Source organism: Sciurus carolinensis, chromosome 14 (genome assembly GCF_902686445.1).
Source record: "Sciurus carolinensis chromosome 14, mSciCar1.2, whole genome shotgun sequence".
Lineage (NCBI taxonomy): Eukaryota > Metazoa > Chordata > Mammalia > Rodentia > Sciuridae > Sciurus > Sciurus carolinensis.
This window is the reverse complement of record NC_062226.1, coordinates 57,484,280-57,556,368: the sequence shown is the minus strand read 5'-3', so window position 1 is coordinate 57,556,368 and position 72,089 is coordinate 57,484,280. Positions and strand designations below refer to the sequence as shown.

General features: G+C 35.2%; 1 protein-coding gene across 1 annotated transcript; it reads left to right on the top strand.

The window, feature by feature from the left end:
* The first annotated feature begins 21,804 nt into the window (after positions 1-21,804).
* Lurap1l (leucine rich adaptor protein 1 like) lies at positions 21,805-61,555 on the top strand. Its single transcript, XM_047523675.1, has 2 exons — positions 21,805-22,840; positions 60,492-61,555. The coding sequence occupies exons 1-2, from the start codon at positions 22,535-22,537 to the stop codon at positions 60,864-60,866; spliced, it is 681 nt and encodes a 226-aa protein (XP_047379631.1). The 5' UTR covers positions 21,805-22,534; the 3' UTR covers positions 60,867-61,555.
* The last annotated feature ends 10,534 nt before the right edge of the window (positions 61,556-72,089 follow it).

The window sequence follows — 72,089 nt, the reverse complement described above, 5'->3', positions numbered from 1 at the left end:
CATGTAACAACTATTTTACATGGGCTAAAACATAATCAATGAATTCAGGGAAATCAGTGAACAGAGTAAAATAATCAACAAACCCCACAGCAGATTTTAGGAGAAGTGTAGAGGCTCCCTCCTTGTAAACACAAATAATTTTTGTAAATTTTCTGGAAACATTTTATTAAATGCATTTTATTAAAAAGTTCAATGCATCAAGTCTTCCTTTTTGGTCTAGAAGAATACTAGTGAAACGCTTTTCGACATTCAAAGATGAAATGAATACACTAGTTTCTGAGGCATTTTACCACTCCAAACTTGTTTCTGAATCTAGTTCCTTGAACAATGGCAGGGGTCACTGATAAGCTTCAAAGGTGATGAGTATTTTGATACTTTAGGCAAGATTTTGAAAAAAAAACGTATATATATACTCCCTTTAAATTTTTTTATTTATTTATTTTAATGTGTGGTCCCTAGAATCATCAATTCTGTGTCACCAAATATCCAAAGAGTATCATGAATTTCCTACCCAGAGTCAACATGAGAAGGAAGCATGAGTGGAGGCACAGGGGCCTTATGTATTTTCCGACTGCAACTCTCCAGGTGGCTTTTGAAATGTTCCTTTTCTAGGCCTTTGCTTTCTCTTCTGGAAGTTCTAAAGTCCTCTGATCCTATGGTCCTGGAATTTCAGCACTTTTCAGTGTTCTCTTGCTATGGTGGGATCCCTAACCTGGCCTTCCAAACTCACTTTTACCAATGCTGTCAACTTCCTTGCTCACTGTTTTCTTTAAACCTACCACAATAGCAAAACACCACACTAACCGTCCGTGTTCTTCATTTTGATTACAATTTTGCTCAGAGGTTCTTAGAAAACTTGCCCAAACTTTTGTTCTTATCAGGTAATATTTGCATTTTACAATTAGCTTGCCAAGACCAGTTACTTCCTTAACTTAAAGAAGGAATCCTAATTTTGAATTTTCAAGCAGGCCAACACATGAGAAGAGGGGGTTAATATGAGGCAGAGGCAGTCCTAACATAGATAATTATTTACCTCTTCTGCTAATGCGAAGGACCAAAAGTCAGAAGAATTCATTTTTCTTTGATTTTGGGTGGGGGGATTTCAGATTGAGTAAGAAAGATAATTTATAATAGCTCATTGTCCATAATAAAGTTAGCTTCAAAATGCTTGTAAAATCAAATGGAGAACTGATAGAAAATTCTTTTCTTTTTTTTCCCCTTTAATTAATTATTTACTTTTTTATTTTTTACAGACTGAATTTTGATTTATTGTACACAAATGGGGTACATCGTTTCGTTTCTATTGTTATGCACAATGTAGATTCATACCATTTGTATAATCATACATGTACATAGGGTAATGATGTCTGTCTCATTCCACGATTTTTCATACCCCCCCTCATTTCCTTCTACATAATCTAAAGTTTCTCCATTCTTATCTCACTCCCCACCCCCCAACCCCCATTATATACATCATCCACTTCTCAGGGAAAACATTCAACCTTTGGTTTTTTGGGATTGGCTTATTTTCCTTAGCATAATATTCTCCAACTCCATCCATTTACCTGCAAATGCCATAATATTATTCTTCTTTATGGCTGAATAATACTCCATTGTGTGAATATACCACAGTTTCTTTATTCATTCCTCTGTTGAGGGGCATCTAGGTTCATTATACAATCTAGCTATTGTGTATTGCACTGCTATAAACATTGATGTGGCTGCATTACTGTAGTATGCAGATTTTAAGTCCTTTGGGTATAAACCAAGGAGTGGGATAACTGGGTCAAAAAGTGGGTCCATTCCAAGTTTTCTGAAGATTCTCCACACTGCTTTCCAGAGTGGCTGCACTAATTTGCGACTCCACCAGCAATGTAAAAGTGTGCCTTTTTCCTCACATCCATGCCAACATCTATTATTGTTTGTGTTCTTGATTATAGCTATTCTAACTGGAGTAAGATGAAATCTTGGAGTTCTTTTAATTTGCGTTTATCTAATTACTAGATATGTTGAACACTTTTTCTTGTGTTTATTAATCGCCTGTGTATCTTCTTTTGTAAAGTGTCTGTCCAATTCCTTGGACCATTTATTGATTGGGTTCTTTGTATTTTTGGTATGAAGTTTTGTTAGTTCTTCATAAATTGTGGAGATAAGTGCTCTATCTGAAGTGTATGTGGGAAAGATTTTGTCCCATTCTTTAGTCCCTTTTTTCACATTCTTGATTGTATCCTTTGTTGAGAAAAAGCTTTTTAGTTGGAATCCATCCCATTTATCGAGTCTTGCTTTAATTTCTAGGACTTTGAGAGTCTTATTGAGGAAGTCTAATCCTAAGCCAACATGAAGAAGATTCAGACCTACTTTGTCTTCTATTTGGTGCAGGGTCTCTGCTCTAATTCCTAAGTCCTTGATACGTTTTCAGTTGTTTTGTGCAGGGTGATAGAGGTTTAATTTCATTTTACTGCATATGGATTTCCAGTTTTCCCCAGCACCATTTGTTGAACAGGTTATCATTTCTCCATTGTATTTTTTTGGCTCCTTTGTCTAGTATGAAGTGACTGTATTTATGTGGGTTCATCTCTGTGTCTTCTATTCTGTACCATTGGTCTACCTGTCTATTTTGGTGCCAATACCATGCCCTTTTTGTTACTATTGCTCTGTAGTATAGTTTAAGGTCTGGTATTGTGATACCTCCTGCTTCACTTTTCCTGCTCAGGATTGTTTTGGCTATTTGAGGTCTCTTATTCTTCCAAATGAAGTTCATGACTGCTTTCTCTATTTCTATGAGGAATGTCATTGGAATTATAATTGGAATTGCATTGAATCTGTATAGGAACTTTGGCAGAATGACCATTTTGACAATATTAATTCTGCCTATCCAAGAACATGGGAGATATTTCCATCTTCTAAGGTTTTCTTCAATTTCTTTCTTTAGTGTTCTGTAGTTTTCATTGTAGAGGTCTTTCACCTCTTTTGTTAGTTTGAGTCCCAAGTTTTTTTTTTTTTTTTTTTTTTAGAGTATTGTGAATGGAGTGGTGTTCCTAATTTCTCTTTCACAGGATTCATCACCTATGAATAGAAATGCATTAGATTTATGCTTATTGATTTTATATCCTGCTACTTTGCTGAATTCATTTATTTGTTCTAGAAGTTTTCTTGTGGAGTTTTTTGGATCCTCTAATATAGAATCATGTCATCGGCAAATAGTGACAGCTTGAGTTCTTCTTTTCCTATTTGTATCTCTTTAATTTCTTTGGTCCATCTACTTGCTCTGGCTAGTGTTTCAAGGACAATGTTGAATGGAAGTGGTGAAAGAGGGCATCCCTGCCTTGCCCAGTTTTTAGAGGGAATGCTTTCAGTTTTTATCCATTAAGAAGATGTTGGTGATGGGCTTAGTATAGATAGCCTTTACAATGTTGAGGTATGTTCCTACTATTCCTATTTTTTCTAGTGTTTTAAGCATGAAGGGATGCTGTATTTTATCAAATGCTTTCTCAGCATCTATTGAAATAATCATATGATTCTTAACTTTAAGTCTATTGATGTTAAGAATTACATTTATTGATTTCCAGATGTTGAACCAAACTTGCATCCCTGAAATAAACTCTACTTGATCATGGTGCACTCTTTTTAATATATTTTTGTATGCGATTGGCCAGTATTTTGTTAAAGATTTTTGCATCTATGTTCATAAGGGACATTGGTCTAAAGTTTTCTTTCCTTGATGTGTCTTTGTCTGGTTTTGGTATCAGAGTGATACTAACCTCATAGAATGAGTTTGGAAGTTTTCCCTCCTTTTCTATATCCTGGAATACTTTGAGGAGTACTGGTATTAGTTTTTCTTTAAAGGTCTTATAGAATTTGACTGAGAATCCATCTGGTCCTGGATTTTTCTTGTTTGGTAGGCTTTTGATGGCTTCTTGTATTTTGGTGCCTGAAATTGATCTGTTTAAATTGTGTACATCTGCCTGATTCAGTCTGGGAAGGTCACAAGGTTCTAAAAATTTGTCAATGTCTTTGATATTTTCCAGTTTGTTGGAATATAGATTTTCAAAGTAGCTTCTAAGTATGTTAGGTATTTCAATGGTGTCTGCTGTGATCTTTCCTTTTTCATCACGAATTCTAATAATTTGAATTTTCTCTCTCCTCTTTGTTAGTGTGGCTAAGGTTTTATCAATTTTGTGCACTTTTTCAAAGAAACAACTTTTTGTTTTGTCAATTTTTTGAATTGTTTCTCTTGTTTCAATTTCAATAATTTCAGTTCTGATTTTAATTATTTTCTGTCTTCTACTATTTTTGGTATTGAACTGTTCTTTTTCTAGGGCTTTGAGATGTAATGTTAGGCCATTTAGTTGTTGACTTTTTATTTTTTTTAACATATGAGCTCAATGCAATGAACTTTCCTCCTAGTACTGCTTTCAGGGTGTCCCAGAGATTTTGATATGTTGTGTCATTGTTCTCATTTACCTCTAAGAATTTTTTTGTTTCTTCCCTGATGTCTTCTGTTATCATTGCATCATTCAATAGCATATTATTTAGTCTCCAGGTGTATGAGTAGTTTTTGTTTGTTATTTTATCATTGATTTCTAATTGCATTCCATTATGGTCTGATAGGATACAGGTAGTATCTCTATGTTTTTGTATTTACTAATGGCTTCTTTGTGGCATAGAATATGGTCTATTTTGGAGAAGGAACCACGAGCTGCTGAGAAGAAAGTATATTCACTCAATAATGGATGAAATACTATTTAAATGCCCATTAAGTCTATATCGTTGATTGTATTATTTAGTTCAATAGTTTCTTTGATCAGTTTTTGTTTGGAGGATCTATCCATGGCGAGAGCAGTGTGTTAAAGTCCCCCACTATTATTGTGTTTTGATCTATTTGATTCTTAAAATTGAGAACAGTTTGTTTGATGTACATAGGTGCTCCATTGTTTGGGGCATAAATATTTATTATTGTTATGTCTTGCTGATTTATGCTTCTCTTAAGCAGTATGAAATGTCCTTCTTTATTCCTTCTGACTAACTTAGGTTTGAAGTCCACTTTATCTGATATGAGGAAGGAGACCCCTACTTTTTTACTAAGTTCATGTGCATGGTATGTTTTTACCCATCCTTTCACCTTTAGTCTGTGGATTTCTTTTTCTATGAGATGAGTCTCTTGCAGGCAGCATATTGTTGGGTCTTACTTTTTAATCCAATCTGCCAGTCTATGTCTTTTGATTGATGAGTTCAGGTCATTAACATTCAGAGTTATTATTGTGATATGATTTGTATTCCCAGTCATTTGACTCATTTTTGTTTTTTGACATGATTTGGTTTCTCCTTTATTTGGCTATTCCTTTAGGCTAATTCCTCCCATTGCTGATTTGCATCATTGTTTTTCATCTCTTCCTCATGGAATATTTTGCTGAGAATGTTCTGTAATGCCAGCTTTCTATTTGTAAATTCTTTTTGCTTTTGTTTATCATGGAAAGGTTTTATTTTGTCGTCAAATCTGAAGGTTAGTTTTGCTGGGTATAGGGTTCTTGGTTGGCATCCATGTTCTTTCAGGGTTTGAAAAATGTTGTTCCAGGCCCTTCTTGGTTTTAGGGTCTGGGCTCAGAAATATGCTGATATCCATATTGGTTTCCCCTTATAAGTAATCTGATGCTTTTCTCTTAGAGCCTTTAAAATTCCATCTTTATTTTGTATGTGAGGTATTGTCATTCTAATGTTTCTTGGTGTGGATCTGTTGTAATTTTGTACACCTGGTGTTCTGTAAGCCTCTTGTATTTGATTTTCCATTTCATTTTTCAGGTTTGGGAAATTTCTGATATTATTTCATTGAACAGGTTGTTCAGTCCTTTGGTTTGCATCTCTGTGCATTCCTCAATCCCAATAATTCTTAAATTTGGTCTTTTCATGATATTCTATCATTCTTTGAGGTTCCATTCATGATTTCTTAACATCTTCTCAGTTTGTTCAATTTTATTTTCAAGATTAATTATTCTGTCTTCATTGTCTGAGATTCCGTCTTCCATGAAATCTATTCTGTTGGTCATGCTTTCTATTGAGTGTTTAATTTGGCTTATTGTTTCTTTCATTTCAAGTATTTCTGTTTGGTTTTTCTTCAGAATCCCTATCTCTTTATTGAAGTGTTCCTTTGCTTCTTGCATTTGCTTTTTTAACTGTTTACTGGAGTGATCATGCATTGCTTGCATTTGTTTTCTTATCTCATCTTTTGTTTCACAGATCATTTTAATTATGCAGATTCTAAACTCTTCTTCTGTCATTTCTACTGCCATGCTCTCATGGGATTCTATCAAAATAGCATCTCGGTTTGTTAGGGACACTTTCTTACCCTGTTTTTTCATATTATTTCTGTATATTGCCCTCTAGTAGTGAAGATCTGAGGTACTAAAGTCTCCCACCTGCAGGCTTATACTCTGGAGTTTTCCAGTACCTCTCCTTTGAAGGGCAAATCAACATTAGCAGCACCCAATACAAAGAAAATGCAGGCTTGAAGCAGATAGCCCCTACAAATACTTTAACATGATTGTAATAAACAGGATGAGTTCAATTATTATTTACAGAATTTCTAGTTGTGAATGAAGAGGATGGGGAAGGGTCTAAGATGTGAGTAAATAGAGGTACCTGTCAAAGGGCCTCCTCCTGTAGGTATCTCAGGAAGGGAGCCACCCTTCCATTGATGGTGACCACGGCCTCAGAAATAATTCAAAATGCCTGCACCAGCTTCCAAAGCAGCTGGGAAGACCCAGCAAGGGTGGGCATGGTGTCCGGTGTCCATCTGCAGTGGGGGTTGGGCAGGCACAGGAGAAAATTATTTTCTGAAAATACATCTCTTATTGCTGGGTATTGCTGGGCATGGTGGCACACACCTGTAATCCCAGGGGCTCTAGAGGTTGAGGCAGGAGGATTGCAAATTTGAAGCTAGCCTCAGCAACTTGGAGAGACCCTAGGCAACTTAGCAAAACCCTATCTTAAAAAACAAAAGGGGATGGGGATGTGGCTCAGTGGTTGAACACCCCTGGGTTCAATTCCTGGTACCAAAAAAAAAAAAAAAAAATGCATCATGCATCTCTGACTATTTACTGAAATCAAGCATGTAAGACTCATCACACACTTGTGCAGTGATAATATAATGGTAATATATAATGATTCCTAAAACAGTTTCTACTCAGCAGCCACAGTAGTAGTGCAACAGGTACTGAGAAAAGATCCATTTCACCCATGAATAGCTGCTACAACCAATTACATATGAATGTAGAAAAGCATTTCACAAAGTGTTTTATGTAGAAAAATAATCTCATAAAAGTTTCTAGAAAAAAAAGAATTCCATGGCTATATAAATTTAGAAAAAGCTGTAAACTCTATCCCCTCTTGGAGACTCAAGATGACTAGATCTTATAAAAAGCTTTGAGTTACTTTACAATAAAGAATTTTAACTATTTACTTTTTTGGCAAAACTTTGTTCAAATTGACTAGACTACTGAACTCAACTTTTTACTGAATGCTTTTTTAACATTGTGGAACAGTATCCCCCATTGCATATTTTGAGAAACATTTTGGTAGATTCTTGTCTATTGGGAAGGATATATTCTGAAGCTTTTATAAATTTTCAAATTCAGGAATATCAGTGTAGCATATTTTTTTTCATCAAATATACAACTTTTGATCCTTATTGGAACAGGTCCTGAAATACGTTGCTGAATTATTTTCCCTGTTCCTTTGAGAGGTACTCGGTAGAATCATAAATCCCAACCATCTTCACTGAATTAGACACTAAATTTTTCAGTTACTCTAAACTTCTTTGATTAAGAACACCTTTATTTTGCCTGCTTTAGTTTTTTTTTTGTTTCTGTTATAAGGATTAGCAGAGGACAGCTCCTCCTTATCCCCTCTCTCTCTCTCTCTCTCTCTCTCTCTCTCTCTCTCTATCATACACACGCACTTCTCTGAGGTGAGTAAATCATGGTCTTAGCTCTGGAGATATTACATATATATAAGCAGGAGAAATATGTAAGTCAATCTATATAATCAGCCATACTCTTTAACCTATAATGACCTATCACAAATCAGGAATTTGGGAAAATCTTGGTGGCATACTTGAAATAGTTTTGGTTAAGTAGAAATGGGTGGATTCTAGGTGACCTTGGGCGCCTACTTTCTCTCCAGCATGTGTTGCCTTCATCTGCTGAATGAGATCATAATAGTTCAAAAATCTAGTAATCAAAAATCAGGAGTAATCATATGGGGAACACCTTTATGGCTAAAATGCCATTGAAATGTGTCATTAAAAATTTCATATGTGCTCACCAGTCTAGACATCAAAGTTAAAAGCATGTTTGATCTCATCAGTGAGTTCAGATTTATGTCACATTAAAGATTCTATAAACATCTATTGTGACACTCTTTTTCAGCCCTAAATAGAGAAGATGTTTTCTGACCCAAATTCTGGAAGTAAATAGAGAATAACCTCCCCATGCCAACTTTCTTCCCACAGTATAGGAGGCTTATTTAACATACTTCTATTTTTGTATATCTCCAGAAATTAACGGTCATTCCATTGAACAGGTACTTGGATGCACTGGGCATGGTGGTGTACGCCTGTAATCCCAGTGACTCACGAGGCCCAGGCAAGAGGATCTCGAATTCAAAGTCAGTCTCAGCAAAAGCAAGGTGCCTTGCTTTTGACCCTGTCTCTAAATAAAATATAAAATAGGACTGGACATGTGACTCGGTGATTGAATACCCCTGATTTCAACTTTCTAACTGTTTCTATTTAGGTCCACACTCAAGAAGTATTATTATGGTAAAGAAATGAATATTAAATGTAATTACTGTTCGTATGAAGAACTGATATCTATAGCAATGACTGAGAAGAGACAAAAAATAATGATAATACATACACACCATTTTCCTAGACACAAAAATAATGATAATATGTATACACTTATTTTGCTAGGTACAACTTAGTCTTTTCCTTTCATATCCTCTATTTGGCCTCTCAAATACTCTGTCTTTGGCCTGAAACAACATCAATGTGAATAAATCATGATAGTGGAAAACCTTCTTGTTTAATCCTTTTTTACACCTTCCCTGTCTTGTGGCAGCAAGATGGGACAGAATCTCTATGATGCAGTGTGTCCCAAATGGCAGAAATACAATACTTAATATATTGTCATCCCATCCTGTCTTACACATGCACACACACACACACACACACACACACACACACACACTCAGAAAAAGAGAGAGAGGGGAGACAAATGGAAACTCATAGCACAGGAATGGTACTTTTTGTGACTGAAATCAAACAAACATAAACAATGACTGGATTACTATGACAACAAAGTCCATGCCATGGTTTCTGGGAACCTTTGGCAGCTGTCCTTAATTTAAAGTGTTTGCTTTGCTACCTTATGTCATGTTAGCAGCACTGAGGGCCTCAAAATGTGTGCCTTGGCCACTTAAAGAAGTTCCACTCATTCTGTGTGCTCCTAAGCATTTGAAAATAAGTTCACAGCAAAGGAATAATGCTCAGGGCTGAGCCACTTCACAAACCTCACACAGAAAGATCTAAAAGGTCTTCACACTTGTGATCTGAGCTATGGAAAAGCAGAAATAATAAGTCTATGCTGGTCATCTTTTTAAAAATCAATTGCTACAGAATTTTGAATTTCATATGGGAATGGTCAAGTTGTATGTGCTATCATCTTTCCTTTCATAGAAAAAAAATTTGATATGAAAGAAACGATTACCTATCATACACAAGGTTGTTGGGAAAAATTAATTTAACCCTCCAAGCAAACTTCTGATACAGGTGTTATTATCTTTGTAGTACAGATGGTGAGAACTGAATCCAGAGATGTTAAATAACTTGCCCCAAAGTCATAGAGAGCCTAGATTAAAGCACAGGTGCTCCTAAGTCCAATTCAGTTCTTTCCATGATGATCTTCTCTATGCCCTCCCGCATTCAGGATTCAAAAATGATGTTTAGGGAACAACTGTGCCTAAGAAATATTTAATGAGGACAAACAGTACCACTTCAGTGCTATTGTCAGTAGCCTCCACCAAGTCTGTGTGAACAATATTTGAAGGTAAAGAAAAAGTCAGTGAATATTTTTAAAGGTTGATAGTTGCATTTAAAAAGCAAATACTAATCTCTCAAAGACATCTTCAAAAGATCTTAATGGAAAAGGGGAAGGTGTGAGCATTAAGATACCAGGTCACAGCAAGAAACCTTCTAAATTTACTGAAAAATCCTTGACAGATTATTTAATCTACTTATGTATGGTTTTCCCAACTGTAAAATCAATATTGTACAACGTGGGTGAGTTTTTCAAAAAAAAAAAAAATGAGTAACTGGACAGGGTTACACTTAAATTCACAATTTTATTGTTAGCAAGTTTAATGCAAATACACAATCAACTGACAGCCTGTTACTGCCAAGGTCAGTTTTAGATGCTGTAAATGATTAAAAAAACAAGCATATGACCTATAAGTCCCAATGGAGGACACTACCAGGAAGTTAGTAAGACACAATTTATAGAGATGTAAAGAAATAAAATGCACTAGAATACAATATATAATAAATTATATGAAACATCTTCTACCCACCTACTTCGTTAGCTATATTTTTCCCAATGAATAATGAAAACTGCATTTACTCCACAAAATCATCTATGGATTTTCTAGCTTACAGCTTTCTCCCTTGATCATTTTCTATCTGAGCCACATCTTTGACAATTAGCATATAGATCTTTGATTTTTTTTTAATTTTAAAAATACAGCCGACTTTCTCAACAAGATCATAAGTCTCTTCATCAAGAACCATATATTATTCCTTCTAAGATCTTCAAAGCCAGATGCTTTGTTTTGTAGAGTGGGTGTCCTACTTACATTTTACTTCAGTTATCATAGAATGATAAGTTTTAGTAAAGTATGAACTCACAGAATGGAGCAAACTCAAGAACAACACTCCTATGAGGTTGTGTGTTGCAGGTAAATTAAGTTTATTTGTGCATTCCTAAAGCGAAAGGATTGTCTTTTTTCATATTTAGTTCTTGTTGTTTGTTCTGGCATGATACCTGATACATAGCAGATATGACAATAGTAGGCAAAGGAAAAAAAGTAGAAAGAGAGGGAGAAATCACAGGAAGGAAGAATGAATCAGGGTTTTGTTTATTAATTAATTAATTTATTTATTTATTTATTGGTAGTGGAGATTCAACTTTACCACTGAGCTATGTCCCCTGTCCTTTTATTTTTCATTTTTCTTATTTTTTAAATTTTGAGACAGGGTCTCACTAAGCTGCTTAGGGCCTTGCTGAGTTGATGGGGGCTGTCCTTGAACTTCTGCTCTTTCTGTGTCAATCTTCTGAGTTGCTAGGATTACAGGTGTGCGTCACTGCACCCAGCTGAATTTGGGTTTTGAGGAATGAACTGTAACATGAGAAAAAGCAGCAATTCTAGGCCAGAGGGACATTATGAGGAAGGCAGTGTGGTTGATAATGGCAACATGTGATCGCCACACCATGTAGACCATTCTAAATGTAATGAGAAATTGATTTGATGATACCATGGGACATTACATTCATACTTTGAAAGACATACTGTGAAAGTCAGAAGGAATCTTTTAGAATTGAAGCTAGAGGCAGTGGAGCTAGCACAGATTCTGAAGACATGAAAAGTATTTTTAGGAAAACTACTTTGGAATGCATCTTGTAAGACAGATGAGAAAGGAAATTTTCAAGAAGAAAACTCAGTTAAGATCCAAATGTGATCCTGAGGTGATGAACTTAATCTACAACAGGGTCAGCAAAATAGAAATCGTTTTACCAAAAAAACAAAAAAAAATCAGCAAGATTTGTTGATTTACTGAATCCAAAGGTAAGAGAAGGAGACATAACAAATATTATTAGAACTTTAAATGGTGAGGGAGGTTGAGCTCATAAATACTGGTGCCATAAATTAAGGAAGTACAGAACATAGTTGTTTTGAGAAAAGTGACAAATTTAATTTTGGACATGATTTTGCACAGTAGTTGGTAATTCAAAGAGAGCTATACTATGAATTTTTAATAAAGGAATAGAAAGAATAAAGAGCCAGGAAACTAGGTGTAGCATTGAGAAGGAGAAAGGATGTCCCATCAGAGACAAAATCAGCAAGGCAGCCAGGTTAGTGCGAAGCACGGGGTACTTACGATGTTGAATTATTATTGTCATTAAGTCACCTAACATCTCTGGGTGTTCATGTTTCTTAACATATTAAAAAGGAACATCAATTCCTGCTATAATCACCGCATTATAAAGATAAAATAAAAAGATTATCAGAATTTTCTGTAACTGTCAAATCTTATGTAAGTTTTAAAGCAGAAATCTCATTTTCACAACATGGCTGGAGGCATAACTCAGAGTATGGGCCCTGGGTTTGATCTCTAGCACCACAAGAAACAAACAAACAAAAAAAAGATAGTAAAACTGTGGAGAGCACAGAACCTGTTTCCTAGGATTTGTTTTTCTGTCAACCAAAAGCCTTTGTCCTACTGAGTGTAAAAGAAGACTAAGGCATTCCCTTCCCATCTCACAAATTTGTTTTAGAGTTCAGCAAACATGTGAACACAGACCTTCAGCAGGTAGAAGGCACAAGAAGTAGTGATGGGTGACAACGATCTGTAGCACTCTGAGTTATGGTAGATCCACAGAGAGCTGGAACCAGGTAGAAGGAAGGAACTGGATCCTTGCAGCTGTTTATTAAGTAAGGAAAGAAAGTATTAAATAATGATAAAGTACATGAACTCTGGATTCAGGCAGAGGGGTGTTCATCTTTGCTGAAGTTAGCTAAGCCAAACTTGTAACATGAGCACAATAAGAGGACCTACCTTCTATGGTTGTTGTGAAGATATGATGAGATACAGAGTAAGTAATAAATATCAGCTAACATTTTTAAAAGAAAGCAATGTTAAATCTACTTTAATCAATATGAAGACACCACTCACTTATGATTGAAGTTATTATATATAAGAAAAAGTCAAAAATAGCCATAACCAAAGAGAACAGGGGAAGGATTCTTAGCACTAATACTTACAACTTGAAATTTTCATATATTATTTCTTTATCCTCAGAACAGGAGCAGAATAAAATAAAATACAATTGTGAATGAAACTGGAAACAATTTTTAATGGAAAACTCATTGGAAACAGAAGGAAAAGTCAGGAGGATCCTTGGTATTGGACTTGTGGGAATTGAATGAAAGTGTGAAATATGACTTCATCTAATTCCTTTCTGTGTTTTCATTTTTCATATGTCTATTACTATTCAAAAATGCATGTTTAAATAATGTGCAATGCAAGCCTTCTTAGTCAACTATGGTTTGGCCTTTATGTACTATTTTATCCAAAGTTCACTTATATAATTAGGAATGGTGCTATAATACAAAGCAAGGGTTTTATATTACACCAGGAAACTTAAGTTCTATAAAACAGAGGTCACATTCCAGCAAACTAGAAAATCTTTTTTTTTTAAATCCCTGTTCATACACAATTCAGAATGATGTAATGCCAGGTTATATATCAACTAAACTATTCTTTTAATGAATCTTTGACCCAAATGCTTGCTGAATCTGTCTGGAGTTTATAAATTGATTGCATGCTGAAGAAATGAATAAACTCAGGGCTCTAACTACTATAGTTTACTACTACAGTTCTCACAGAAGAACCAAATCATTCCATTGAAGATGCTCAGATCTTACTTCTCTACCTCTTTTTTTTTAAAGACCATATCTGTGCTCTAATAACACTTTAAATAGTTCTGACCATATCTTCTCAATTGACCCCTTAAATACCAGTATTGACTCACAAACCCAAACCAGACATGAAGTGCTTTCTGGTAGGGCCTGAGGAAATTTAAATTGTTCTTAAAATAAACTTTGAAGTGCTTGAACTGCCAAAGCCAAAGGTTATTACAGAACTGAGGCTTAGTCCACAAAATCTGCTCCAACATATGGGTTGGGTACAGGAAGATCATAAAGAGACAGGGGGAGTTGGAATTGCACTCGCAGCCGCCTTTCATCTTCAGGAATGGCAGAGTGCCTTGGATCCCCCTATGAATTTGCCATGCCCTTGGCATTTGCCACATCAAACTGGCAAGGCACAGTTTCCCTGGCCAAAAGGTCACAAATCCTTTTGCTCTGCCCTGATTATTGCACAAACTTTCATACAGAACCCTTTCATGAATGCTTTGCTCCCCCACCTACACACTTCCTTTAGAACCAGCACCTTGTGCAACAAATAATTGATTTCCACTTGTCTTCAGATCTGAGCACTACCAAGCAGATGATTCAGTCTGAAATATGGGCCCAATGATAGATGAGAGTCTCCTAGCTCATGAAATCAGAGGTGGAGAAAGGGAACAGGTTTGTAGAACATTCTAATGTCCCTTAATGATTTATTAAAAATGAGTCTTCCATGAATTCTCTTACCATCTTTTTGCTTTTTCTTTATCCCTCATCTATTATATTTTGGAATGCTACCTCACCTGGCATATGAATTCTGCAAAATGATAAAAAAAAAAAATAACGTTTTTGACTTCTCAAAGGCATATGCTCAGGGTTGAGGGTGTGATTCAGTGGTAAGGTGCTTGCCTAGCATGTAGAAGGCCCAGGTTTAATCCCCAGCACCACAAAGACAGAGAGAGAGAAAGAGAGAGAGTGACCGACAGAGAGAGAGAGAGAGAGAAAGAAATATTCATATATGTTGACAATAGAACCTGTTAATAGTTCTGAAAGAGGCCTAATGTCCCTCTGTAGCTAACAAAAGTAACATGTGTCTGGAAGTAAAATAATCTGGGACAAATCCTACCTTCCTTACTTGATTCCATTGTAATGCAGGGTGATTGATTTTACCTCTTGCAGCTTCAAATTTATCTTATCAGAGGATTAATAGCATTTGTTTTTCTGGGTTGCTATGAAGATTAAAAGATACAAAACATGTAGGAATCTGTAATAAAATAGAACTCAGTATATAGTAGCTCCCTTTGTTTCAGTTTCTCCCATGTTGTTTTATCAGTGATTTTTGCTTATCTGATTTAAAGTGTTTTCCCACTTCACAAAGGTTCTTAAGCTGAGCATGGTGATGCACACCTGTAATTCTAGCAGCTTGAGAGGCTGAGGCAGGAGGATCACAAGTTGAGAGTCAGCCTCAGCAGCTTAATGAGGCCCAGAGCAACTTAGCTAGATCCCCTTTCAAAATAAAAAAATCAAAAGGGCTGGGGATGTGACTCAGTGGTTAAGCACCCTTGGGTTAAATCTCCAGTACCACTCCCCGCTAAAAATCTTGCTGTTTCATCAAATGGATATAATGATCAGTAACTATCTGTCTTGATATATTGAGGACATAAATACAGTACTTATCTTTTATATTAGATACATATGTTCCATTACATCACAAAAGTATTCTCATTGAATCACATCTACTTCTGAAAGAAATCAGATGCATACACACACATGTCTTCAACACACAACAAGGCTAGCTTAAGAAGACTACTTTTTCAACTTTAGAGTAATGCTCTTCAGTTATAAGGCTAGGATCTGCAATTCTAATACAAGGAGTTCTTGGATTTTAACTCCAAAATATTGTCAATTAATTCACGTATGTCTTTACATTGAATCACTGTGATCATTTAAAATGGAAGAATGCATAAAAACTTATTCATCATTTTCCTTCTCCTAGAACTTCTGAAAATCGATTTTACCTATCTTTTTAATCCTACAGCACCAAGGATAAGGAGAAGTTAGAAGCCTAAAAACATAGCCAGGAATTGAGATATTCACAAGACATTGCTGGAAATGGGGCATTGATCATGAAGCCAGCACACTGCGGTGTAAACTCAATGGCATGTGCCACATTCATAGATCAAATATATAGTGAAATACAATTCTCTCTAGATTTCTTAGACACTGTTCTCTTGGGAGTGTTCCCCTTGCTCTTCTCTGCCCTCAGTGGGGTTATAATTCCAATCACTCAGCTTCCATGTTGTATTTTTAAAAATTAATACTGCAATAAAATCTTTCAAGTCTTTTTGAAATTAAAAGCATAGAATTAGCTCTAAGAACATAAAATAGGATATTTCTTTGGAATTTTTATGTTTATTTTAGTGGTAATACTATATATTGCAGGAGCTCAAGTCAAATTCAATTTTAGACATCATCAATGTATTTGTGAAAGACATCAAAGGTGGATTATATAAATTATGTCCATGATCATGGCACTGGATTACAAAATAAGGGTATATCTGTAATTACTTTTCTAGCTTATAAAAGAACACTTTCAAAAATAAAGCATGATTACTTTATGATTGTAAATAATAAGGTAAACTAGTCTGCCAAGTTTATTCTCTTGTTTTTGTGGTACTGGGGATTGAACCGAAGATCTCACACATACTAAGCTACAGCTCAGCTCTAATCTATCATTTTTAATACACTTTTGTGATTAGGCAAAAGTTTGTTGTCCATTCTACCCTATAGTTTAAAGATTTCTAGTTTGTCTCTGTGCCTCTGCCAAATGTAAAAGTATTGAGAAAAGAGAAAATGCCAGTTCTGCTTTATTCACAGACTTATATGTGAAGTATACCTCCAAGACCCAATGTAGAGACATGTTTGAGTAGCCCTAAGATGGCGGCTGGCGTTGGGCCAAGAGATGGCACATAATTAGTGTTAACACGGCATGGTTTACCTTTGCCTGATCGGTTAATGTCTCTTCTGCACTAGTGGTCAACAGATGTTCCTCATTCTTAATTGGTACCCTGGCACATGCTCCAATCAACTAAGCTGATTGGCTGCCTTAGGTATATAAGACATTCTCTTCACCTGGGAGGAGATCGCAGAACGGGGGACTAAGAACACACCTCTGGTTCGCAGGTTGCAGGACTCACCTCTAAGAAGAAGCAGCAGAACTCTAAGAAATAGCTCCTCTGAAAGCATAGCCTCTTTGAAAGTGTAGCACCTCTAAAACTAAGCAAAGTCTCTCTTCCTCTAAGCAAAGTCTCTCTTCCTCTATAAACTAGCGAACAAGTAAGCAAGCAAAAAAACAACCACTACAGAAAAAGATAATAGAAGTAGTTCATTCCCAGTCCACCTCCCATTCCTTCCTGCGGGATTGTTGCTGCGGGGCGGCAACAACCCAATATTATTTCATAATGTAATGAGTTGAAATGTGTCCCTCATAAAGATCAGAAATCCTAACCATAGGGTGATCAGAATGTGATCTTATTTGGAAATGAGGTCATTGTAGTTATCACTTGCTACATTAAAACATACTGGAGTAGGGTGGGCCCTTAATCCAATATGACATCCTTATAAGAAGACACAAATTTGAACATAGGTGCAGAGGGAATCTACTTGTGAAGACAGAGGCAGTGATTGGAGTTACTCTGCTACAAGACAGAGAATGCCTTGGCCTATCAGAAGCTGGAAGATGCAAGGAAGGAACCTCTCCTAGAGGCTTTGAAGGTGAAATGGGCCCGCCAATGCCTAGATTTTCTATTTCTGCCCTTTGAAACTATAAGACAATAAATTACTGTTGGTTTCGGTCACTTAGTTTATGGTACTTTGTTATGGCAACTCAAGTAAACTAACACACACAATTTTACCAGTCTCCTAATCATCCTGTCTTCTGAATTTTGGGCTCCTTTCCCCAAGTTTGATTTTGTGCAACCCCCAGACTTAAAACAGCACTACTTTTTCTGGATTTCATCCTTTATTTCTTTTCTTAGTCATAATTAATAATCATCTTCCAATGACTTTATGAAACAGAGGTGTACCCATACACCCATCCAGTTCAAATTAGTTTGCAGGAAATAATTATTATATGTTTAGGAATTTTGCAAGCCTATAGCTAATCACAACCATGATTTTAAAAAGTACAATGTACAAACTTTAAATTAGGTAAGCTAAAAGGTAATAAATTTTCAAAATTCATTTCTTTTTTAATTATTTTACTCTATTTTACTACTTTATGTTCTTTAGTGTATTTCATTACATCAATAATTTATTAGTTCTAGTATATTTACATTCATTTTATCTGTATGGTGAAAGCACCATGTAATGCTATACTACTGCCCATCTTTTCCCAATTCACATTGGCAGCTCCATATCAGCCATGATATAAATATTTACATGATAAAAATTGTCAAAGCCACAAATCAATTGTATTATATTTTCAGGAAGCTAGTTGCAAACATTTACCAATATGGCATTGAAATAAACTATAAAATCCATTCCATAACCAAGCTGGGGTGGCAACAGATGACCAGGCCAAGATTAACTGAAGAAATTTCTCTCTGGGTTCTACATTGAACTTTTCAGTAGCAATTTAGAGCTCTGAAAAAAAAGAAAAGGCAAATAACACACTCCATTACAAATAATGATGGCAAAGAGATTTGACAGGGATTGCGAAAAGGGGATAAGGGAGACTTAGAAGCTGGTGACCTACTTTTAGTATTGTCTACTAAACCTCTCAGGGAAGTAGTTAGCTCTGATTATAAATATTAATTAGATTTCAATGAGAATACTATTTAAAGGCTCTGTGCTTCTTAGAGATATTTTGGATGCACAGAAGATAGATAGATAGATAGATAGATAGATAGATAGCAATAGGTGTGGTGTGTATACGTACAATGTGCTCACATTGGTAACAAACTAGATGATTTTTACTAAGTAAACTAAATCCAAGCCAGCTACGAAATCATAGGTGAATCAAATGACTCTATAAACAGGGCAGATAAAGCCATAGTAGTGCTGGTTGATATGCAATTCTACGATATAAAAGTAAATTCAACACTCATTAGCTTTGCTATGACATTTTCCTTGTTACACCTTTAAGCTGAGCAATAATATTTAAAGGAACAGCAGTTCTGCTCCTTTAAAATGAAGATTCAAAGAACAGAATACCCATTAAATGTTTACTTCCTAAAATTCTTAAGGGTAATTTGAGGCGGTTGGCTGCTTGATATTCTTCTGCACCGTGAGGAGTGGAATCTCAGGTTAGAGACTCTGCCCTAGTCCTTGAACTCTGTGCCAGCAAGAGATGGGAATGTTGCAAACTTTCAATCAGTGCCAGAGAGAAGGGGGAAGGCCTTTCTTCTTTTAACCACAATGCCAACAGCCAATTTAGGAGTGGTGTTATCCATGCTACACCAAATCTCACTGACTCTACTTTTGCTGTAACTCCTGTGTCTCATACCCGGAAGTGTTCTAAGTTTGGAATGTGCAAAGCATGCATCACCCAAGTCTGTTGCGACTGAGGCATTCTTTTGAAACCTGTCATCTGAATTCAACAATGTCACTATTTAATTAACCACTGGGATATATATATATATATATATATATGCAAGAGGCTCCCTTTCCGTCTCTGTGAACACACAATCCAACTGTCTAAAGTTCTCCATAGTTTAACATTCATTTTTAGATACCTATTGCTTTTAAGTAAGAAAATAGGCAAATATAGCTCATACCTAAGGCAGCCTCAAATGGAAACATAAAGTATTAGAATTGTACCACAAATACAATGTACAATGGCCACTTTTTCCATTTTACTTTTCAATGTATTAGACCTAGGGAAACATCCCAGGTTTGGGGTGTTGCTGATGGATGTGATAGGTAGGAATAGCCAGGAAGTGCTACTAAAAAGGCTCAAAAGGTTTTCCTGGCTACCTTTGCCTATTCTTCCTACGTTCCCTTTTCTACTTGTTGCTGACCTCATTCCCAGCCCTGTCCTCATCCTGGACCCATTGCTACAGGATCTTGTCAATTAGTTCCCCAAATCAAGATGCATAATTAATATAGCAGGCCAACTACATTGGTTCAGCCTCTCACACATTTTCTCATGGATGCATCCAGAAAACAAACTAACAAAAAAAATCTGCTCAAGCCAAAAGGTAAAAAGAACTTATTTTCAAATATTCTGGGTAAGAAATGTCCTCAGATTGAACCATATAAAGCTGAAATTAGAGAGTTAACACAAATGAATTATAGGCCTAATAAAAGTTCTGTGATTCTAATCTGTTCTAAAAATTAGTTAAACTAGCATTCAAAATATCTCTAAATATAATAAAGCATTCAAGTATATCTCAAAATATAATATAGCATTAAACTGAAAAAATTTTAAATGGTTAACATAACTAAGATTTTAAGTTTATGCTGCTTCTATATTTCTTTAGAAAAAAATGTTACTTTACATATATATCACACTTTTACTATTGGAGTTTTTTCTGTCGACTTACTTTAAAAAAGAAAGAAAAAACTTTCATTTTTGAGTCATCTTTAGCATCAAATACTGATTGTAGTGTCTGTGACTCATAGTAAAAGATGTATTAATTATTTCATAGATAAATCAATGATAATTTAACAATAAAAAATTTTATTGGCCAAATTTAAGCTAAATATTGTATCTATAAGCTGTTTTTCTCTGTGCTGAATTTTGTAAAGTTTTATAATTAAGAAAAAACACTGTTCTTGACTGAAATGCAAACCTTCCATAATTACATGTCACACTGCAATTCTTATGCAATGAACTTGTGGTTTTCCAAATATAGGACAAAACATGCAGTTTTATCAGTGAGTTGAGATTTAGTCTTGTTCTCCTTTGATTCCGTAAATGGTGGTTCTAACTTTGAAATGGGCCACCTAACTTACAAATATTTTCTTCATTTCTTTCCTTTTTTTTTTTTTTTTTTTTTGTGGTCCTGAGGATTGAACCCAGGGCCTTATGCTTTCAAGGCAAGCACTCTATCAACTGAGTTATATCCCCAGCCCTCTTCATTTCTTTTTAAGAGAAAGAAAAAACATACAAATTTCTGGCATGTTGACAAGAGAATTCCGCAAGTTTCTCCCTGACATGACCTACTTCATTCGAAGACTTGTTTTCTTTCTTTAGAAGGTTTCCTAGATGAGAATGACAAAAAACAAACCCAGGGATGCATCTACCAATGTTCTTACCAGTGTAAACTCTGAGTGTTGTCTCTTGAAATGGAGCTCTAGAGGAATCAAGAACATAAATATCTATTTGTCCCAGAAATAAGGGACCTAAACTTTGAAATATTTCAATAAAAAACATAATTAATAGTTTAAAAGATTAAAAATAGTATCTTCTACTTGAAGATCATTGTTACAAACTCAATGTTTAATCAATCCTATTTCATTTTATAATAGTTTACTTAGTAGAAGTATCTTAAAATTTTGTGTAATTTGAGTATCCCCAAGTAGTCGAAAAATTATAGGACAACTTTTTTTTTTTTTGCTAGCTATGCTTAATATTTTTTTCTTCCATAATTACAGGAAAAGTATCTCAGCAAAATCCCCCTTTTAAAATTTCACTGCTAGCTCAATGGCCATATAAGTTATTCTGGTTATTTAATTTTTCACTTCAGTTGAATTATTTTTGGTTGTACACTTTTCTTTGAACTTTTGGTTAAATCTCTTCGTTTTTCTGATTAGTGTAAAATGATAGTGTAAAAGGCTTCTAAATTTAATTATGTTTGGTGTTAGGAAAGCTGGGAATGGGAAGTAACACCAAAGTTATTCTTCTGTCTCTAATATTTAAATATTATTTTAAAGATTGTGGCTACTAGAAGATTTGGCCGGGAAAACCGAAAACCTAATTCCCTAATACGAGTTCATCCAAGTACAGTGGAAAACGTTTAAACTCTGCTCCTAGCAGGGAGGTTGAGAAAATTTCTGTTGCTCTTCTAGTCTGCGATATACGGTACAAGGGTTGGCCCTGGTTTGGTCCACCTGCCAGTGGAGTTTAAAGTTTCGAGGCTCGGAGGAACACAATGACTTGGATCAAACAGTCTAAATGGGAAGAGGGCATTTCTGCAGCATCAAAGGAGCCGTCAAAGTCCTGCTAAGCCAACTATCTCTTTTTTAATGCGTTCACGCCGCGGAAAGAAACGACCGATCGACTTCCTCTTTCAATGACCAGAGATTATTTCTGCAATCCAGGATAGCCCGAAAGCTTGGAGACATATGGCTGGAAAAGGAAACGACCCAGGAGCGTGGCCACATCATTATTTTGTGTAGCGTGCGACCAGATGGGCACTCAGTGAACGGCGCAGGGATGCGAACGAACAGTTTCATAATGTGAAATTTTTCCCCATAAAGCTAAAACAGATTTTGTTTTCTTCTCATTTCTTTTGGTCTCTACTACCTGCTTTTCCTCCCTCTCTGCAATATCAATTAACTCAACTCTGCAGTAGGGTGGCCAGAAAGGAAGAGAATGAGGTGATCTCGATAACCTTTGGAAGTGTCGGAGGAGTCGCAGAGCCAGGGAACTGCGGCTGCGACCCGCCGCGTCCTGTGCGGATTTCAGGGCTAGCACTGCCTTGGCGGTCATGGAGCGGACCGTGTCCCCAGTCCGCGGAGAATAGAGACCTGGGCGCCGAGAGAGGTTCACTGATCTTGCGGCAGGCTTCGAGGCCGTGGCTGGCTCTCATCCGCTGCATTTTAGCACCATTATCACGGTTCTGGAGAAGTCATGGAAGACGGCCCGCTGCCAGACCTCAGAGACATCGAGCTGAAGCTGGGACGCAAAGTACCCGAGAGCCTAGTGCGCTCGCTCCGTGGGGAGGAGCCGGTTCCCGGGGAAAGGGACAGAGACCCCTGCGGGGGGAGCTGCGGCGGCGGTGGCGGCTGCTGCAGTAGCAGCAGCAGCTGCTGCAGCTTCCCTCCCTCCTTAACGTCCTCCTCTTCGTCCTCCCCAACCTCTGGCTCCCCACGACGTAGCCACTCCAGCGCCTTGGAAAGGCTGGAAACCAAGCTTCACCTCCTCAGGCAAGAGATGGTGAGTGCGATGCTCCAGCCGCCGGGGGTGCGGGCCCGGGTGGAAGGATGGGGCGATCAGAATGGGGCCAGAGAGAGGGCGTCAAGGGCTGCGGAGCACAGTACCCGGAGCGTGGGAAGTGCGGGGTTCAGAAACACGCAGAGGGCGCGCGTCCGGAGGCAGCTACTGGGAAGCTTGTTTACCACGGACTTTGCTCGGTCATGGTTTGCTACAACAGTAGAGTCTGCTCTACTCTGTGTACTTTCTGATAGCGCCAATTCACTACGCCCAGATCTGACTGTAGCGGCCAGCCCAGCCTCCCCGGCACCAGGCAACAGAAGGTTTGCAGGCACTGCATCCGTCTGGGGCCTACTAAGTGCCTTTACACTTTGGGATAGGTTCAAAAGGTGGCTCAGTCCAATGCACTTACTGCAAAAATGCTTCCCGGTTTGCCGAGAGGTGGCGTGGCGGGGTCCTTGAAACGTTCCTTATAGCTTACTCTTCCACCAGTACCGCTCCGCCTCCACCTCGCCCCCGCCCCCCTTAATGCAGCTGCAGCTGTTTCAAGGCCACTGTGGAGCATATTCTCCACAGCTGGTTCTTTAAACAGTGGCCCACTCGTCCTTGATGTGCTTATGAATAGATCGTTTCACTGTTTTGATCCAGAGAAGCAGGTGATCACCAGGCCCAGGGATTTGCTAATGACCACCTCCAACCCTTCTCCCTCAGTTTCAAACTGCAATTGTTTTCTCTGCTGTTTGCAAACGTTGGCCTAAGAATAGGACAATGGGACAAGTACAAGGTCTGAGAACGCTTGTTATTCCGGATGTACTTAGACTAAAACATTTATTTACTTGAGCTCTTGGGCGAGTCTCTATACCTCAGTTTATTTTTACAGTGATGAACTGATTGAACGAAATTCTCTTACTAAATCCTCTGAAGGAAACAACCACGAATCAACAGCATTTTCTACCAGCTTAGAGAGGACCAGGGTTTCAACAGTGGGCCTCTGTCATTCAGGGGATGATGAGAAGGATTTCTGACAAAAATGACCTGGTCTTTGGGCGATTTGCATTGATTAAATTCCAAACATAAAGTAATCTTGGCAAATATGTTAGTGCAAAAAGTCATTCTTTAAGGGTCATGTCCTATGATAGAGCACTAAAACATCTCTCTAAAAACTTCTCACTAGATCTTTAAGGCTAGCCAACTTGAGGACTTTATAGTTTTTAAGGGCTACAGTATCCATTATCTTTCTACTTGGAATGTTCCACATGTTGAAAATGAACATCTATGTTTATATAGTACATTTATTAATACTTACATCTACATGTGAATTTATGTGCATATATAATTCTATAACATGCATTGCATAGGCATTTATTATTGTATTTATGTTTCACTGCCTAAATACACACACATGCACAAGTTATACATATTAGTCATTCAATAAGTTTTAGCTATGAGCAAACCTTCCCAGAGATATCCAGGAATTAAGACTTTCTTCTTTTCCTATAAGAATGGATGTGTATACCAATAACATGGTACAACATACATTTGCAGGGAGTTAGTGACAACACTTAAGTTTCCTTACATACACATGATTTCATCATTTTATTTCTTACCTCCTTTTATGTTTTTATGGATAATTTTCCTAATTCTTGTGTATAATGTTACAGTCACTGTTGTTAATGAGTTGTCAGGCAAAGGAGTTGACAAAGAGATTGAAGAGGGAGAAGAAACTGTTCTGTGGCCAAACTTCTTAATGCTGAAACACTTACTGACAACACAGCGTGATAAGGTATGGCATGAAAAACAATGGAAAAGAAAATTTGCAGCCCTATATATGATATAGTAGGCCAACTCAAGGTAACTTTCAGGATGCTTTTGGGAGGGAACAAATTTTCCCAATGCATAGTGTTTTCATTAAATTTAGAGATAATGTACTTTAACAATGCAGTCAAAGGCAGAGATATGCATAGGTGTGGGGTTCCAGAGCTAATTCCTGCTTGGAGGTATGAACAAACTGGGAAAATAAAAAGTCTGAAAATAAGCAATAAGGACTGAAAAAACAAGAGGCAGAAAATAGTTTTAAAAGTGAGGGCCTAGTGGGTTGAAAACAGGATTGGGCCTCTTACACAAAGTCTGACCAATAATATTTGTTCGCTACTGTTCAGTTCACTTTTATATGTCTGTCATATCATTTGAACTTAAGGAAACCAGGAAAGAGGAGGTATTTTCACCCACATTTTTTGAAGGAGATCATTGTGTCCTAGAGAATGGTTGAGAAGGCAGGTCAAGATCAAATAGCTAATAAGAGAACAGAATCATACCTTGAACTTATATCGTCTGACTCCATACTATAATTTTTCCTCATGCCAGTGTGCATTCCAGTTATTTTCCTTCAAATAAAGTATAACTGTCTTAAACTGTAATATCTCAAAGTCCAAAAGAGTGGGAAGGAACTCATGAAAACTAGTCCTCAGGATGTATGGCTGGGTTTGTTTTATGTTTGGATTGATTCAACAGTCAATAGTAGTTATTAAGCTCCTAGTGTGCGTCAAGCCTACCTCTGATCTGGGGATGTAGAACAAAATGGTGAGGTCCAACATTTGGAGTTTTCATTCCACTGTATATGCAAAGATTTTTTGAAAAATTTGAAGTTTTTAAAAATTTTCTTAAGAATGGAATTTAATGTTATTAAATATTACTGTTTTAAAAATCTCATTATACCCAAAATCTTTTTCCAGTAAATGTAAATACTCTCTATCAAAATCTCAGTGTATTATAATAAATTTATAATAAAGGTTTCAGTACTTTCAACATGTCTATATCAATACTTCTAGTTTGAGAGTGAAAATTACTTTCATTGATTTACTCTGGAGGAATTTTGAAATGAATAAGATTATGAAGGCAATCACTAAAATATAGGAAATTAAAATTAGAAGAGGTTTAATGTACCCTGCCAAGTTTGTCTCCCTAGACAATGACAATGACTATTCAGAAAATCTACCTATTGATGCCACATTCTGGATTCTAGTCAGTCCTGTATTATGTACAGGTGATTTACCATTAAGGTAGTACAGTGCCATTATGAAAATTCATTTGAAAGTACTGTGTCCTGATCTCCTCATTTTGGACAATATTTGTACAGTAGTTGAATAATAGTGATGAATATCCTTTCTTACAATAAGTAGTCATACACCTCACCTGATCACTCACCTGTTTTAATACAGTTCTGTAAGAGATACCCAGGATGAAACAACCATGTATTTGCAGAAAAATATATAAATTATAATAGAAAAACATAAACGTATATGTTAAAAATCCTGAAAATGGTAGACTTAACGCTTTAGTTTTATTGACACTTTCTTTTATTGATGTTTTCCCCCTTGTTTTAAAAACCTTGTTCGCTTTTGTAATAAAAAGGAAAAATGAAAATAATTTTTAAATTCCCTAATTTTTTTAATTAAATTAACTTCACATTGCTTTGGGCATACTTCAAAGTAGGCTGCAAGAATTTTATCCTTTAGATACCCTGAGGTAGAAGGTGGAAAGTGGAATTTATCTTCCTTGATGAGTTTCCAAGATAGCCAAAATGATAACATGGGAATATAATTTAACCAGAGAAAGGTTACAAACCAACATGTCAGCAGGTGCCTGAAGCCAAAGCAGACATCAGATATAAGTGTTGAGACAAACAGATATAAATCAGGAAATATCTCACAGGAAAATTGCCTTGTGCAAGAATTAAAAGTGATAGTAACTATTCAAAGTAAGGGCTTCATATTAATGATAAAGACATCAAGGAAAAGAGGAAGCTGATTCCTAACCATGACTTCTTTTGCCACTTTGCCCATGGAATGTTAATATACTTACTTAATCAAATAAATACATCTTTGAAATTTTTTTCAGATGTTGATAGACCTTTATTTTATTCATTTTTTTACATGTAGTGCTGAGAATTGAACCCAGTGCCTCACACATACTAGGCAAATGATCTACTACTGAGCCACAACCCCAGTCTGAATAAATACATCTTGTTGAAATATATTTCCTTAATCAGTGGGTCACAGATTAACAGCAGAGCAGACAAATGTAGTAATGTCACTTTATTAGAAATGCAGACATAATTTAGAGAACTCAAACATAATTCAGAAACATTGAGCTTTCAAAAAGCTACTGTCCTGTCCTGTACCTAGGAATGTATGTTGGAGTGATTGATATACATGAGAAGAACATCTTCTGACAGAAAAGAACTATCTTCTATTCTGGTGATGAAGCCAAAACCATACTGCCCTGTTTAAGAGGGACAGGACAAGAGTGTTTATGACATTCTATTAGCTGAACACTTTTATGTATCATCCTGTTGTGTGTATTATCCTATTGAAGCCTTGTAATACTCTTTTTTTTATATAATTTATTTATTTTGATTCATTGTACAAATGGGGTACAACTTGTTTCTCTGATTGTACATGAAGTAGAGGAATACCATTTGTGTAATCATACATGTACATAGCGTAATGATGTTTGTCTCATTCTGTTATTTTTCCTCCCCCCCTCCCCTCCCACACCTCTTTTTCCTCTATACAATCCATCCTTCCTCCATTCTTGCCTCCCTCCTACCCCCCGTTATGTATCATCATCCGCTTACCAGAGAGATCATTCAACCTTTGGTTTTTTTGGGATTGGCTTATTTCGCTTAGCATGATATTCTCTAGATTCATTCATTTGCCTGCAAATGACATAATTTTATTCTTCTTTATGGCTGAGTAATATTCCATTGTGTATATATACCTTTATTTATCCATTCATCAATTTAAGGGCATCTAGGTTGGTTCCACAATCTAGCGATTGTGAATTGAGCAGCTATGAACATTGATGTGACTGCATCACTGTAGTATGCTGATTTTAAGTCCTTTGGGTATAGGCCAAGGAATGGGATAGCTGGGTCAAATGGTGGTTTCATTCCAAGTTTTCTAAGGAATCTCCACACTGCTTTCCAGAGTGGCTGCACTAATTTGAAACCCCACCAGCAATGTATGAGTGTACCTTTTTCCCCACATCCTCACCAACACTTATTGTTGATTGTATTCTTGATAATCGCCATTCTAATTGGGGTGAGATGGAATCTTAGGGTAGTTTTGATTTGCATTTCTCTTATTACTAGAGATGTTGAACATTTTTTCATGTATCTGTTGATTTCTTGTAGATCTTCTTCTGTAAAGTGTCTGTTCATTTCCTTAGCCCATTTGTTGATTGGGTTGTTTGTATTCTTGGTGTAGAGTTTTTTGAGTTCTTTATAGATTCTGGAGATTAGTGTTCTATCTGAAATATGTGTAGCAAAGATTTTTTCACTCTTTGTAGGCTCTCTCTTCACATTGCTGATGGCTTCCTTTGCTGAGAAAAAGCTTTCTAGTTTGAATATATCCCAGTTATTGATTCCTGCTATTATTTCTTGTGCTTTGGGAGTCCTGTTAAGGAAGTCTGATCCTAAGTCGACATGATGAAGATTTGGACCTACTTTTTCTTCTATAAGGTGTGGGGTCTCTAGTCTGATTTCAGGGTCCTTGATCCATTTTGAGTTGAGTTTTGTGCAGTGTGAGAGATAAGGGTTTAGTTTCATTCTGCTGCATATGGATTTCCAGTTTTCCCAGCACCATTTGTTGAACAGATTATCTTTTTCTCCATTGTGTGTTTTCTCCATTGTTGCTATGTCAATGTCCACCTCAGTAAACGATTTTAACACCAGTGTCCAAAATAGATATATTTGGTATGACTCAGTGATTGCCAGGTAAGACTATTCTAACTTTTTTTGTGATGTTTTGGGTAAAAGAAATTCACCTGAACTCGTCTAAGTCAATTCGTTTTTTGCCAACCAAACAAAGCTTGAGAACAAAATTGAGGAGGAAGTTGGCCCTTCCAGGTAATAAAGTTCAAGTTTCAAAGAAATTCTATTGAGAATACCACCTACAATTCCCTGGCTGAGAATTTAATCATAAATAGTTGCTATTAGCTTTTGATAAGTGTGAAGTTAACTTTGTTTCTAAGTTTTTTCTTATCTTCATAAAATTTAAAAATAATTATTAAAATGATACACACTGTTGCTAAAACATAAACAGTATAGAAGGATCTTAAGTGGAAATTAAGCTCCCCATATCCCCTTTTCCAATTTCTGTTCCCTACAGATGACTACTGAATAATTCTTTATATATTCTATAAGAATATGCAAATGTTTTTTCTGTACCTTCAGTTATAATTACAGTCATAGAATTATATATATATGTGTACGTGTATTTATATATCATTTGTAAATTGAAACTCTAGAAACTCTTGATTCAGCTATTTTTCTCTGTTCAACAGATACTTGCTATTGATTCTTTTATTTTTATTACATATAACACACATACACACACACACACACACACACACACACTTTGCTTCAAAGCACACCTTAGAATGCTATGACTCTGAATCGATTATTGGCATGTATATATTATTTTGCCACACATACTACATCTGAGTCAATAAATTTGATATGAAACATCCCTCCACAGAACTAGGACCTCAAGTGATTTGTGCCAAAATAAGACTTGGCCACTTCCACTCGTTACGTAAATTGTTTAATAACCAATTGATGGCTCAAGGATTTTTGTCATTCTGACTCAGTGGTTAAAGTCAGTAATGGAAGGTCCACCACTGGAAGGCAAAGAAGTTGAAATCATCTCAGCTATTCACAAACCATTCTACAGTTTCTGCATAGGAATTTATAAAAGCCTTATGTTTCTTGCCAGAAATAAATAGAAAATATTAAATAAATGTTCAATAGTTTTTAGAGAGAAAATTAGAACTTATCAAGATAAAAAAATGATTAGAAATGATTAATACTATAGAAAAAGCCCTTTTTAAGGATTTTACAGAAATCATGGACAAGAATCTGAAACCACACTCTAGTCTTCTACCATTTTAAAATGCAATGATAAAATCATATTACCAAGAAATAATGCACAAGGATCCACCTAGTATAACTTAATTATATCACATAGATCAGTGATTTTAGCCACACCATAAAACTTAATGAGTTGGTGACTGACTAAATACTATGCATTGACAAAAATCTTTTTGCTGTTGAAGCACATTATTGTTTTAAAGATTTTTACAAGTCTCTGGGGCTAAAGATTTCCACAGAGCAAAAGTCTGATAAAATTCTAAAAGCACTGCTTCATTTGTCCCTCTCCTCTTGTGTCAAATTTTAGGTGATATATTCCAACATGGTTATTAATATTGCTCACTATGTTTTCCTCCCACAGTATAATCACCTCCAGGGTGAAGCTGTGACTCATCAACGCTTGTACTTCCTTAACACCTGGACATTTAGTTAGGGATTAAATACTTGTATAATGTGTGAATTAAAGTACACCTTAATTCTGCTTCTCATTTTGGTTTGGAGGGCACTAGCAACATTTCCTTTTTTGGAACAGAACAAAGAATCCAAAGCCTCCTTTGCCTCCCACCAGCCAAACCCCTGGTCACTTGGAACTCAGTTTCTTGAGGAAAGAAAGACTCATACATCTTTTTGCTGTCTGTTAGTATGACGATTGAATTCAAAAACAAAGTAACTTTTCTGCCTGCTTTGAAATGGTGCAGGAGAATTTCCTGTTGGTTTCAGGACCTATTCTACCATCAGATAGTGCCAATCTCAGGGACCATTACTCCTAGGAGTGTTGCAGAGTGTGGAAATGAACGGTAGTTGTTTTCCTTCACCCATAAGTAGGAAAAGAATTATGCACACATTAGATTTTGCCATCCTCATCTCCTACTCTGGAATGAGATTTTGAGGTTTCAGGACAAAAAGAACAAATTTTTTAAAAGAAGAAGATTTCTAGTAATATGTACTATAAATATTGATACATGGCATAGTCTACACAATTTTAACTGAAAAGAATAATTCAATTTTACAGCCCAAGTTAGTACCTGGGTAGCACAAGGGTGTGAATTCTCTATCCTTGTCACAGCCCTCAGTATAAAGTTGGGGATTTATGAGTGCAGTGCAGGGTGGACCAGTTGTATCTGAGGTATTTGAAAACAGTCAAAAAACTTGTGGTGAGCATCACATAAACAATGTCCAGATGGATAAGCTGAATGAATAGAATGACAAAGACTATTTCTTGAGTATTCATTCATTATAGTCTAAAGTTGGTAGGAGTTTCATTGAATTAATCTGTGTGTGTGTGTGTGTGTGTGTGTGTGTGTGTGTGTGTGTGTATTTGAATTTGGGAACAGATTAGAAAGATTAAAAATGTCTACCAAATACTCTAGTGTTGCAACTAAACAACTACCTATATTTGTATGTGTTTACTTCTAAATATTTTTCCTTTGTCTCTACATGAACTTTTTAAACACTTACTTTCCCAAAAGTACTTGTTTTACCACCTTCCAAGAAATTCCTGTACATGAGATTTTGCTACTTTTAATCTCAGTCTTCTTAATTGCATCATTCACAGGAATAATTCCAAATATGTGGCAGAGATTTTAAAAATAGTTTGGGTTGAAAGAATTTTAGTCCTTACATAAAAGTTGCAAAAACTGAACCCAAAATCATTATATGACACTTACCCAGATTCCCTAGGTTTTACATTTACCTCTCTCATATCTTTTTCTTTCTACACACACACATACTTTCTTAAACATTCTTCAACTTTCTTAAAAATTGAAAACATGATATCACTTTGCCTCTAGTTACCTCAGTAAGCATCCCCCTGCCCACCCAAAGAACAATTATGGGTTACACAAAAATGCTGTCTTTCTTTCCTCCTACGTACATTATCACAAAATGTCACAACTAATGACTTACGTCACTTTTTCCTACTGAGTTCAGACCTATCCTGGGAACGTTTTTAAACAGTGCACAGTGGTCACCTCGCAGCCACCTATGGCCAGTATTCAGTGTATTCAGTTAGAGAACACAATTAAGTCCACCTGAAGCATAGTAGGGGCACTGAGAAACATTCAATTTCTCACCTTCTTCTTGGCTTAATGCCAGAAATTATATCCTCACCAAGTCATCTTCTCATTTGGAGCCTTTCATTTATATGAAAGTAAGAAATAATAACTAAAAGGTTTTTTTCCATACATGGTATTCAACAATATAATTTAAATATTAGATGAATTACTATTGTTGTAATATTTAAGCAGAGTAAATATTCTGAGAGTCAATTTTATTAGGTGAAGAAAAAAAGAAAGAGAAGAACACAGAAAAAAGTAATAATTTGTTGACATTTTTAATCTCAAAAAATTTCTCCTGTGGCTCATTATTTTGCATTGTATAAACACTTGCATTTATATCTTCTTTCCTCAGTCCTGAAGTCGTAAGATTACAATAATCATAAGATAAATACAACATTCATTTAACTACAATGTTTGCAGCATTTATTTGCTAAAATCAAGTCTTAATCCAATATAGGTGGCTTAATAACAGTTTTTTGCCTGATATGATATTCTGTATAATAGTTGCCTGGCCAAGACCTGAATGAATTAAGCTATACCATCACAATTGCCATAAGTTATATCAAATTTATTTTTTAAATTCAAACAAATTACTTTGGTGGTTATATTTAACAATAAAATCTATATATTGAATTAACTCTTAAAAATTACCCACTTAATTTTTCTCTAATCTGGTTACAATTAATGTTTGCCAGGAACTGACAACCCTAAGAAATGAAATAAAATTTTTGACTTTTGTATTTCTGCTTCTTAACTTTGAGTTTACTATTTCAGTTTTAGAATTTGCTTTTGTGTATGCTTTGTAATGCACTGTTCATTCCAATTATTCCTTTTTTGTACATTTCTAAAAATTAGTTTGAAAATGATGGGATAAATATGTGAAAGTCAGACTAAGAAAGAGATTTATGGTCTTTATATGTGTGTTTTTGCCAGTGAAATAAAATGAATTAGAATATGACAAGGACTGTTTTTGCAGATATTGGATTTATATTCATTGACCCTATTATGTGTTGTCTTAATAGGGATCACACTTATGAATTTAGAAGCAGATCTTGAAATTTCCCTCACTGTTATATCCCCCTTCCTCCAATTATCATCCTTCAGTCACCTAGGATGTTATGAAATTATTGCCATATCTACCAATATGCACCCTGCTTCAGGGTAATCTCACACCATAGGGAAATAACATCTTGATTATTCACCACTGTGCTTAATATAAAACAGGACTCTTTTCTTAACTGTCCATATTGATATGATGTAGGTTATCACTTAGTCAAATTGATTCTGAGCAGTATATCTTTTAGTTGTCCATGACCTTGACACTGTAGAGTTAGACGTATATCCTATATTTCCTATCAGGCATATTTTGGAGTTGTTTGTTTACTCAGTGACCATGATTTTTTTCATTGTTCTCCTTTCCAATAATATGTATAATTTACATTTACAAGTAGAATTATATGATAATAGTTTCATGGAAGGTGGGAAATTCATTCAGTGAAGCAATCGGCTATTTCCAGTCTATGAAGTTGAAATTTTATGTGGATTTAGACATGCTGACATCAAAAAATCTGAGAAGATTTAATGACTATTGAATACTATATTAAATACACAGTGAAAAACCTTCTGCCAAGGGTATATTTTGTAGTGCTAGTACAGTGAAATCTCTTCAGTGAATAAAGTTTTACCTAGAACCAAACATGGAAAGTGAATGTGCTTTAAAGGGTGGTGACAGAACAGACCAATTTTATTTATTTAATAAATAAAATGAGTTCAGAATATGGTCATGAGGTCAATAAATAAAAAGCAAGACTGAACCCACAAATGGTTGCAGCTTTCTGTATTAGGTGTTCTTCAATAACCTTAGCTCAACCACTCTTGCTTCATTAGCATTAATAAGCAAGTGGTTGAAATGATTAAGGTCTGTAACACTCTTTTATTAAAAACCACTAAGCATTAATTAAGTCTCTTTGGAGCGATAATCAAATGCTCACATTGCTGAACTGGAAGTGGAGACAGAGAGATTGGGTGATCTCACAGTTGATAAAGATGAGGCCAGCTTTCCCACTTCCCAAACTGGTTGTTCCAGGTGTCATGGAGCAGCCAATATAAATAGAGGAAATGTATTTTATTTATACTTTAATTCTAAAAGTTCAGGCATCATTACTGGGTATGCTCAGTAGTTTCATAACGTTAAGTGTTGGTTCATTTTTGTTTGCATTCAGTCTTAAGAAAAATTGATTCTATTTGGATTTCACCCAATTCTTAAGGAGGAATGTACTATAACTTTTTTTAAACATCATTGAGCTAATTTTGTGTCAATAAGATCAAATAACTTGAAAAACTTATCTTCTGCATGAAAATTCCCCAGTGCTCTTTTGTAAACAGAATTTGGAGCTACTCAAGTGCACTGAGTCTTCTGAGAACAAACAAAACGATTTAAGGATATGCTGAGAACATCAATTTGGTTCATACACTTGGGAATGAGCCTAACGGGAATCTATTTGCCATCTCGATGAACTTCCATGTGAAATTAATTTTTCCCCAGCCGAATATCTTGTTCACTCCAATTAAACACTGATGATGCAAATCTATAGTAAATATACATATTTCTAAATCCTCACTTCTTGTTGGGCTTCAGGGACAGATGGAAATTCTCAGCTGCACACCATTTAATTGTATAAATATCTACCCTGGACATTGTTCACCATCTCTGCTTCTAGAAATGTTTCCATAATAGGCATCAAATGAATACAACACATATTTTTTAAGCATCAACAATATCCCACTCCTGTGATAAACCCCATAAGGAATACAAATAAAGTTGAAGACATGATTTTAGGGTACTTGTAAATCAATCAAATATGTTAAAACATGAGGTTACTACTAAAGCAATTTAACCTCCATGGTATTGAAAATTCCAATCTCACAATCCCATCATCTGTCATAAAATGTAATTTCCTAAAAAAAATAAATAAATTCTTAATCATTTAAGTAACTCCATGTCGGGAAGCGAGTCATTTGCGTGCTAACCTGAGCCCCAGGTAAGACTCGCCCTGTGTACATCTGTCTCTTATCATTTGTAGCTGCTGTTCCTTTTGCCTGGGTCTTTCTTCTTTCCCCACCACTGTCTCCCACACTTTATGTATCCTTATTACTCTTCAGATAAAACCACTGATTACCTTTTATTTAGTGTTGGTTATATATTTGTTTATTTTGTTTTTACTTCTTTATATCCCTCGGTAAACTATACATACTCTGGTAGCTAGAGCCACACCCAGTGTACCTCTAGGATTTAACATAGTATAAGAGCTCAGTAGTGGAGGAATAAATTAACAGTAATTGAATTCACTAATTTTCTATCTTAGTCCTTTGAGAAAGTGGTGAGATAAGGTTTACAGTTAGAAGTGATTAAAGAGAAGAGTAAGTTGCTTAAATGACTGGAGCAAATTCTGGGGTAGTGATAGGCATGTCTAGGAAACCTTAAGAATGACTGAGATATGTAGGGTAGTTGTGTTGAAATTAATGAAATCAAAATGAAGAAGTCAAAATAATTATACCTAGTAAAGAATATAGAATGCCAAGCTAAGAAGTTCAAATACGATATGATTTGTCAATAAAGACCAATTATAGTCCTTATTTTAGGGAATTTATTTAAAGTTGGTTTGCGATAGCATGCTTATTATTTTTATATTTTTTCTTACAGCTGTCTTCTTGAGAACCAAACACTTTCCATGTGTTTTATATTATCGGATCCTTAAAGGACGTTGTACTTTTGAACTAGCAATAAACAAGAAAACATACTGTTGATTACTGAGGAATGAAAATATGCAATAAAACATAAAAATGACAAAAATATTTTTGGAACAGCACTAGAAAGGGTAAAAACATTCATCTTGTATAAGATATATTTTTTAAAATGTCTGTTTTTTCCCCATCAAATATAATTTCAGTATTAAACAGATTTTATGATCTCATATGATCTCAATAAATTAAAGTTGATTTTATTATCATTGAAGTTTTCTAAACAAAAAGCCAAATGACATTTATCCATGATTTCACATTTATGAAATTCTTTACATTTATAATGATCTGATTTACTTTGGAATTAAAGATCTTTTCTGATTAAAATATAATATATGCTTCTGATAAATATTTGGGAAAGTTCATAAAATATAAGGGAGGGGAGTGTGATTGTAGTGTCCACAGGCCATTATTGTCAACATTTATTTTATTCAAGTTTTTTTTTTTATGAAATTTTCTTTTGTATTGTTCATGTTACAATTTGTAACTTAGATCTTATTTTGTGTACAGCCTGCTTCTCTGTTTGACATTGCATTATAAAACTTTTCCTATACAATCTTCCTAAATTCAGTTTGTGTTATCTGAAAAGTATGCTATTGTATGTACATTTCCTTAATATTGGAAGCTTGTCTTTTATTTTGCTTTGATGAATATCTGCTCTGCATTTCAGGTTATTTTCATAATAATTCCTATATTAAGGAATAAATCCCATTTTCTCTAATTTTACTATATGATTTTCCAGGTTGTGATTTACATTTCTTTTGTCAGACTTAGTATTTTAGTCATTTTTTACAAGTGAATGAATTCTGAGTTCTTGCATCAGGGTTGGGCACTCAGGCTTCAGAACCAGGTCGATATAGACCTGAATCTCAGTCCCATCAGTTCCAAGTAGTGCACCTTTCTTTGAATAGTAGTCTGAAGATAATGATTTAGGGGTTTTATTAAAATTAGGTGGAAGAAAGTAAGGTATTTGTTCTAATGTCTTGCACTAAAGTTTTATTAAAGTCTATTACTGATTATGCTATTGCTATTATTATTATTAGGGTTCTTTACAGTCACTAGGAAAGTCAACTTGAACTAGTTAAAATGTTCCATATAGGATTAGAATACAAAAAAGAACATAAGAAAAAATTCAAAATAGCATACCACTCAACAATAATGACCTCTACTATCTCTGAAATTCATGACTACCAGAATTCTTCCAACTTCTGCTATCAGCCAAAGGGCTTTACTTATGAGAAAAATATTTTCCAGAATTTAGTGTACCACCTCCAGCTGCTCTTTACCCTACTCCAGGAGAAGTGAACTCTGATAATTGTAAAGTCAGCCTAGAAACCTGCTACTGCTATTAGTGAAGAGTAGCAATGGGAATCACATTCTGTCCTCTTTATAAAAACAGCACATACAAAATGTTAGGAGAAATGAATGTCAAGTTTTAGTTGTTTGCAAAAACTATATTCCTGTGTCAAGGAATATACAATGGAGAAGGAAAAATAGGCTGTTTAACTACTTTCCAAAGGTTCTAGGTACAAAACAGATTATGTGTTTTGAACTTCATTGACGAGGATTTCAATTAGTATAAAATCATCTAAAATTCTACTGATAGTTTATGCCAAAGTTTGAGCTTTAATTGTTGTGACTTTGACTTATTTTTCCTCTTATAATTTAGGAAAAGTTTTTTTTAGTTTTATTTGAATTCAGTAAATTCTTTAATTATTTTATTTGTGTAAGTTATATCTTTGCCTTATGAGAGAGAAATCAAATTAACTCAACAGAGCCTTAGTTAGAAAATGTATAACCAAGGAATAAATTGCTAATTATATGACAGTTATATCCAATAGTATTCAGCTATTAGTTTGACAGATGTGTGAATATACTTTTTATTTTCATTTTTGTCTTACGCATTTTTGTGTTATATTTATGGGATAACCTCCAAATGATAAGGGAATAGTCCTTAAAAATGAACATGAATTTTGATGCTAGTTCTATGATCCAGCATCCTACCTGAAGCTATCTTTGCAGTTTATAGATATTGAGTCAAAGTTTTAACAAAAGTATCTTTCTTATTTATAACTCATAATCAAAGGTTTGTGTAATTATAATGTAAAATTGTAAATGTTCCATAGGTGACATTTTTAGTGCAGCATTAGGATAAAGCATCATATGAGCAAGAATAGTAAAACTTGGTATTAGAAACCTGGTGTCTAGACATGTCCTAATGAATTCATCATGTACCATCTGCTCCAATAATTCTTGCCACCAGCAACCATATTTTACCAGTGATATTATGGGATTTTACCTAAAGTTCTTTGGCTTTTGTTTATGAATTTCTCTACCTGAGTATGGAAAACACTGTGACAAGAAACATACTTCCAAACTGGAAGTCCCATATTTTAATAGAACACTTAAAAACTGTGGGAAAATTAGGACCCAATTAAATCTGCATTGCCTACATTGTTTTCTTCACCATCCTTTGCACCTTTCTTGATGGGAATTGAGAAAAGTGGACCAGGCTATTCCCAGTAGCTTTTGAGAAATGTGGTGACCCATCTGTTGCCATATGCCAGACATCTGCTTTTATCATCCTCGTTTGTGGTCTTTCAAAGCTAGAAGTGATGAATTAACATTGAATATATGCTAATTTGTAGTGCTAGAACAGCTATTTGCAAACCATTTAATTTGGCAGCAGTAATTTTCTGATGTAAGTAATATTAGAGGACAAGAATAGAAATCAAAAATGTATTTGTATTCCCAGTCACCGTTTTTGAGTCAGTTTATAACTTCTAGGTAATTGTGACATCTTCATAATGTCATTTTCTTATCAGTAAAATGTGAGGAGTGATCCTTGCTTGTAAAATACCCACTTAATTTACATCAAAGTAAATATGATATCAAACATAATAGGATAGAATCATGTATGAATACTCATGCACCACTTGGCCCTGGTTGTAGATTGTTTCTTTCTTGAAAAAGATATTAATTTTTATCTAGTACTAAATTGTCAACTGCAAGTATTGGAGGAATATTAAAAGTTATTATCATACTGATCATTTTATAATAAAAACATCCTCAATTTTTTTAGTATTATGGAAATATTAGTGAATTGGAACCAGAAGGTTGAGGTATTTGTCCAATTTGTAGCACTAAGTGATGATACAATTTTGGCAAGTCATCAATCTTGGGTTGGCATATGTTTCATAAAATGTGGTCGTCTAACTCCATCATTAACTATGGCTGCTTTTACAATGAGGAATCTGCGTTTTTATTACTATCTTTAGGCTATGTTTTCATCGTTGAATGGCAATAATCACTTGAATTTACCAACCCGGTTGTTCTGACATGTAATTATTTAGAGCAATATAATATCAATGATAGTTTAGATTTAAATAGCATTGTCTTTTAAAATCGAAATTAAAATGACTTAAATAACATGTATTGGGCAAATTTTCTATGCTAAAATATGAAAGCTACATAACTTTTTTGAACAAGAGAACAACCAGGTTTTTAATGGAACAAATGCAAGTCAGTTTAACTGACCTGCTTAATTGCATTAAATTCCAATCTCTTTGAATGTTGCATTTTAAAATTTTTATCATACACATTTAAGTTATATAAGATGTTCTGATACACATAGTGAAATGGTTACTACAGTCATGCAAATTAATGTATCTATCATCTTATATGGTTACCTTTAAAATTTTTTTGTGTGTATGATAAAAATATCTAAAATCTACTGTCTTAACAAATTGTTGGCATACCATACAATATTAACTATATAGTCCTCATATGGTACATTAAATTCTAGACTTATTCATGCTGAACTTCGTACCCTTTGACCCTGTATACCATTTTAAAAGTCAAAGACATAGCTAATTTTATTGAGCACTATTGGACCCATCTCTGTGCTACCTACATACATTATCTCATGCAGTTCTCTCAACTATATTGTGAAGTACATGATACACATCATTTTGTATATTAGTAAAGAAAATGTTAAATAACATATTTAACTGACAGAAATCAAAAAAATAATTAGTGGAAGAATAACATTTTTAACCCCAGTCTTTAGAGATCAAAACATTTTTAAATAGGATACCCAGCTGTCTGGGATATTCTTTAATAATGCTGTAAACATTCAAAGACCAAATATACTGAATCAAAAAGTGAAAAAAATCAATTGCTCCTTATTTAAATTAAATTTAGAGAAATTTTTGGCAAATTCTTTCTGTAAATGGTATATTCCACGCTTGAGCAATAATCTGTCAAGATCATCTGGATCTTTGATATTTTAGTAATTTCCTCAATGGAAAGGAAATACTATCTGTATGGCAGTCTCTCTTGCCAAGCTCAAACAGAAACTTAGACCTCCTATTTTAATTTTCATTGGACATTAAATAAATTGTGATTCTTAAGTTATAAAAGCAACTGAAGATATTTAGGGTTTTTACATAGTGATGAAGATAAAACTTCTCATCTTTTGTAAAAAAAAAATGTATTTTTCCTGTGAGTTGAATAAGTAGAAAATATGGTCTCTTAATTATAATAATGATAATGCAGTTTCTCTTGACCCCATTCATCCAAGAACATTCAGACACTCTGTGAGCTCTAACTGAATCTAGCTGCATTTCTCTGAAGTAATATAGCATCAAGATACTATTTTAAATGTTGTGATGCATATTAAGAAACTTGTTCATGAGAATTGTTAATTAGCATTTACTGGGAGTATATCTTATGAATGTGTACCGCAATTTTTTATTGGAGTTCTGGTCCATACTTTTTTCTAACAGGAATCATGTTTCTAAATCATCTATCATTTTTTAAAGTTTTTCCCAAATCAATTTCATGAAACTGCTAAAAGGATGTGATTTAAAGAGGAAATCTTGATTTAAGAACATCTTAAAATAATTTAAAACATAAAGTATGTTTAGGAATTACTGGGAATGACAAATTTTATTGCATTTGAAAATCAGGTGACAAAAACTTTTGTGTTCATTTTAAAAGCGGGGAGAGGACATAAACAAACTTCAGAGAGACTTAAGAATGTCTCCAAATAGGGAGAACAACTCAAAATCCAAGAGGAAGAACATATTTACCATGAGAATTTTAAGAACAGTAAGACTGAGTTTATGGGGAGGAAATGGGAGATCAGAATAAGAATTTAGAGTCAGGCCCGCTGGGTCTTTCTATGTCATATACTTGAAAAGCATTTTGCCCTCATTTTTGCCTCTGTTTAATAAATGGAAAAGAGTCTTGGTTCACATATACAAATTAGCTCTTTTAAAAAATATTTTTTTCTTTAATTTCCAGCCCAATTTCTTCTAAGCATGAATCTTTCACTCTGGATTCAAAAGGATGAAATAATACAGTTTAAGCAAACTCCATACTAGAAAATGTAACCATTCCAGAAAGAGACTTAGATAATCAAGGTGGCCTGTGTCAGTCTAGGTTTTAGTCCTTATTTGATTTCCATCTACAACTAAATTTTTTTTCTCTAACATTCTTTGCTGTGATTAGTAGTGTATTTTTAACCACATGAAAGAAGGAGCCTAATATGCTAATAAAACCCCTGAAGCTTTTCTGAGTGCAGCTCAGTCAGTAGCCTACAGCACAGCAATGAGTTAAAGCTCTGATCAAAACTTCTGTTTCGGATAAAGTGGTGAACTTTCCCATGCAAAGGACTGACACAGCATTTCCCAGGGTGGTCGTTCTTGCTCAAATTTCAGACCTTCCACGACATACCTCAAAATTTCCTTTCCACCTTCATTTCTCACCCCATCCTAGATCCCTGGTCCCTTTGGTTGGTTTGCAAACTTATGAGCAGAAAATGAACTTTTATATCTCTGGGGCTTTGCTTGCTTTCTTCATTTGAGACTAAAATGATAATGTCCTTCTTGGCATGGACCCCTCGACACCCATCTCATGACACATGACTTCTTTTCCCAAAATGAATCTGTACTTACTCCCTGCTGCATTCCTACCCACTGTATAAACCTGCTCTTCTTTTGTTCATTTCTTAATTCAGCATATATGTATTGCTCTCCCATGTACCACACTTGGAAATTAGGATTATTGGGTAGGATAGAGTCATGGCCCTGAAGAAGTTCATGCACACCACCTTTTTGTCACTTAGTTTTAGATTCAATTATCACCAATATGTCTGTTATATCTTGAAAAGTTCCCTATCTAGAAAAATCCTTACTCATGTATAAACCCTTTCTACCAATCCAGTCATCCTCTAGAATCAAACTCTGAGATCATTTCATCAGTGTCCTTTTGAACACATGAATGAAACTTCACTTTTCTTTGCAAACTAAGCACTTCTTTTTTTAAATATTTTTTTTTTAGTTGTCAATGGACATTTATTTATTTATTTATTTATTTATTCATTTATTTCTATGTGGTGCTGAGAATCGAACCCAGTGCCTCATGGATGCTAGGCAAGCACTCTACCACTGAGCCACAACCCCAGCCCTATTTATGCCTTCCGATGTGTTGTATTAGAGAGTCAAGGCATTTTAGAGCTCAAAAGAATTTTAAAGATGATCTCCAATATTCTCATTTGACAGAAAAATGGAAGCACGAGAAAATTAGGAAACATCATAATTCACAAGTTACTGGTACAACCAAAACTAAAACCAAAGTTCAGGTTTTCTTGCCATTCCCACTAAACTACCCCATAAATGGGCAGTTGGGTTGTAAAGTATCATAGGAGTAAGTAAATAACAAAAATTTTCTCTCCTGTTTTAAATTTATTTGCATATTATTTCTGCTACAAATGGATAATTATAGATATAAACATGACAAATTGCATCACATTCAAAGAAAGCAATTTCTCACATGGCCTGGTGAAGCTATCTACATTCATTAGAGTGAAATTCTAGAATACCAAGTTGGAAAAAAGAATATAATATTTTAGACACCATTATTTCAATGAATGCAAATTAATTTAAAATAAACATAATTGTTCAGAACCATCACATACAAAAGGACAGTTTAAATATATTAATTTCTAAAAGACAACATATAAATATATAAATATACTCACTGATAATCTGAGGTGCCAGAGATATTATTAAGCTATTGTAGAAATAAAATGTAAACAGGTAAGGAATATTATTGGCACAGAATTGTCATGATACTTAATACCTGGTGTGTTCTGAGTCACATTGCAATGTTGTAAAATAACATACTTTTTCCGGCATACTGGCATGTGACTCCTAAAATACTTGGAATCTCCAAAGTAGCAAATACCTTTTTGCATGCTAGTGAGTTGACTGATAGCTAGCAGCTCCCAGGTGGCTTCAGTATGGGGACACACTATGAAAATAGCATTGCATGATTAGAAGCTAAGGATTTATATTTTTATTCATATATATTGATATATATGCTTGAACCCTAACCCTAGCCCTAAAACCATTTCTAGATTTAGTCCTATGTATATCACTACACCTAAATAGAAAAAACTCTTTACATACAAACCGTAACAATTTACATGAATATCCCTCTATATTTTGAGGCATATATTTGAAATTCACATAAAATTCATATATATGTTTAAATATATTCATTCCTACAGGCATAGCCCATCTTTAACACAAATCATAACAACTCCCCTTAAAATAAATCTATCCATATATGAAATTCTGGGGAGGGTTGAGGGGTGAAGGTAAAGTTGGTCAGTGAATTAACCAGCCATCCCTATTTAATGAAGCCTTCATGAAAACCCCAAAGAACAGGTATCAGGAAGCTTCCTTACAGCTGGACCTGTAGAGGTTCCTGAGGGTGGTACACCCAGAGAGGGCATGAAAGTTCTGTGCTCCTTCCCACATGCTTCTTAGTGTATCCTTTGCAGTAGTCTTTATAATAGACTAGTAAAGATAAGTGAAGTTTTTTCCTAAGTTCTTTGAGCTGCTCTAGCAAATCAATCAAAATCCAAGAGGGGGTAGGAAGAATCTTGATTTACAGCTTAATGGTTAGAAGTATAAATAAGTATAAATAATACACTTATGCCAAGTGCAATTCTTTGCACTTGGCATAAAAAGTGAGGGATGGTCCTGTGTGACTGAGCCCTTAACTTGCAGGATCTGATGCTACTTTTAGGAGGATAATATCAGAAATGAATTTAATTAGACATCTGAGCCAATGTGTACTGCAGAATGCTTGCTTGTTTGGTGTGTGGAGAAACCTCCATCCCTCACATCTGGTCACAGAAGTATTCTGTGATGGTTGTTGAGTAAGAGAAGCATTTGGTTTTCTTTATATTCTCAGATACAGATAATTAGAGACATAAATTCATTAGAAATAAAGAGCAAGTCCATTCCTCTCTCGTGGAATTCACCGTGGTTCCCACTGAAAAGACAAAGCTTATTGAGTCATCCTTAAAGTATTAAATTCAGTGTATTACTTTATCTTAGGCAATCGGGGTAACTTTTTTAATGAATAAAATATAAGAAGTGAATAAATAAAGGTTAAGGAGCTGAAAACCTCGGGGCAGATGTTTATCATAGCAGAGTCACATTTTTGAGTTCCTTGGTATCATTTGCATTGTCTGTACTGTACTAAGCCCATCTCCATCTCCATCTGAGATTTCTGTCTGCAGCTCTGTTTCTGATTCTATGGAAGTATGTTTTACAAAAACAGGTTAAAAGCATGACATACAAATATGAAATAAGGTTATGCTAAAGTTTTATTTAACTCCCTGCAACAGACATCAGGATGGAAAGGGTGGCTAAAGAAAGACATAGAGGAGCAGAGGTCAAATAAATAACCCATTAGGGAAAGTACACTGAGTTCAATTCTTGTCTGTTTTATTTTTTCATGTTTAATATTGACAAGGCTGGGACTGCACAACCCACTACCTAGATCCGGCTTGCTTGTTTTGTAAATGCTTTTATTATAACACGAGCATGCCCTTTCATTGATTGTAATTGCTATATAGCTGATATCTAGCAATTTTCATCTAAGGCAATTGTCCAGGGGCCTTAGTGGAGAATCCACAGATAATTTGTACATAAAATACATTTTAAAAAATTTCCTTATGAATTTAGGGTCCTACTTTGGAAGGCAAAAGTAATATATTATCTGAGTAAATTTAGGCATTTGACTAAAACGCTATCATATTGCCTAAAAACAATGAAGAACTATAGTAGTTATAGTCCTCCTCCACTCCTTTTTTTTAACAACCAAGGACATTCCAAATTCAGCACAAAGCTCAGAAAATTATTTAGGTTTGATAAGAAATCTCTGCTACCTGGTCAGATTACACAGAATAACCTTTATTTTCCTTGTTAAAAGCAAAATTAAATTATTTTATACCAATTTTTCATTCCAACAGAGCGAAAAATAGTTCTGGTTTTGCATTAATGTATTTAGCAGTAATATTCTTGCAAGAGCCTTTAAAATTTATCTTTTTAATTAATTCATCAAAGCTGAGAAAATTTACCAACATTTTATACATATTAAGCATTTCTTTTCAGAATTATTACTTGGAGATATTCCAGTATAAAGCAAATGAAAATGGAGTATTTGGCTTTGGGGTTTCTTTTGTTGTTTTTGTGTATTATATATGTTTTCCATATCAGCTCAATTTGTTGGTCATTATTTTCTTTCACATTTTGGAACCAACAAACATTTTTAACTGAGAAGAGAAATGCTCTCCTCTTTGGTAAGCAAAAACACATTTTAGTTACAATTCTTTGCAATGTTTACTCCTAGCCAGTCTTCACCAATCAAATATACAAATATACAAATCAAATATACAAATCTTTTAGAGAGAAATGAGAGAGTGATCACCATAGGGCATACACAGGCACTGCAGATCTTCCCGGCCAAAGAATGTAGGTTTTCACACCTTTGTAGGTGAAAAATTAATATGTTCACCAAAATTGTGGTAGAGATCTTTGCTTTTTATTTTAATAGATAATAAATCTCTATCATAATTTGTGACCAGTGTTTCAGTATTCTCTCTTCTTTAGGAATTGTGCAGATATTCATAGATTTCTATTCACTTGATTTACTATCAGTCTAAGGTCTAAAATTAATAAATATCTTATAGATTATATTTAAGCTAATAGTACAGAACATAATTGCAGGTGAATGAAAAAGTTTCAGAATTTTAATTCGATAGAGTTGAGTATATAATTGCAATTTCTTAATTTACAAATTAAATGGAAGAAAGATTAGTTTATCTCATCAGTGAACCAGTTTAAGAAATTTTGGAAGATTAACTAGTATCTTATTAAAAATAAATTCAAATCTCAAAATATCTTATGTATTTATTCTCCATATCAACAAACAAGGATATAACATTTAGCTATGTATAAACTAAAATTATTGATCTAATATATGTCTAGTCACCTTGATTCTTATATGAAAATGCTTCTGAGCTATCATTGTTTTGTTAGAATTTTTCCCCATAGAAGGACAGACCATTCAGTGTATTTTCTCATAATTCTGGGAATATTAAACTTTTGCAAGTTTTTATTAGCTTCTATAACTAGAAAAGTTTACTTTTACTTAAGAGACATTATGATTAATAGAAGTTGATAAATGTTTCACAATCATATTAATGAATGATAAAAGGTTTTTCCTCAATTAAACACACAATCACCTCAAGACCTGAAACTTCAGTTCTACAACCACAAGTACTGGTCACTTAGAAAAAAGTCTCAAAGGGTATTCTCTTATTCAATGGAAAAAAAATTCATGATTTTGAGCAGATGAATAAACACACAAGTAAACAACAGAGAAACAGAAAATGAGCTTGTTACTTCTCTCAGAGGATAAATTTCCATCATCCTATAGGAATCAGCAAGTGATCACATCATGAAACCAGATGGCTAATTACAGCCACCCAAAATGGGAAATAATTTAAAGATTAAGTGACCTTTACTGGCCTCAATTCTCAGTACCCACTAGTCCCTGGAATTGACTGTTTTACACATAATGTTTTATACATGGGGAATCTTTTAACTATAAAACTGAGACCAGCATAGTGATCCACTATTTAGTTTACATATGGACATTTCCTAGCCAATAAGTTAAACAAAAGAAACTACAAGGCCAAGATCTGAAGCAACAACAAAACAAACAAACCAGAACGCTGAACCAAAAGAAACCAGCAGTTAGAAAGGTAAAGTTCTATTGCAGGTCAAGATTCATTCCTGAAGCTTCTTAGGTAACCCTGTTGAGCCATATCTATATGAGAACACATTGTGCTTCTTAAGAGCAATTGGCAAATATGTCAAAGCATAAAGTCACAAACCTGATTCTCACACAGATATAGAGAGAACATGTGTCAAAAATTGATTGAGCTCATTTGATGAGAAAACCAGTAATAAATTACAGCTGGTTCAAAAGAGAATTAGAGGAACAGAGTGCATGTAATTACAGGAAAGTCATATGAAATCAGTTTCCTAACTTAGGGACAAAGGAGTCAACTCTCACGGCACAATAAAGCTAACTTTTGAGATTATCTCTTTTCACTAGACCAAAGCCATTTGCATTTCTTTGAGACACAAATCTACAAGTCAACTTATAACTTTATAAATCTCAGTAAGTTTAGTGGTAAACAGCAGGTCACGCAAAAGCACATCTCCACACTCATTAAATAAGGCTTCAACGGGCCTCTTAGGCTGTGCTCCAGCATAATGCTGGGGAGACATTCAAACTCCATTTTCAAATGTGGGATAAGTTTTTGAAACTTCTAAAGTTGTTAGACTTTTAGAAGTCTATAGATTTTCTCAAGGAATTTTGGAAATTTGGGATATAAATGGATTGTATTAATATTTATTTTTTAAATCTTTTTGGAAGCCCAGAGGGAAAAAATAAAGTACTGTAATTTCCATTTCTAGGTGGTAAAGTTCTTTAGTTGGAGTGACAGTCAATGTTGTCTCTGTTTACCAGCATCCAGCAGTCATGTGTATACAGTCATGTGTATACAGCCTTTCTCTGCTCCTCGGTTAATACTTTTGCCAATATTCAACCATATTATCCTACTTCTATGAACAACTAAAGTCCAGAATTGAAATTGAAAAGGATAACTGGTTATGCTAAGCTGAAGGATTATCAGTTAGTTTTTGGGAGAGCCTGGCTATTTCTCTTAGCCTGGGAATATAAAGACCATTTCTAAGCTGTGCAGCTGAAGGGACTAGGAATATTTAGCTAAATTAAACTTCTGTCAGTTCTGGCTTTGCCACTTTAAAGCTGCAAGAACTTGGACAAGGATAACTTACTTCTCTGAGTATCCTTTTCCTTCATCTGCATAATGAGGTCACTGTGTCTTTATATCTATATAACACATAGTGAGGTTTTGTTTGTTTATTCACTCAGTCTGTAATTGCTGTTATTTGGACTATTCACATTTGAAGTGACATTTGGTATAATTGAACTAAGATGTATATCATATATGTAACCATTTTCTAATTGTTTCCTATGTTTGTTCTTTTTCTTTCCTTCTGCTTACCATCCCCTTTTGAAAATCATTTTTTGTCTTGCACATCTGTGGTTTAAGTTGGGCATTTTATGACATTCCTTTTTCTCTTCTCATAGACTACCAATTGAACTTCTTTTTTAAAAGATTTTTTTAAAAATTTAGTGGTTGCCCTGGAATTTTCAATATATATTTCCAAAAAATCTGTCTACTTTCAAATATTATGCCACATCATGGTAGTACAAGTACCATGTTCTAGAGTATTCCCAATTTTTCCTCTGAGTTCCTTATAAAATCACTGTCATCCATTTCATTTATGTATAAGCTGAAATCACCAAATAAATTGTGGTGATGATGATCTTGAACTGTTATTTGTTAAATCATTTAAGTATAAAAATAATTTATTTTATATTTATTTATTCCTCCCCTAGTATTCCTGCATTCTTTATGGAGATCCTAATTGGCCTTTATCATTTTCCTTCTCTCTGAAGAACTTCAGGTCTACTGGCAACAGATTCCTTCAATTTTTGATTGTCTGAGATAGGCTTTATTTCTCCTTTAATATTTTTAATTATGGAAATTATTATTAAATATATATATATTTATATGTACTTTTAAGTTTTCAGTTCAGTAGCAATAAGGACAATCCCATTGCTGTGCAAGTACCACCAGTGTCCATTTCTGGAACCTCTTTTAATCTTCTCTTTCACTTTGAGGTATAATTATGTTGCATACAGAATTCTGGCTGATTGTTTTTTTCTTCAGGACTTTAAATATTTTACGCTGCACTGTTCTTGCTTACTTGATTTCTAAAGAAAAGTCCTGTTTATTGTTTATCCTTGTTCTATAAGTAAGGCATTTCTTTCTCTGACTTTTTTCAAGATTTTCTCCCCTTCTTTGATTTTATACAATTTGAATATAATAGAGATAGGGTTTAGGGTATGTAGAAAGACCTGAGATAGGCCATTAGTGTGAGGTTTTGTGTTTAGGTGTGTGGGCATTAGCTTCTGTTCACTGTTTGCTATTACTGGTAGGTGTCAGTGACTAAGATTTCCTCTGGTAGCCTTGTTTTTGTCTACTGTATTATCTTTGAGTTATCTTAGACACCCTTTAAGTAGGGTCAGGTGCCTGAAGCTCTTTAGCTGTAACTCCCTGTGATTACACAGGAATCTCACTGATATGGTAGTAGGATGTAGCAGGACAAATGCTCTATAATTCATGGGGAAGTCCAGTCTCTCAGTGAGCTGAGCTGAGTGTTTCCTTCTCACAGGTTGGCTAGACTTTGGTGAACTCCCACTATGTTAAGATCTGATAAAATAATTTCCCTTGAGGACAAGCCTGGTTAAGCAGAAGAGAGAGGTCTGTGTATATTTCAGAGTTTCCATTCCTCTACTGGAAACACAGGAGATAATAAGAACCTGATAGAGTTCCTGGAGGTAAAACTCATGCAAGTGAGGAGGTCCACCTGAGACTGTCCCACCAGAGTTTGTAACTTATAGGTCCACATAGAATCACCAGCAATTCACCAATTGAAGTTTAAAGTTCCTACTGACATTGATTCTAGCTGGCCTTGTTTCCAGTAAGCTATGATTCTGTGTATTGACCTATATTCTAGTGCCACAATTTGTCCTGTGACCTCAATTCTCTGATTATCCTTAGAATAGTTGTTGAATTTCCAGTTTGTTCAGCGTTCTTCTCATTGTGAAGGTAGGAATAACAACTTCTAAGCTCTTTACGTGTCAGACTGGAATAGTAATGAAAACAATAATCAGCTTCATTGTAGCTTTTTTGTGATGATGACATTAAATTTATTAGATAAATTGATATTTAAGGCACCAAGTTAAATACTACTAGGAAGCATATGACTAATGGCAGATAATTTTATTAGTATTCTCAAAGCCATTTTTAAAAGGTGAGACTGACTAAATTACTAGACTAGAAAGTCATTGTGTTATAAGTATTGAAAGGTAAAAGTTTATTTTTATTTTTTATTGGCTGTTCTTCAGATCTCTGATTCCAGCTAGTCAGAGGTAGATCACTGCTCCCAGTTAGACAAACTCTCCCATCTGGAGAGTCCCACCCAAGGTTGACAAATGAAAATATTTAACCAGTGTTTAGGTATAATAAGAAAAACAAGAGAATTTGATCCTCAGTTTTGTAAAGTAAAGCATTTCAAGTATTCCCAAATTATTGTCAACAGGTAAAAATGAGGGACTGCAATAAAATGACAAGTTTTCAGCTTTATTTTCTAGGTAAAAGGACTATTCCACAGATAAATCTTTCCAAAGAAAATGAATTAATATATGAAAAAATATCTGGCTCAATACTTAAAATTCTTATCCCCATCCTAATCTCCTCTCCTTTTGCTTCTACTAAAGGCCAAGTTAGAATGTAGTTTTGAATTAAAAGGGGAATTTTGAAGAACAAGACTACGATTTGATAAAGTTGTGACTGTTGAAATTCAGTCATGTCAGTTTGTTCATTTCTTTGTGTATTTTAAAATCAAGTTGTATCTGAAAGTTATTGTCTAAGTGTAGCTTAGCTTCTTAGTATATTTGCTACTTTTTATTACCCCCACATTAGAAGTTTTGTAAATGAAATCCATGAAAGCATTACCTGTGTCACAAAGACCAAACATATCATCTGTCATTTCTCCTTCAGTGTAAGGAACCACATTCTCTAAGGGAGAAGAAAGGTTGTCCCAGGAGAGATGCACTGGCCACTTTGATGCAACCTTGACTTTCCCAAACACTCCTTGTTTCCATCAGTAAATATTTAACTACTTTCTCTATTCATAACTTTTTTCAAACTGTAAAGCGATGTGTCAGAAGAGTAGAATTCCATAGACACAGTGGTTTACATCCAGCATTCCAAATTACCCACAAGTAGAAATATCTCCGGGCCTTCACAAAATCAAATATGGCCTAGATAATATCAGCATTGGTATATTAGTCATTCATTAGTTAGCAAGTACCCCAAAATTTATCACCTCCAAACCACACATGTATTATTTAACAGTTTCTATGAGTCAGAAGTCTGTGCATAGATTAACTTATGTGTCCCTGGCTCAGGGTTTTTCACAAGACTGCCATCAAAATGCCAGTTGGTGCCTGAAAGTCCAATTCAGGGAGGATCCACTTCATGTCACTATATGCCCAGTTTCCCATGACAGGTCTTTTTCCTTGCTAGTTGTTGACAAATCATCACAGTTCCTTACCATGTGAATCTCACTACTGGTCAGTTCACAGCATGGAGGATGGCTGTGTCAGAGGAAATAGAAAGTGTTGTGCGCCAGATGAAGCCACAATCTCTTAACGTGTTTCAGAAGTGGTACCCCATCGCTTTTGCCCTATTTTATTCTTTGAAAACCGGTCGCTAAGCTCAGTCTACACACAAAAGCAGGGAACTACATGAGGATCCAAATACTAGGAGAAGGAGTAATTGAGAGATTTTTGAAGTTTGCCTACCGAATTGGTATCTTTTGGGAATGCATAAGAAATTCAAAATGATAACACTATTGAGCAGTTGCGGTTTTAGCAAGATTTCTAGGTGATCCATCTACACAGTCAAGATTAGAGGAAATTCCTCCTCTAAGAGTAGGGCTTGTTTGAAGTTTGCTTCCTCACTAATTTTACTTACTTCTTGGATACTTTTTAATAAGTGCAAAGATCAATTGACCTTGCAATTCAGTTCTCCCCTACTCAGGAAATAGAAAAAATGTAAGGATACTGAAGCACAACTGGGCTGTGAATAGCAGATTCAAAATAGAATTGGGGGAATAAGAAATAAATAGGGACCTAAAAACTGTGCCAAACAACTAATGACAGCATTAAGAAATTACTGAACGAGAAAATTCACCATATAAAATGGGGTATTACAATTCCATTTCCCTTAAATGCATTGCTGAATAACTGCATCATAAAGCTTATTATTTGCAGTGGTACCCCTTACTACCTGATTCATGGTTCTGTTTACCAAGGTAAAGAAGTGTATGGCATTATTTTAGATATATATCCATCAAATATTATCATCACACAAAAATGTAAATACTCATCTAAGTGATTTTCATATTTTGTACCTTGATTATTTCCTTTCCTGATATATATCATGTCTCAATGATGCAGAAATAATTTAATCTGTATTCAGTATTGGACATTTTCCATAAAAGACATTGATAATTTCACTGTAAGTATTTTGCATTTACCTTGTTATATTCAATTGAAGAAATAAAATTGTATTCTGATTTTAATCATATACATATAAAAATAAAATCCCTAAGAGATAAAATAAACATCTCTAATCTACATATCACGAGATGCAATACATTAAATGAAGTCTTCACTCTGTACCTTTTCAATTGTGTACTAAAGCCAACACCTGCTGGGATGTGTGAGCTGTTTATTACATTTTCAGGAGTTTTCTGAGCTAGTTGTTAATTACAATCATTATTAAAATTTAAGGTACATATATAAATCTATGAATGAATGTTATATTCAAAACAAGACAACAAGTACTTAAAATTAACAGCTTCCTAATTATTTTACTGCTTTTCACTATTTGTTATTTTCTTGAGGTTATTTAAAGTATCTATTATATCTAAAGGGTGAAAGTATTACATGCACTGAGCATCTTATCAATTCCATGTTTAGTGCAATTACATCAATACCTTGAGATTGGCCATGACAGGAGTATTTACACCCCAGGGGTAAAAAAGTTATAAATAAGGACTTGAATTTTATTTTGTTGATTAGCTTAAGAAAGTGATGGAGAAAATGTTAATAATGCAGTCAGTTAAACTTGAAAATTGTAGTATGTCCCTAGTTGTTGTTTTGCTATAGTGGGGGGAAATAAAATATTCTCCAGGAATTCAAAAACTATTTTCCCATTCAGTAAAAATGTTTCTCATATGATTGATGAACCAGTAAACTAATCTTGAGACTAAAATACAGGTTTCTGTTTAATGGATATAATTTGTACTAAGTGAAAAATAGCTTAACAGTAAGTTACATATCAGATTTAATGATTAAAAAATTATTGAAAAAAGAGTTAGTGAATTGTGACCAACTCTATTTGTGAAATTCTATTTGAACTGCAATCACAGGTTGCTATGCTTTGAAGAGTTCAATAAGAATGAACAAAAGTGTACCCTGAGAATTAATTGGTTGTATAGAATTTATAATAAAAAATAATTTATACTACATTTTATACCAGCATAATTTACATTACATTTATGTATATGGTATAGTTTAGAACTAAATGTTCATCAGAGGTGCATGTGTTAAAGATGAAGTTCCCAGTCTGTGAGGTTGATGGAATGTGGTGACCCCTTTAAGAGGTGGGCCTAGTAATAGGAAGTTAGATCATTGGGGGTGGGTCCTTGAAGGGAATATTGAGACCTTGACTCCTTCCTCTCTCCATCCTTATATTCCAGTGGCCTAGAAATGAACAAGCTTTTTCTGCCACACTCTCCTGCTATTATGTACGTTGTTACCACAGACCCAGAGTGTTTGGAGCCAAGCAACCATAGACTACAGCCTCTGAAACTACAAACCAAAATAAATCTCTGCCCTGTATAAATTGATTATATCAGGTACTTTGTCACAGTAACAGAAAGCTGACTAACACAGTATAGAAGTGCGTATGCACACATGTATATATATTTTTTCCTAGGGAACTGGTTGTTAAACAATTGCATACCAACCTACATCCTTCCTTTACAATGTATAAACATGATCACTACAAATCACAGAGGAGCACATTACCATGCCCTAGTCTTCCATGTAAAAATACTACTTTAAGTTTTAAATTGGAAAAATAAATATGCAGAATATTTATTATAATTTTGAGATACATTTCTCTGGTTGGTGTTCCATGTGTATTATCTTCTCTGCTGTGAACTTGGGGAGTCTGTGTTTTGGTTAAATATTCTGAATGAATCCCAGTTTAGGTGGTTTGTAATCTGTTGCCTTAGCCATGATTAAACTTTGCACATGCATTTTAAAAGCACTCAGGGAAATAACTTGTCCTTAATTAGAGTAGGAAAAAAAGAATCAACATCACAGGACTGTAGGTATCAAACTGATCTAGAACTTCATAGAATAAGACTGAAAAGCCACATGTGCTCCTTTAGTAATTGGAAGACTTACAAGGAGGAGCTGTACAGGATTCAGGAGAGTCACATGTGCTCTTTTCAAATAAACCAGATGCAGCTTCCTATGTGATCAAAACAGCATCCATCAGTCAGCTGTGTTGATGGCAGTGTTTTTATGTGTGTAATTTAGTCTTTCAGGGAATTACTCTTCTATATGGTTTTTGGAAGTGAGTGAACTGCTTTACTTATTGTTCACTTCCACCTATAAACAACATAAATGGAAGAAGACAAAGCTGACTGGTATAAAAACGGAAGCCTCCATTGTCCAATTAGGAAGAAATTTTGCTGTGAATTTTGAACCAACTGAGAAAGGGAAAGAAAGTGCTGAAATAACAGCATTGACTTCTATATGGCTGCAGGCTTTTCTCTTGAAGATCCCAGACAAAAAGCAATCAGTAGAAATGAATGTTGTACAGTGGCTTCTCAGACTGCAAAAAGATGATAATATCCTTGTGGGTCCTCTGAGAAAACAGCTAGAAGAGTAACTTATAAATATAGCTATTAATAAAGTTGCCAGAAATTTTAAGAATGGGTAGGCAGAAAATTTCCATGATCATCAAATTGAGAATGTCATAAATTTGGAGAAGGAGCAGCTTTGAACAGGAGAAGTTTATGCAAGGGAACATACAAATAAACTGGGAAAAGCTGCTGGAAAAATATTCCAGGCTCCTTTTAAAAAGAGCTCTTCAGTTCATACAGATGCTTTAAGTTTTAAATATATATATAAAGTAAGAGTGATTAGATAAGTTGGAAATGCATATGGCTAGAAAAGAAGCCTTGCCAGAATTGAACTCTTCCCCCAAAACAAATCAGAGAAAAACGCTGATTGGTTTCTCCCACTTAGCATCTAGAGTTAGAGTGTCACAATAAAAAGAAGTCTGATCTGTTTTCTTTTCCTCATGAACTTGATTATGGACTTCCAAAAAAAAAAAAAAAAAGTCTTTCTTCCTTCTAATTCACATTGTAGCCATCAGGAGATTTGAGATTTATACCATGGATACTGTGAATTTTACATTGGAATGCATAACTGGGAGATGTCTTGCTTTTATCTGTTTAGTTGACATTCAAAAATAAAGGATAAAAATAGTGGGGGAGGATTTTATGAGAATTATGATTACAAAGTGCTACTCAAGCTTCCCATATGACAAGATAGAATGAAAAACATCCCTGTATGGAAGGTTCACTCAGCAGCTCATGTGCATGCTTCAGTTAATTTATGAACATATCAAACATGATGTGCATGTTTCTCTTCAAAGACAAACATGACTTTTACTGAAGCCCAAATGGTAAGAGCACAAATTATTATTAAAGTTACCACAAATTTCTGATGTCATTAAAATGCAAAAAGAGCCCAAACTTATGGTGTTAGTCCTGAGTTTTTATCAGCAGCATCTTTTGTTGAAGCTATTGACCAGCAAAATTGATTTTTCTGTCTCCTGTCTAGTCTACATAACTTTTTCGTACCTGAAACAATTTAGTAATCAAATAGCCCCAGGAAAAACCAAGATTCAAAGAGTATGTGAAAATGAGTGGAAATCCTGGGATTATCTCTTCTACAGAATCTCCCTATCAAATAACAGTTGAAATGCAACCTCAGTACAAAATGCAGACAGAAATATAAGAGAACTCCTGAGTTGAATTCAGTCTTCATTGAGCAAAATTTGTCTTTGCTCACAGAACTGCTTTACCACCTTTACTGTGATTCATTGGAGCTCAGAATAAAACCATGAGTTTTCTTCATGTTGGGAAACTGTGGTTCTGTATGCTGAGCCACTTTGCCCAAAGGTCACAGGTAGATCACGTCAGAGGTGAACCGGAGCCTTGTACCACATTTCTCATACAACACCACAAAAGAAGTCAACTTAATTAGCAGCTGCCTGATTAGTTGAAAGTTTGACCACATTCTTTCTTGGATTCCATCATGCCAATTCATAGCCTTTGCATTCTGTCAGTATTAAAAATGACAATTTGAAAGAAAACATCTAGAAAAGTTTACTAATAGGAATATTTGATTTTTCAAGATCTTTTATTTCAAATTCTATCATAGACCCAGTTCATCACTTATCAAAAAATGACATGAAATTTTAGCCTTCTCCCTAAAGTACAAACACCTTTTATTCCACAATCCTGAAGCATGAGAGACTTAGGATAAAGATGAACCACATTATAGAAACCATAAGGACCAAAGGCGGGGAGAGGAAGTCCAGACATCTTTTTCTGGGGGGAGGAGTACATGCCCTGTTTGCATGTTTCCTTTGTTCCATTCGTTTCACCAGATGTTTACAGAACACCTGCACTGTGCTCAGTTATCACCTCTAAGCAAACAGAATAATGTTTGGAGTATGACTCACGTCTTGGAGTCCACTTCCTTTTAGAGATATTATCTTGTATTCTGTAAATTTTAGCTAGGAAGAATCTTATTCCAATTACTCAGTGCCTAAATCTTGGAATGAACAGAAATAAGACCATATGTTGGGAATGCTTCGATATTGAAATGTTCTTTCCTGAATTACCATTTTCCTTCCTCTCGAGTCACACATCACTGACCCACAGCAAAACTCCAGGTTCCTGTCAGTTGTTCCAATCTGAAGCAGAGCTGGTTATTTAGTGACTGGGCAGATCCTGATAGAATACCTACTATGTGTCAGGCACACGTTCGGTCTTGGCTCAGAGTCGTGAGTAGGACACACCAAGTATTCCACCACTCCTCCATGCCCATGGGGGTGGCAGCAAATAACAAACACATGAAAAGCAGGATGATTTTAATTAGTCATAAACATTATAAAGGAAACAGAAGACATAGAAATATAAAACTGGGCATGGGAATTGGACACCATGATCGATCAGGAACGGGTTCTCCAAGGAGGTAGCATTTAAGCTCAGATCCTGAAGAGGGTTCCAACTCTCAGTATCTTCACAGTAAAGTCATGAAACCCCAGCTGAAAGAACCACAAGGTTTCAAGCTGCCAGGGCAGGCTCCTCTGTTCCTAATTGATGGCCAGACTTCCTAAAGACTGAAATGAGGAAAGGTGGGGCAGCTACTCGAGACAGAAGCAACATTGTGATTTAGTTCTTTGGTGGATGGCTCATGCTTTCATCAGTAGCATAACCACACCTTAGTTGTTGGAGAATGCAGAGTGCGGGCGGAGGGTGTTCTCAGCCTGGAGCTCCAGCAACAGACCAGCAACAGGCGTGTGAACCAGCGCACCCAGCGCTCCCACGCAGGGAAGCTATTTACTCTTCTTGGAGGACACAGGGTTAGACACAGTTAAATCTATAATCATTATCAGTCAGATCACCCCGTTCTAACTGACTAACTTTCGTCATTTTTTTCCCCTCAACAATAGTTCAACGGCCTGTGAACGTTTTGCCTTCAGAAGCGAAAGATTTTCTTATTTAAATAAATCATTTCATGGTCAAAGGAAGCTTTTGTTACTTCATAGCCTTACTCCCCTTTTGTTCTTATTGCTGGATAAAAAAGTTAAAAGTATTAGATGCAGCCACTGTGTAAGTAAAACAAAAATTGCTGACAGAAAATTTATTCTAAGTACATTTTAACCCCAACAATGACGCAGTTGTTGGGAACATGTATTTATGACTATATTAAGAGAAGAACTTTCTGATGCTAAAATTTTGACTCTTTCTGAAAATCAAACAATGATTAGAATAGACCTTAAGAAATGGAGTTTCAGACTGGGCATGGTGATTCATGCCTGTAACCCAGTGACTCTGGTGCTAAGGTAGGAGGATCACAAGTTTGAGGCCATCCTCAGTAACTTAATAAGATCTTCAGCAACTTAGTGAGACAGTGTCCCAAAATGAAAAATATAAAAAGGGCTGGGGATGTAGCTCGGTGCTAAAGCAACCCTGAGTTCAATCTCTAGTACGAAAAAGGAAAAAACAAAACAATGACAACAACAAAAGCAATATGGAGTTCCATGTAAGACATGGCTTCTTTTTGGGGGGAAAGGCTAAAAGGAACAGTACCAGCAAAATGAAGCTACATTTTAGGTTATAAACCAAATAAACTATATAGATAAAATGGACCAAGAGGGTAGGCTGGAGTAAACAAGGAGTCCCTGATAGAAGAAGTAGGACTAGAATAACGTGAAGAATTTGGAAAGGATGAAAGTGAAATATTTCAAGTGAAGAAAGATAAGGGAACATACCCAAAGCAGAGCTTGGGCTGAAGTACTACCATGGAAGGGTGGAGATGTGAGCATGTGAGGCAGTGGTCCATTGGTGAGCTGTTGGGAAATGATCTTATTGATACTGCACCATGCCTATGATGGGCACAGTAATGTGCATCAACTACAGGTGCCTGCTGAAGGATTTTGTAAGAGTTTGACTGATACTGATCTTCTGCACTCCTCAATGGACCCAGGTACATTGCTGGTGATTTGTAAATATTTGTAATATTTGTAACTTGAACAGTGTCACAGTGGCTTATGGGGTATGTGGGTGAAGTTGAGCATAAAGACTGCCAGGAAGCCTCCTTCTCCAACACAAATTCATTGCAAGGTCATTGAGACACCATCATAAGTAGAGGAACATCTCAAGACTTACTGAGTTCACACCCTTCTTCTGTTCATGAACACTTCAGAGAGAAATACATTTCCCTGTGCTGTCTAGGCAATTTATTCTTGATGCTTTTCTCAGAGAAGATGAAGGAATTCATTGAAGCCAATTTAATATCCCAGCAAATTTTATTTTTCTTAATGTGTACTTTAGGCATCTTGAATTAATGCTTGCATTTTTGTGTCTCTGAAACCTGTAACCTTACATCTATTGAAGTCATGGGTGTAAATTTCATCTCTGCTGAGGTTGGTTTGTCACGTTCACAGAAGCCAAAGTTCACCTTCAGTTATGGATTAACTCTTCACCAGGAAATATTTTTATATGAATGCATACCTTAGAATACAATGGACTCCTTTTTCTCTTCTGGCTTGAGTCATTCCAGAATGAGGGCCTTTGATAATTCTAGAAACCCACAAATCTGAATGAGTCCTCCATCATAAAGAGAGAATTGGCCTGGCCCAGCCTTTTGGGCTAATACCCCAAGTAAAGTAACAGGAATTCATGTTCAAATCACAGTGAATGTGAGTGGAACTTCTTAGTGGCCAAGCACAAGGCTGTATCCCAGTCCGTGCATGCAGTTTTTTATAAGATCCACCTCTATCCAATTCCAACACAAACAGGGGGTAATCATGAGAGTTCTCTTCTCTAAGCCACTACATCTTTGATGTTAAAAAATATTCTTATTAAATTCTGGGGCATACAGAAACATCCTGCTTTATGTCTGTGGAAACAGATTTCTCTGAAATATCTTAGAACTGGCAAAAGGACTACATGCTTAGATGGCTTTTAGGGGAGTTCCAGGAACTTTTTGTGTCCCAATTTTAGCGTGTCCCTGACGTATCTAAAGCAAATACTCAGATCTACAAAAATATTTGTAGACTTCATCTTGTAAGTTGTCTCATCCTAATGTATCAGCACCCTTTTCAACTCAGGAAATACTAGAGCAGTTTGGTTCTTGTTAATTGTAGCAGTGATTTTCCACATTGTTTGCACCAATGTAGTCTTAAGGAGTATAGGCCTTTCCTGTCCTCTTAACTCTTTTCTGTACATTTAAGTTTCTTCATCTGTAAAATAAGGATAAAAATAGTAAATCTTGGGCTGGGGATGTAGCTCAGTTGGTAGAGTGTTTGACTCGCATGCACAAAGTCCTGGGTTCAATCCCCAGCACCACCAAAAGAAATTTTAAAAAGTAAATCTTGTTGTACAGTATTATTAGATTTTGCTAATTAATGTTGAACTTTTATAATGATGCCTATCACAGTGTAACTCAATAAATAAAAGTTCCCGTGATGCTGATGAGATGTATTAATGTCTACAGTTTCCCCTTTTCCCCATCCCTTTGCGTGGATACACATTCCCAAGTAAAACTTGGATAAACTATAAACCTGACAACAGAGAATACATTTCTTAGCAAAGAACTTGCCATTCAGCACAATAATTTCTGGTAACTTAGTTAGGGTCAGGAATGCAGAGGGAATTTTATTGACCCTTTTGGAGCCTGATGCATCTGGTGGGAAGCAAGTTATTTGATTGTGACTCCTACCCTTGGTCAACAATTTCCAAAGAGATCCTGAGATCAAGTATCCTTGTATTTTATTCTGTGAATTTAAAATCATAGACTGTAGCAGACAGTATCCACATGAATTGGGAGTTTGTTGAGATGTAGAATAATGGGCATGTCTTTTCTGTCTCCCCCTTCTGCATAGGTTAACCTCAGAGCCACAGACGTCAGGCTCATGCGCCAGTTGCTTGTCATCAATGAGAGCATCGAGTCCATTAAGTGGATGATGGAAGAGAAAGCCACCATCACCAGCCGGGGTAGCAGTCTCAGTGGCAGTCTGTGCAGCCTGTTGGAGAGTCAGAGTACCTCCTTACGTGGCAGTTACAACAGCCTGCAAGATGGCAGCGATGGGCTGGATGGCATTTCTGTGGGAAGCTACCTGGACACTTTGGCCGATGATGTCCCAGGTCATCAGACCCCTTCAGACTTGGACCAGTTCAGTGATGGCTCCATCATAGAGGACTCACAAGCCCTGCACAAGCCTCCTAAATTGGATTCTGACTACTACTGCTTTGGCTAATGACCCAGTTTTTTGCATGGGACTGGTGTGCAATTAACTTGTATGTATCATTCTTCTCCGCTGCTATATTTTTGGTGTGATTTTGTAAAATAAGACAACCTTTTAAAAGAAGCTTATTTTTAAACTGCTTAGTGATGTTTCTGTTGCTCCTAATATTTCTCATCTAGACTGATTTATTTTTCTCTGTTACATCTCTATTTTTATTTATTAAAATGATTTTCCTCCCTTCTTTTAGAGTAGCACAAATAAAGTAGGGGGAAAAGAATAAGCAATAATTATGTTTTTGCTTTTGTTTTCAGAGCAAGGGGTCAGGGATTATAAGGAAAACTTTGCTAAATTTTACAATAAACCAAAGTATGAAAACTGTTAATTTTGTCACTGTGTCCTTAAATGATTCAAGAATTTATCTTCCAGAAGATATTGAGATATATTACTTTTTGTAGATTGGGTTGAAAAAACTGCTTGAAGAAAATCAAGCATTATTTCTAAACCACACAGTGCTGTCAGAATACACTTCCACATGCCATCTTTGGAAAACCCCCAAGTGCGTGTAATCTGATCACCTCACGCTTGTGTTGATACTACACATTAGGATTTTGTCATCAGTCATTTCAATTCATATCTTAGACTTATTTGTGTGACAATATGTATTATTACTTCAAATTTCAAGGAATATTGAGATCGAGTATGATGGTGATTAAAGGCAAATATGCCCTAAATTTAAATGTATTTTGAGATTTTGTTGACACTTTCTTTGCATGCACTTTTCAATTCTAATGGGATGTCTAAACATACATGTATACCTACAGATGGATGGCTATATAGCTATACATATAATAGATATCATAGGAAATCAGCATCTTTGTCCTTTTATGAAGTCCAATTATGATATTTTTTTCATTCTGGGATGGATATATAAATCGTCTCTTAGTTTTCTGAAATGACACTGGAAATATTATAACTTATGCAGTGAGTGAAAACATTTCCTTTGATTTGATATTTTTAATCCTCTACAATTTTATCTCAATGATTCCTAGTGAGGCAATTTAATTAAAATTTCAAACTGTTCTTCATTATGATTTATGTTTCCAAACTAAATCTTTACAATACGAATCAAAAAGGTTTTTTGCCTGTAATGAGAAGTTTCCTGTTACCATTTACTCATTGCACACCTGCCAACTTATCATTTGTTTCCAAAACATATATTATTCAATTTCCAATTAAAGCCTATCAGTACATGTATTTTTCATTAGCCTTTTCCCTGAATTCCTGGGTATAATCCTCATCACAATAATTCCATAATGTCAGGATTGTCACTATTCTAAGTTTAAGGAAACAAACACAGAGAAGGTGAGTCACTGCATCAAATCTGCCAGTAAATGTCTAAACTAGAATTTGAACTTGGGTCTGTTTTATTTTATCACTGACACTCAGTAACCTCTTTGCTACTTATTGATTTAAAATAATAAAATGTGAGTGAGAAAAAAAATGTAAACGTATGATAAAAAAATGTAACAAACTGTTTTCTCTCTCAGTGGTAGTATCCATGTTTTCCAATATTGAATCTACCAAGCCCTTCCTTGAAATCACATGTACAAGTCAGTTTTATGCCTAGTGATGAATCAGGGAAGGGACCACTCACCAGTGGTTCCCTAGTAGGTTCTTCCCTTTCTGTGAACTTTTATTTTCAACTTAGTAAAAGCTGGTTGGCTGGTTATTTTGTTTGATTTTAATCTGGAATCAAACCAAGAAGTTTTTAGCACAGATTGTTTATCAGATTAAAATTCAAGAGCACACATTGTGACCCAACAGAAAACATCCTTAGAACCAAGACCAATGAATTTCAAACAGAAGGTAGTGAAATATGTAACCATATGTCTACAACACAGCAAGAAAAAAAAATCCTTCACAAGAGAGAAGTGGGCAGACAGCAATTCAAGATGAAATAAGAGCAAATTCTAACCCCTTTAAGACCCAACATTTGGCTACAAGAAGCTATGTATGTAAAAGACAATTTCTGTGCTCAGATCATAAATTCAGATTTCAAATTCAGTATGACAATTTTTTAAAATATATTTTTCTTTTCCAAACAGTTTCCCTGCTATTTGTCCATACCTTCTATCAGTTGACCCTCTGTATTAAGAAAAATTTTAAAAATAATGAGTATTATATAGAAGAAATGTGTAGAATAGTTTTCATTTAAACATTTTATTTTAAGAACCCTGTAATGGACATTGGCAGAATATCTAAGAATTGGTTTTGGCTCCATTAATAATGAGAGTTTTAATGTTTATATGCTTTATATTCATTCCAACTTGTTTTGCGAAAGATAGCAAATATTAATTGAATATACCAATAATATTTTCATAGTTGATTTTGCTAAGAGGAGGGGAATATACTGTTAAACAAGACTAATTATTAACATATTAATTGGTCTGAAAACAATGAATGTAAAGAAGTGCTTCAATTTTAATTGAAGAACCCCATAACTAACCTTGGACCTGAAGTACTCGAGTTTGATTTCTGTCAGCACTAGGAGGAAATGGGATAAAAAGTTAAAGCAAAGGTGTTGTGTAAACTCTTCTGCCTGCACTGAGTTATGTCTTTCCAGAGACAATGGAATGTGACTGGGTTACATTAATCTATTTTATGAACTTGTTAGCCTTCTATTACAAAGAAAATAATTGAATGTAAGGAATTCAGACAACATAAAGCTAATATATTTCTCTTTGGCATTTTGCAAATTAAGGAGCTCTGGATCACCAACCAACTTAGAAGCCTTTACTTCGAGGAAATCCCTGTTTATCCTACCAGTCAGACTCAAATTACAAAGTACAAATTTTTAGCATTTGTCAAGTTTAGAAATGCAATGAAAATTCTTTGCTCTTGGATACATGGTAAAGGCACTTGGATCACCTTGAAAAATTTTAGGCATTTGCTTCCCCAACTCCATCAAAACACAATCAAACCAACTCCATGATGCCAAAATGAATTGTTATTTCGAGATCCTCATCTTACCAACATCTCAACAGCAGTTGGCACATTGGATGCTGCCTTTTTAGAAGAATATCTTCACTTCCAGTGAAGTGTCTTCACTGGCTTCCAGTGAGATTGCTTCCTCTTGGATTCCCCTCATTCCCCACTGCCTGCTTGCTTGCAGACTCCTTTGCTGTCTCTTCTTCATTTTCCTGACCTCCATATTCAAGAGTGCTCCAGGGATCCATTATCGTCCCAAACTGTTCCCCCAAGTCCAAGGAATTCATCTAATTACAGAGTTTTGAATGATGTCTATATGCTGAGATTTCTGAAAGCTTATCTTGTGTCCCAGTCTCTCTCCTGAACTCCAGTCCCTCATGTCTACCTTTCCTCAGAGCATCTCTACTTGAACTGATAAGCACCTCACTCTGAACATCTCCAATACTATGAGCAATCTTACCCAGTTTTGCTACATGATACTCCTCTCATCAAATTCTCAACCTATTTTATTCAGCTTTCATTGTTGTGACCAAAATACCTGACAAGAACAACGTAAAAGAGGAAAAGTTTATGTTGGCTCATAGTTTCAGAGTTTCAGTCCATGGCCAGTTCACTCCATATCTCTGAGCCCAAGATGAGGTAAACATCATGGTGGAAGGGCATGGTAGAGGAAGGCAACTTGGGATATGGTTATCAGGAAGCAGAGAGAGAGAGCTCCACTCACCAGGAACAAAATATAAACCTTAAAGGCATATCCCTAGTGACCTTTTTTCCTGCAGTCACACCCTACCTATCTACGGTTACAGCCCAGTTAATCCATATCAATGTATTAATCCACTTATTGGGTTACAACTTTCATAATCTAATCATTTCAACTCTGAATGTTCTTTCGTTATCTCAAACATGAGTTTTGGGGGGACATCACATATCAAAACCATAACAAAATCCAAATCCTTAAAGTCATTCTCTTTTCTTCAAACAACATTCCAACTCATATGATCTTCACTTTGGAAGTAGATCCAGACTGTAGCAAATTCTTACCACAACCTCTATTGTCACTCTAAGCAACCATCATGTCTCCCTGGAACTATTGCAACAGCCCCATTTTGTGTCTTTGCTTCCATTCCTATCTTGCCACAGTCAGTTCTAAACACAGCACAGTAATTTTACATGATATAACTCATATTTTGCCAGTCTCTACCTCAACTCTATAATGGATTTCCATCTCTCTTAGAGTCTAATTCAAATTTTTACTATGGACTACAAAGTCCTGAGTTATTTATCATCCTTGTGCCTATCTGGCCTCATCTGGTATCATTCCTATCTCTTTTTGTGAAGCCTCATTTGCATTCCTGTTATTTCATAAAAATCTCAAAATCCAGTCCAGTATGGTAGTGCACGCCTATAATCTCAGCAACTCAGGATGCTGAGACAGGAGGATCACAAATTTGAGGGCAGCCAGGGAAATGTAGTAAGATCAATCTCAAAATAAAAAATAAAAAGGCCTAGGGATGTAGCTCAGTGGTAAAGTGCCCCAGGTGAAATCCCCAGTAACACAAACAAACGAAAAGCCTCTTCAAAATGCCTATTCCAACCTCAGAATTTTTGCACTTCTCATTCCTTCTTTCTGAAATGTTCTTCTGCTCCACGTTGGTAAACCTTGATGTATAGTCCTTTGTGGTCTGCAATCAGATGGCAGCTTGCGTGAGAAGACTTCTTCCACGATATGCTGACACTCCCTGTGCTCTTTACTCTGGTTTATTTTTCCTCATAACCCTTACTGTCATTCAATGTATATCATGTGTGTACTTCCTGCTTTCCTACACTACAATGCAATGAAAACAAGTTAATTTTGTTCACTTCCATATCTCCCTAGAATATTCCTAGAATAGCGTCTGTCACATAGTAGGTACCAGATAATAATTTTTTTGACTGGAGCAATTTGTGAACGTTTGCTGAGTGCCTTCTAGGCACATTTGACTGTGCCACATTGTGGTGACGGAGAGATGAGGAAGGTATCAATTCTGCCTTCAAGGAGCTCATGTTCAGTGTTTCTCTGGCAGGAAGAATGTGTCCCTTACTGCTACCCTGGAGCTGTCCATATCCTACTCAGTGACCTGTGAATATGTTACCCTGCCTGGCAAAGGGACTTTGAAGATGTGATTAACAACTTTGGGTTAAAGACCCTGGGTTATGTGGGTGGGGATTATAACTGAGAGGAAGGAGTATCAGAGAAAGAGAGACTTAGAGAGAGAGAGAGGTGTGTTGAAAATGTCTTCGTCAGCTTTTTCATCACTGTATCCAAAAGACCTGATAGGATCAATTTTAACGGAGAAAAAGTTTATTTGGTACCCACAGTTTCAGAGGTCTCAGTTCATAGATGGTTGATACCATTGCTCTGGGGCCAAAGTGAGGTAGAAGATCAAGGCATAAGGATGTGACAAAGAAAGCAACTTAGGACATGACAGTCAGAAATCAGAGCGAGCCTGTTAACAAAGGAAAAAGGAAAAAAAAAATGCACACACACACATACACATTCCACCCACCTCCTCCTGCTCATCCTTACTACCTAGTTATTCCATTCAAGTGAATGAATGCACTTACTAGATCAAGGCTCTCACAACCCAATTATTTCACTTCTAAACTTTCTTACACTGGCTCACACATGAGCTTTGGGGGGACACCTCATATCTAAACTATAACAAATACTATACTGCTGGCTGTGAGGCCAGAAGAGGCTATGATCCAAGGAACACACAGCAGGGTACAAATTCCATTTCTCAGCATGAATTTTTTTAACTAGTATATAAACCTTACACTATTTCTATATAATCACAGTTATAATCGTTTAAAGTTTTAGTAGATCATATCCATTAAACACCAACCAACACTCAAATATTCTTGCCTATCGTTGTGTAGCAAGCTTAAGCCGTGGCCTGCTTGAGCTAAACCAGAGCCAATACTGGAATCCCATCTACCTGTATTTGACTGCTAGTTAAATTCCAAACATTGCCCAAAGTTGGCATTTCTTCAAGTCTTAACATCATGTGCAGTACCTGTTTATCTAATGTGGGAGGGAGAATTGTCAGAGGCTGTGTTATTTCATTCTTTACTAATGAGGGATCTTGTACCAATAGGGAACTGCATGCATTCTTAATGTTTTTAGATTGTTCTCAGAGTAATTTACTATAATTACTTTTATATCAGCCAAATCCACCTATAAATCAAACATACGTATAACTATCATCTCTGCCTTTCTTCCCTCACACAAAGGAGTGCCTGCGAGTATTCGGAAGATCCCTAACTCCTTTGTAGCTGATGTATTTCAGTTTGTCACTTGCCCTTTTCCTCAAAGCATTCTCTTTGAGATTTTAATTGAAGATTTTAAGCAGGATTATAGTGAGGACTCCCTCAAACAACCTCAATTTTTTCCCATCATAAAATATAGACAGTTGATTATGCACAATTGGCTACACACTCAAAAATCTGATGTTTTAAAGAATTTTGAAATTATTTTATGTTAGATTTGCAAAGACTGAGAGAATGTGAAATAATATCTCTTTTGGCAAATAAAGATAATAAGACATTTGGAGGCGACTACTACATGTGATGGACAGTGTGACCAAATTATCTTTCTGAATTACACTAACTTATCTGATCCACATTTGTAGCATAGAATGGTTCATGGTGTCTTAATGCAAAACCAATAAACAAAAATATTAATTCCATTTGAAATTCAAATGGTGCAAGGTAAGAAAGAAAAAGAGAGACACTTAAGGAGCGAAAAGGCATAGTCATCATCATCAACTTACAAATAATCAGTGGTATAACGTGTAAAGGCTCTGATTTTAGAGTATCTTCACTGATAATTACTAGATGGTGAACTTGGAATAACTATTTCTTTGCATCGTAGTTTTCTTATTTGTAAATAAGCGTAATGAATCCTTCCTCAGAATTGTTGGAGAATTGGTTAATATTTGGAAGTGCTCAGAATATCTCTTAGCACACAGAAATGCATGTCAAATGATGCTGCTACATGATTATAACAAATAATTAAATAAAAAAATTTCATATATAAAAAATAAGAAATTAAGACCAGTTCATCATAGTGCATATAACTTAAGTATGTAGATGATAACATAACCAATCTGATCATCATTTCCAACCAACTCCTCTTGTGACAACCTCCTCTACAGAGGAGTAGAAGTTAGTTCCACTTGTAGTGACCATGAGACAAAGTTTTGACCACCAGGTTGTAAGTAGAAATCTGACTGAAACTTCTAGAGAACCATTTGCTCACTTGAGCTGTTTATGTAAATCATTCTTGAACTTAATATCTTTAGGTTCTCACATGTTTATTTCCTATGGCAGTTGTAAAACTCTTGAAGGAAAAAGCAGTAAAAGTGCAATTTATATCCAGGACTATTAACACACAGTGCCAACATTTAATTAAAAAGCTAAACACAGTTGTTTTTATTCTGTCCTTGGAATCTCCATAATACAGCTAATATAAATGAGTTACTATTTTTTATTAAACCCAAACAACTTTCCACCTTTATAGTACATGCTTTAGAATAGTAGGTCTTCAAAATGGTAAGAAAGTACTAACATTCAGATTCTGTTTTCTCAAATTTCATTTCTAGAAACCAACCAAAGTGCATAAAGAATCATTTAGACGTTAAGACTTTCTAAAGTATTGCTAATTTGCTATCTCAAGTTTCATTTTGAGTTAAGTTTTAAGAAATGATTACGTAGAAGGAAATGAGAGGGAGGAGGTGGGGTATGAAAAATGGTGGAATAAAAGGCATCATTACCGTATGTACATGTATGATTACACAAATGGTCTGAATCTACATCGTGCACAATCATAGAAACAAAATGTTATACCTCATTTGTGTACAATGAATCAAAATGCAGTCCATAAAAATAAAAAAAGAAATAGGAAAAATATTGGTAGAATGTGTTATTTTTTCTCTTTATAGCTATTACACCAGTTAAATATGATGACTACTTTTATTGATTTATGATAGGTGGAAAAACAAAGTCAATATAAATAAGAATGGAGTTTAAAATCTACTTCTATCTAACTACATTTTCCTACCAGTTTTGTCAAATCCATTTGTGAGGAAAATGATAGGTGACAAAATGATGACTGAGGATGTGATTTCTAATCATATATAAATTCTCTTAATTAAGAAAAACTTCACCAAATGATTTACATAAAATCTATCGTGACTTTACCCTACTCCCAAATTTTTATAACTCACAGGACTTTGGAATATTAAAATCCTGGTGTGTTTTACTGGCCTGGTTCTAGGCCTAAATATTTTCCAGCAATTAGGGTGAAGGGCTTCATCAAATTGATGAATGGCTCCCGTTAGAGTTAAGGAAAGGCCCAGTGCAAATACCTCCTGTGCAATTGGCTGAGATCTCTAGTGCTGCACTGAAAGATGGCTGATTGATCAGGGAATGTTTAAACCCTGAACATTATGGTTTGGATATGAGGTGTCCCCCCAGAATTCTATGTTAATGCAGAAATATTCAGAAGTAAAATGATTCAATTATGAGAGTTAGAAGTTGATAAGTCTATCTTATTGTGAATGGACTGAGTAGCGACAATAGGCAGGTTTGGGGTGGCCGGAGGAGGTGGGTCAGTGGTAGGGGTACTCTGAAATGATTCATGTTCCCTATACCCCATACCCTCTGCTCATGAGGGCCATGAGGTGAGCAGCATCCCTCTACTGCACCCTCTGACCATGAAGTGTTGCCTCACCTTGGACCCAGAGCAAGAGTTGGTTATCTAGAGACTGAGACTTCTGAAATTGTGAGCTCCAAATAAACTGTTCCTCTTAAGTTTTTCTTGTCAGTTTTTTTGGTCACAGAGATGTAAAACTAATCAAACACTAAGCCTCTCAGTGAATTTGCAAAGTTAGATAAGTTGGGTTTATTAAATGCTATTTTAAAAGAATGAAAATTTCCACAGTAAAAATGTCATTCTTTTTATATTTGAGGTTCCTGTATTGATGAAGAACATATATGAACTTTGCAGGCCTGTAAGGTCTAAAGAATTCAATTTTGAGGTTTTACTCTGGAATTGAAAACTGAAAAAAAATGACATATTTCCACTACAAGATTATATTTTAGGAATGCTACAAAGAAATCTGAATTACTAATAGCTGGAGTCACTGAGATTTGGTAGTTGGGAATTATTAAAATTTTTTTAAGTTAAGCAATTCAGTTTTAAGTAAGTACTGCAATCCATTATTTCTTTTAGTGAGGCAAATACCTCTATATTCTTACATTCTTGCAGAACTTTGTCTTGTTAATTATGAAAATCTGTCTCAGCTAATATTTCACATAGATTCATTTTTAAAAAAAGAACTATAAAACATATTTTTATGTAAAATATTCTTTTGGCCATATTATTCTATAGTTCAGTATTCTAATATCCTCCATTTGAGGACTTTCTATTGCAGAATCATCTCCTTTCATTGGCACTCAAACCTATGACTTTAATCTTGTCCAATATCAACATTGTAATGTAAGAGTATTCCTCCTTTGAAGTGAGAGGGGCAAAAACACCAGGTATCTCAAAGAGACCTAAAAGATGAATCAGAATATAAAATCTTTAAAATTTTATTGGTAACAGAAGCCGATGGTAAAACCAATGTAAATTTTCAAATCCTGCTCAACCGGCAAGGACTAGAGACCAAGACAATTAAAAGACATGGAAAGTAAATATGTAACAAAGCTAAGAGTATGTAAGAGAACGCAGGGAAAGAGACTGAGTTCCAACAGAGAACAGGTATGAATTCTGATCTGCCACTCACAGCCTCAGGCAACTCTAAAGGCCAGCAGAGACATGGGTCTTGAGCTGGTCAAGCAGGATTAAGGAGTCAGGGAAAGGCAAATGCCTACTGTTCCTACTAGAAATATTCCCTCTCCCAGTTCTCTGAATATGCCTTGAAAAGACTACACTCATGTCTTTGTTATTCCTTTTCCATACTCAAGAATATCTTTTCTCTGTTTTCTATCTGTAAAAATCCATTTTATCTTTGAAGATCTATGTTCTCAGGTATCAGTCAGCTTTTCTCAATACCAAAGTACTCATTGATCCAACCACATAGTTTGGTACCTAAGAATTTTCTGTAACATGCTGTTCACACGATGTATGTGAGTATATGCATGCATAAGCAATTTGAAGGTGAGTCCACGCATCTTTACCTCCTCATTGCAGAATTTCATAATATTCATGCTTCAAGAGGTAATTCTAGAATTAAATTAGTAGAATTTTTTAAGTCATACCAAAATAAAAAGCATTTCACTGGCATTAAAATCAATAGAAAATAAGTAGTCATACCATATTATTATTATTATTATTTACTTATCGCTTGTTTTTGAGTGACTGGTAATATGGAAAAATATGAGAAAAAAATAAAAGGTATGAGGAGCTAAATGATGTGTCTAGAAAAGCCAACTATGAAATTATTTTTTAATTATTAAAAGTTAATAAATGAATAAACTTTTTTAAAAAATCTAGTTTTGTTACATGCCAAAGTAATTTGAAAAAGATCCCATTTGCAATAAGAAAAACTACCAATAAAGTTGAAGAATAATTACCAAAAATGAGTTTGTTCTACTATAAGCTTTTCAAAATATGTAATATAACTTAAAAACAATATTGTAATATTGTACAAAATTTTCATTAATTCATATTTAATAAAACAAGTAAGAAGATAAAATAGATTACTGAGGAAGAAAACGGCAAAGAGAAGAAATCATTTTTAATTTCACCTAGTTCGAACACCTAAACAGTGAAAGAACTTATTCAACAAAGGAAGAATAAAAGAAAAAATTCCATGCCACTTAACAGACCCTTTCAAATCAATAATAATTTTTTTAAAAAAGTGTTGCTGATGAAAAAAGATCTCTAGGAAAAAAATAGATAAAATTATACATAGACATTTAAAATTTATAGTACATGAAAAAGTAGTTATTTAATAAATTCCATTGAGATTAAAAAATTAAGAATTTGAAAACAAAAATTTATTTTTTACCTACAACTGACACTACAAACAAAAATAAACACTATGTGTATCAGAGTTAATTTAAAAATTAACCATGAGCAAACCAGAGAAGACAACTTATTTAAATTTAAATGAACTGAGATTTTTAAAAAATGAAAATTTCTATATGTAAAAGTTAAAACTGGAATTTAGGAAGAAGACAGTTATTGAAAATGCAGCA

Excerpts from the sequence above, each read along its gene's own strand:
- Lurap1l (XM_047523675.1), top strand. The coding sequence starts at position 22,535 with ATGGAAGACGGCCCGCTGCCAGACCTCAGAGACATCGAGCTGAAGCTG. Across the intron at positions 22,841-60,491 it reads ACCTCCTCAGGCAAGAGATG|GTTAACCTCAGAGCCACAGA; the intron begins GTGAGTGCGATG and ends CCTTCTGCATAG.